Source organism: Ambystoma mexicanum, chromosome 9, assembly GCF_040938575.1.
Source record: "Ambystoma mexicanum isolate Mex_15411 chromosome 9, UKY_AmexF1_1, whole genome shotgun sequence".
Classification (NCBI taxonomy): domain Eukaryota; kingdom Metazoa; phylum Chordata; class Amphibia; order Caudata; family Ambystomatidae; genus Ambystoma; species Ambystoma mexicanum.
Genome location: NC_090931.1, coordinates 1,407,349,438 through 1,407,421,526, shown reverse-complemented (window position 1 = coordinate 1,407,421,526; position 72,089 = coordinate 1,407,349,438).

The window sequence follows — 72,089 nt, the reverse complement described above, 5'->3', positions numbered from 1 at the left end:
ACGGTAACCTGTGAACCTACCCGAATCTCTCCAGGCGATATGCAGAAGCCCATGGATTACTTTTGAGAAAGTTTGCCCAGGGTTAGTTCTGAGATGTTTAATCCCCCACTCCACAAGAAACTCGCTCATTTCATTGGAGCAGAACTGCAAGCCATTGTCTGTGACTAGGAACTCTGGACTGCCTTCCCTCCAAACACGGCTTGAAGGAAGGCTCTAGTATTTTCAGCCATTGGGACACTAATGAATCCCATCTCCAGCCACTTGCTGTAGTAGTCCACCAGGACCAGGGCTTAATGCTGTGGATGTGGGAGGCAGCCCAGGGACATGCCCAATCTTATGGCTCGGTGAGGTAGGAATTTCGATGGGACGCATGGTTTCGGCCAAACACTTTGCACTCTCTCACGAGTCTGACAACCATCAAATCTAGTCTCAGCCACCAACGTGCTCCATAGGTACCATTTTGATGGTGGGGATCCCATTGTGCCCAGAGTGCACACATTCCAGCAATTTGGAATGGAGTCCAGTCAGTGGAGTAAACATGAGTTATCTTTCTACCAATGGTAGGGTGCCAGCTCAATCCACACTTGATTTTCCGAGGGTCGCCTCCACACCAATGTATTTCTCCACCCTTCCTATCACTGGGTCGGTCATTGCTGCCGGTGCCCACTCTTCTCAGGTAAAATTGACTGAATGGGAGCACATGCAGGAGTGGGCCGCTCCTCAATGGGGAAGCAGGGCAAGCAATCCATGAGCACGTTGTTCTTGCCTGGTAAGTGCTTAACAGTGAATGAATACTCTCATAGCCCAATCATCAATCCTGCTAGGCTGGGCAACTCTTTGTCACTGATCCACAAAAGGTTTGTTCTCCATAAATGACCTCCCACAAATACTAGTGAATCGCTCAACTTCTAACTGCCTCTCTATGATAGAGAACACAGGAGGATTACACCACATTGTACTTTCCTCCTTACATCTCTGTGATAGGACAGCTCGCAGGCCATATTCCTGTACAGTTGTACAGCTGTTTATGAGGCTATCGGTCCCATTGCCTTCTTGAAGTAACGTTGCTGGTCTTCTCCCCAGAAAAACTCCACCCTGTACCGCAGGAGAGTAGTGAAGACTCCCACGAGTGTAACCGCACATTTAGAGTAGTATTCCACCAACCCAATAAATGAGCAAAGTTGGTCTTTGTTTACTGGCCTCAGAACTGCTTCAATTGCTGGTACAACAATTGTGTTTGGGTTGACCCCTTCTCTTGAGATGCTGTGGCTCCAATAATCAACATCTTGTCTGACTAATGTGCACTTCTCCATTTTCAAGGTTGTTCAATAGTCTTGTAGTGGGAGTGGTAGAACCTTTCTTATTGTACATTCAAGCTCGCCCGGCGTTAAAACAAAAAAGAAGATATCCCAGCTCCTATCGTACCTAACGACAAACAGAAAGTCAAGGAGAGCTACTGGGGTAGAGATTCAGAGTGGCGGACAGTTATCTTCTGCCCTTAGAATATACTGGGAAAATAAAAGTTGTAGGGGTTATGAAGTCTATCTGGATAGTATGTGACCAAGGTTATTACGCTCATTATACATAAAATGTAGGTTTAACATTCTACCTATGGCTGCGTGGAAGCAGAATGAAACACAAACATGTCCCTAGGGCCTGGATAGGGGCGAATCTGTAGGGCATTTCCTTGTTGTATGTCCTCTGTATTTAACATACAGAAGGATTTATTTGAAACCGAGGTTGCGAGAGTTTGCTATCAGGACAGCCAGCAAAGCCATGACTCTTTGTGGAAGAACCGATAATGGTCCAAATGCTTTTGCTGTAGCCAAATGCATTTTTAGAGCATGGCTGAAAAGATCTGCACATTTAGCTGACCATGCATTAAGGTCGATGTTTATTTAATTGATTCATTGTTGTAATTTATAGCTAATGTACTGCACTGACAATTACTGGTTTGTGTGAGATGAATTGTTCCTTGTAGCTGTTTTTATATGGATTTTGGCGTTTCCTTTTGCTTTCCTAGAGCTTTTAATCTAAGTCTTATCTATTGTAGTGGCATTGTGTTGATGTTGGTTTTATTGTGTATTGTATTATGTTGACTTTTATGCCGCACTGCCGAAATAAAGTTTACTTCACTGACTGATTAAGATATAATCCTGGAAGCACATCAATCCTGTGGCTGCCCTCCAGCCACAGTTTGCAGATCACCTTTTGCACACTGGCACCGTAAAGTGCAAGCTGAAGAGAAGGGCATTTGGCACAAACCGTAGAGGCCTTTGTTGGAGATAAAGCAAGTGAGATCACAAGAGTCGGGGGATATAGTGGCATCAGATGTTAGGCAGAAAGTAGGTATAAAAACACCCCCTCCACCAAGGCTAAGAAGTTCAGAAATGCTGGGTGGGTCCATGCAGATCGCACATCCCTAGACTTCCATCATCCTTTTACAGGAGGGTATTTGGGAGATCTATTCTGAGGACTCCACCTCATTTATAATCCCCCCTTCAAGCAAATTGGCAAGGATGCCTTTCAATTGGTCCTGCTTGAGTATTGTCAAATGATGCACCTCATGTTTCTTTGGCACTGCCCCCTTCTGAGTTTTATTTGATTCTGGAAGCCCTTGAAACGCCCCAAGACTTGGGGAGAGCATGCCATTGACGCTTTCCACTATTCTAGATGCTGCATCCTTCGGTGTCGCAGGGTACAGCAGGAGTATCTTCATTTGGCTGCCCGACAAGCCAAGCAGCTCAGTGTCACCAGTCGAGGAAGTGCACCCTCTTCTTTATGACGAAGAACTTTCCCAATGAGGTTCTGTCTTTGTAGTAAATGTGGGCACTAAGGTAGCCAATGATCCCAGTCCACTGAACTGAGTAACGACCTGGATCAATGCCCATGGGCTTGGGGCTCCACACCACGCGCCAACATTGATCTAGATAAAATGATTCTTCCAGTACCATGTGGATACGTTGAATGGCACCTCTATATGCAATTCTGATATTAGGATGATATCCTTTGTGGCACTGCAACTTGTGCCCTCCTCCACCATGTCTTTAAAACACTATCCTCGGTCACCCCCAAACCTGTGTCTTCTACCTGACTGATGACCGAAACGTGCCCGTGGGGTTCGTTTTGACAGCCCTCTCTCTCTCTCTTTAGAGACTTGGAAAAATGGCCCCATTTTCTGCATGCTCTGCAGGTCTTGTTAAGTACAGGGCAATCCTTCACAATGTGGTCCATAACTGTGCATGTATAAAACTCCAATTTCAGGCAGGATCAATTTCTTTCTGGGCAGTCAAGGCACAAACCTCACCTTCGTGCAGATGGTGATTATTGGCACATGAAGAACAGTTTGTTTCTCTCCTTTGCCCGGTCTTTCTCACCAGCTATGGTTCTAGCAATGGATATCTCTTGTTTCAGTGTGTGTTTGCCACCATGAGATGACCAGAACATTTCTTAAGTCTGCTTGTCTCTTATTCCATCCATCAGCCAGTTCCTCATGAACCTATGGCCCATCAGAAGCCACATATTGTTTGTTGGTGTAGGATTTATGTTGCACCCGCACAACATTAATTTTGGGGACTAAATGCTTCTCCTCCCTGGCCACAGCTTCATTGTAAGCATTCAAGTTCTCACTTATACCCGTAGGTTTGGGCGGCAGGGTGGGGAACATCACTGACCATCGCTTCATAGACTGTGACGTAGACCATGTGTGAGAGCCCATGTAATCTCCAGCTCCTATGCCATCCAAGTAGGTCTGGAATGCCTGTTTCCATTGTTTCCATGGAATTGGAAACTCGATGGTGTGTGTCCCAAATGTTTAGTGTAGTTTGATGTGGTCCATAGTTACTGCAGTTGAGATGGAGCTGCACTGACTTTGAAGTCTGCTGTTTCCTTTAACTGGATATGTGTCCCAGGTTCCAAGGGTTCTGTGTATGTTTAGATTAGTGGCACTAGGCCTGAAACAGTGAGGGTAACTCCGACCTTTTCATCATGGCCCTCAGCATGATGAGGACAACTTGAAGGTTAATTTTCTCATGTCATGCAGTCTTTATTGTCCTTCCATTTTAGGAACGCCCTTAGAAGGTGGTATGTTCACTTTTATGGAGCCTTGCCCGTTGAGCAATCCTCTTTTCTGTGATGCAGTGTCACTCTCCTGGTGATGAAGAGCAATCGCATTAGGCAGGGTTGCAATGCTTTGCAACCTGCAGTCCGAATCAGTGCACTCACTGCATGGGTGGAGCTCTTCATGAGTGGCAGCCTTGCATCTCCTGATGACGGAGCAGGGCGAGGACATCCTTTGGGGGTTTTCAGGAGTAGTAGATGCTACCGCTTTCACCCCCTCTGCTACCCCTGGACCTGTCCTTGCTACCTGGGCCACTGGACAAAAAGGCAGCGCCAAGAGCAGATATCTGTGTTGCACATGAAAAAGACGATGTTAAATGCAGCTAAATGTGCCACAGCTTTTTTCACCTGGAAACTCGATCTCGTTAGCTGGAGAAATAACAGGGATGCAGGAACAATCATGAAGCCACCATCACAAACAGGTTGGCAGCTGATTAGGGAAGAACACCTGAAAGAATGGGTTCAGAGGCAGTGCTGTCTGTGCAGCTCATACCCAGTACTGTATCAACAGGAAGGGTATGGGGCTATGTGTAGGTAGCTGGGAATGGGTAAGAGCAGCCTGCAGTGCGCAGTGACAGCACAGCATGAACGCACATCTCATCCGTGTTTCTCTTTGTCTGCTTTGCACATCCAGTGAGCCACTGGGCCTGTGATGAGAAGGTTGTGCCCCAGTGGCTTCTGCCACCAATCCTGTCTGGGCACTGTGTGACCTGAGCCCTATTTGCGAGACCTGCATCATAGTCACACTGTAGATATGATATGATATGTCATTCATAACGTGCCTGTACACAAGTGTTTCTAGGCTCGCCAAGGGAGGGAAGACAGAGGGTGGACAAGACAAACGATCTTACTAGGCCATGTGTCATTCAGATTGTGCAAGTGCAACAACGCAAAGTGCAGGGGGAAGGGAGAGGGTGAAGTTCCAGGGAGAGGGAAAGGGGTATTGCTCTGAGTAAGTTCAGCAGCCAGGGCAGTGTGTCTCTGGGTAAGTGCAAGGAGGCAGGGGACTGTAAATGTTAGAGTTACAGTAACTAGGTAGGCCTGGAGGCAGTGAAGGGGAGACTGATCATGGAGGAGCCTGATAACAAGTGAGACTCTGAGGGTAGCCAAGCAACCAGTCGGTGCAGCAGACAGGTGGGTCAGCAGGGGAGGGAGAGAGAGAAAGCAGAGGAGAAAAGGAAGGTCTTGACCTGTTCTTGGACTTCAGGTGGTCCGGCTCAAGTTTGAGAGGGGCAGGGAGGCCGTTCCAGAGTTAGGCATCTACAGAGGAGAGAGATCTACCCCCCGTTCTCTGCCTGGAGAAGCGTCCGACCTTAAGGAGAAGGAAGGTATTTTGGAAGAAAGAGTTGGAAGTACTGCAGGCATCGGCCCTGGCCCAGAAAGCCTTGTGGACGATGCAGAGGGTCTTGAACTAGATTCTTGCAGCCAGTGGGAACCAGTGGAGAGATTTCAGGGCTGGAGAGATATAGTCCCTGTACTTGAGGCCAAGGATAAGTCTTGCAGTCCAGTTCTGGATTAGGTGCAGAGGTCAGAGTGTAGATAAAGGCAGATTGAGAAAGCTGTTGTTGCAGTAGTCCAACCTTGAGAAAACCAGGGCTCTGGAGGCAGTGATTTTCTATGGGAAAGTGAGAAAAGGAAGAATACCTCTGAGGAGGTGCAGCTGGTAGTTGGCCTTTTTGGCAAGGTCAGTGACGTGAGGACAGAAGGAGAAGGAGACAGTTGGGTCGAAGATGACACGTAAATAGCGTGTCTTTGTGACAGTAATGTAAGTGGAACAGCAGTGGCTCATGCTGCTGATGTGCCACGATTTAAAACAATGCATGCATGGATTCAGAAATGACTGCGTCATTTGGTGCACGTCCCATGGGCCTCTTCCACAGAGGCACAGGGGGATGTGTTAGTTGTCTGCTTATGTGCAGAAACCACCCTGTTTTGTGAAAATGTGCAAAGTGGATGCAAGAGGGGGTCTGAATGTGCACATCTATGATGCACAGATTCCAAGGAACTTTTTGAAATAAACCAATAAAACAAAAAACAAACAAAAACCTGCAGACATGGACTCTCCTCAGTATTAAATAAAAATCCTTGGTAGTCACCATAAAAGTAACCTCAGCAGGAGGAAACTTCATGCAGCCCTAATGCATAACTGACTCCTCGCCAACCCTATATCCTTTTCAGATGTCCATGGGCATCATTATAAGTTTGCCGGTCCTGTAACTACGATACCAGTAAGCTTGCCGGTACTGTAGTTACCGGACCGGGAAACTACGAGTTCTGCTCGTGGGTTCCTTTTCACCTGCCAGGTCTGACCTGGCGGGCAGAACGGCACCCGCGAGCAGAGCATGTCGGATGCACCGGCACCATTCATGAATGGTGCCGGTGCATCTGACCTCCCCATTCCCATTGAGCCCAATGGGGTTCAAATGGGAATTGGGAGTATAATGTTTCTGCCCCTGGCAATGGGGACATACAGGGTCCGCCAGGGTTGTAATGGCCCTGTATTTCCCCATTGCCAGGGGAAGGACAATTTAGCAAGTATGGCGGCAGCCTGCCTGTTTTACCGGCAAGGCTACCGCCAAACTTGTAATGAGGCCCCATGTCTTTTATGATTTCCCTACATTGTAATATACACTTCAGTAATACCCAATGGGGCTCATTACAAAACGGGCAGTGCGGGTAAAATGTGGCGGAATTACTTATACTGCCGCATTACGGCACCAGATATGCCTGGCATGTAGCTGACTCTACTCGTCTGGCATGTAACTGACTCCGCTCGTCTGGCATGTAGCTGACTCTACTCGTCTGGCATGCATACTTGCAGTCCCCACTTCAGCTTGATTCATTTGATCAACTTCAGAAGGATATAAGGCTCCATTTTTCTTACCTATATTCAAATATGAGACTTGCAGGTTAATCAGAGATCTCTTCAGTAGCCATATTAATTTACTGAGATATTGTACGGCAGAATTAAATGTGCTGTTCCACTTGGATAACATTCATAGATGCAGAGTCAATTTCCTCTTACTAACACCCGCACACAGCCTTGTCCTTTTCCCAAAATTTCGCTCCCTTCCTAAAGCCTTCTAAGATATTTTTCATATGGTTTTTTCCCAAGAATCAGACCAAACCTGCCAGAACTTCTCCAGAACTTCTCTGAATATGCATAGTTTCGTCAGGAGATTCGAGCAGATCTAAAAACCACGGTAACCTGTGAACCTACCCGAATCTCTCCAGGCGATATGCAGAAGCCCATGGATTACTTTTGAGAAAGTTTGCCCAGGGTTAGTTCTGAGATGTTTAATCCCCCACTCCACAAGAAACTCGCTCATTTCATTGGAGCAGAACTGCAAGCCATTGTCTGTGACTAGGAACTCTGGACTGCCTTCCCTCCAAACACGGCTTGAAGGAAGGCTCTAGTATTTTCAGCCATTGGGACACTAATGAATCCCATCTCCAGCCACTTGCTGTAGTAGTCCACCAGGACCAGGGCTTAATGCTGTGGATGTGGGAGGCAGCCCAGGGACATGCCCAATCTTATGGCTCGGTGAGGTAGGAATTTCGATGGGACGCATGGTTTCGGCCAAACACTTTGCACTCTCTCACGAGTCTGACAACCATCAAATCTAGTCTCAGCCACCAACGTGCTCCATAGGTACCATTTTGATGGTGGGGATCCCATTGTGCCCAGAGTGCACACATTCCAGCAATTTGGAATGGAGTCCAGTCAGTGGAGTAAACATGAGTTATCTTTCTACCAATGGTAGGGTGCCAGCTCAATCCACACTTGATTTTCCGAGGGTCGCCTCCACACCAATGTATTTCTCCACCCTTCCTATCACTGGGTCGGTCATTGCTGCCGGTGCCCACTCTTCTCAGGTAAAATTGACTGAATGGGAGCACATGCAGGAGTGGGCCGCTCCTCAATGGGGAAGCAGGGCAAGCAATCCATGAGCACGTTGTTCTTGCCTGGTAAGTGCTTAACAGTGAATGAATACTCTCATAGCCCAATCATCAATCCTGCTAGGCTGGGCAACTCTTTGTCACTGATCCACAAAAGGTTTGTTCTCCATAAATGACCTCCCACAAATACTAGTGAATCGCTCAACTTCTAACTGCCTCTCTATGATAGAGAACACAGGAGGATTACACCACATTGTACTTTCCTCCTTACATCTCTGTGATAGGACAGCTCGCAGGCCATATTCCTGTACATTTGTACAGCTGTTTATGAGGCTATCGGTCCCATTGCCTTCTTGAAGTAACGTTGCTGGTCTTCTCCCCAGAAAAACTCCACCCTGTACCGCAGGAGAGTAGTGAAGACTCCCACGAGTGTAACCGCACATTTAGAGTAGTATTCCACCAACCCAATAAATGAGCAAAGTTGGTCTTTGTTTACTGGCCTCAGAACTGCTTCAATTGCTGGTACAAAAATTGTGTTTGGGTTGACCCCTTCTCTTGAGATGCTGTGGCTCCAATAATCAACATCTTGCAGTCCGAATCAGTGCACTCACTGCATGGGTGGAGCTCTTCATGAGTGGCAGCCTTGCATCTCCTGATGACGGAGCAGGGCGAGGACATCCTTTGGGGGTTTTCAGGAGTAGTAGATGCTACCGCTTTCACCCCCTCTGCTACCCCTGGACCTGTCCTTGCTACCTGGGCCACTGGACAAAAAGGCAGCGCCAAGAGCAGATATCTGTGTTGCACATGAAAAAGACGATGTTAAATGCAGCTAAATGTGCCACAGCTTTTTTCACCTGGAAACTCGATCTCGTTAGCTGGAGAAATAACAGGGATGCAGGAACAATCATGAAGCCACCATCACAAACAGGTTGGCAGCTGATTAGGGAAGAACACCTGAAAGAATGGGTTCAGAGGCAGTGCTGTCTGTGCAGCTCATACCCAGTACTGTATCAACAGGAAGGGTATGGGGCTATGTGTAGGTAGCTGGGAATGGGTAAGAGCAGCCTGCAGTGCGCAGTGACAGCACAGCATGAACGCACATCTCATCCGTGTTTCTCTTTGTCTGCTTTGCACATCCAGTGAGCCACTGGGCCTGTGATGAGAAGGTTGTGCCCCAGTGGCTTCTGCCACCAATCCTGTCTGGGCACTGTGTGACCTGAGCCCTATTTGCGAGACCTGCATCATAGTCACACTGTAGATATGATATGATATGTCATTCATAACGTGCCTGTACACAAGTGTTTCTAGGCTCGCCAAGGGAGGGAAGACAGAGGGTGGACAAGACAAACGATCTTACTAGGCCATGTGTCATTCAGATTGTGCAAGTGCAACAACGCAAAGTGCAGGGGGAAGGGAGAGGGTGAAGTTCCAGGGAGAGGGAAAGGGGTATTGCTCTGAGTAAGTTCAGCAGCCAGGGCAGTGTGTCTCTGGGTAAGTGCAAGGAGGCAGGGGACTGTAAATGTTAGAGTTACAGTAACTAGGTAGGCCTGGAGGCAGTGAAGGGGAGACTGATCATGGAGGAGCCTGATAACAAGTGAGACTCTGAGGGTAGCCAAGCAACCAGTCGGTGCAGCAGACAGGTGGGTCAGCAGGGGAGGGAGAGAGAGAAAGCAGAGGAGAAAAGGAAGGTCTTGACCTGTTCTTGGACTTCAGGTGGTCCGGCTCAAGTTTGAGAGGGGCAGGGAGGCCGTTCCAGAGTTAGGCATCTACAGAGGAGAGAGATCTACCCCCCGTTCTCTGCCTGGAGAAGCGTCCGACCTTAAGGAGAAGGAAGGTATTTTGGAAGAAAGAGTTGGAAGTACTGCAGGCATCGGCCCTGGCCCAGAAAGCCTTGTGGACGATGCAGAGGGTCTTGAACTAGATTCTTGCAGCCAGTGGGAACCAGTGGAGAGATTTCAGGGCTGGAGAGATATAGTCCCTGTACTTGAGGCCAAGGATAAGTCTTGCAGTCCAGTTCTGGATTAGGTGCAGAGGTCAGAGTGTAGATAAAGGCAGATTGAGAAAGCTGTTGTTGCAGTAGTCCAACCTTGAGAAAACCAGGGCTCTGGAGGCAGTGATTTTCTATGGGAAAGTGAGAAAAGGAAGAATACCTCTGAGGAGGTGCAGCTGGTAGTTGGCCTTTTTGGCAAGGTCAGTGACGTGAGGAGAGAAGGAGAAGGAGACAGTTGGGTCGAAGATGACACGTAAATAGCGTGTCTTTGTGACAGTAATGTAAGTGGAACAGCAGTGGCTCATGCTGCTGATGTGCCACGATTTAAAACAATGCATGCATGGATTCAGAAATGACTGCGTCATTTGGTGCACGTCCCATGGGCCTCTTCCACAGAGGCACAGGGGGATGTGTTAGTTGTCTGCTTATGTGCAGAAACCACCCTGTTTTGTGAAAATGTGCAAAGTGGATGCAAGAGGGGGTCTGAATGTGCACATCTATGATGCACAGATTCCAAGGAACTTTTTGAAATAAACCAATAAAACAAAAAACAAACAAAAACCTGCAGACATGGACTCTCCTCAGTATTAAATAAAAATCCTTGGTAGTCACCATAAAAGTAACCTCAGCAGGAGGAAACTTCATGCAGCCCTAATGCATAACTGACTCCTCGCCAACCCTATATCCTTTTCAGATGTCCATGGGCATCATTATAAGTTTGCCGGTCCTGTAACTACGATACCAGTAAGCTTGCCGGTACTGTAGTTACCGGACCGGGAAACTACGAGTTCTGCTCGTGGGTTCCTTTTCACCTGCCAGGTCTGACCTGGCGGGCAGAACGGCACCCGCGAGCAGAGCATGTCGGATGCACCGGCACCATTCATGAATGGTGCCGGTGCATCTGACCTCCCCATTCCCATTGAGCCCAATGGGGTTCAAATGGGAATTGGGAGTATAATGTTTCTGCCCCTGGCAATGGGGACATACAGGGTCCGCCAGGGTTGTAATGGCCCTGTATTTCCCCATTGCCAGGGGAAGGACAATTTAGCAAGTATGGCGGCAGCCTGCCTGTTTTACCGGCAAGGCTACCGCCAAACTTGTAATGAGGCCCCATGTCTTTTATGATTTCCCTACATTGTAATATACACTTCAGTAATACCCAATGGGGCTCATTACAAAACGGGCAGTGCGGGTAAAATGTGGCGGAATTACTTATACTGCCGCATTACGGCACCAGATATGCCTGGCATGTAGCTGACTCTACTCGTCTGGCATGTAACTGACTCCGCTCGTCTGGCATGTAGCTGACTCTACTCGTCTGGCATGCATACTTGCAGTCCCCACTTCAGCTTGATTCATTTGATCAACTTCAGAAGGATATAAGGCTCCATTTTTCTTACCTATATTCAAATATGAGACTTGCAGGTTAATCAGAGATCTCTTCAGTAGCCATATTAATTTACTGAGATATTGTACGGCAGAATTAAATGTGCTGTTCCACTTGGATAACATTCATAGATGCAGAGTCAATTTCCTCTTACTAACACCCGCACACAGCCTTGTCCTTTTCCCAAAATTTCGCTCCCTTCCTAAAGCCTTCTAAGATATTTTTCATATGGTTTTTTCCCAAGAATCAGACCAAACCTGCCAGAACTTCTCCAGAACTTCTCTGAATATGCATAGTTTCGTCAGGAGATTCGAGCAGATCTAAAAACCACGGTAACCTGTGAACCTACCCGAATCTCTCCAGGCGATATGCAGAAGCCCATGGATTACTTTTGAGAAAGTTTGCCCAGGGTTAGTTCTGAGATGTTTAATCCCCCACTCCACAAGAAACTCGCTCATTTCATTGGAGCAGAACTGCAAGCCATTGTCTGTGACTAGGAACTCTGGACTGCCTTCCCTCCAAACACGGCTTGAAGGAAGGCTCTAGTATTTTCAGCCATTGGGACACTAATGAATCCCATCTCCAGCCACTTGCTGTAGTAGTCCACCAGGACCAGGGCTTAATGCTGTGGATGTGGGAGGCAGCCCAGGGACATGCCCAATCTTATGGCTCGGTGAGGTAGGAATTTCGATGGGACGCATGGTTTCGGCCAAACACTTTGCACTCTCTCACGAGTCTGACAACCATCAAATCTAGTCTCAGCCACCAACGTGCTCCATAGGTACCATTTTGATGGTGGGGATCCCATTGTGCCCAGAGTGCACACATTCCAGCAATTTGGAATGGAGTCCAGTCAGTGGAGTAAACATGAGTTATCTTTCTACCAATGGTAGGGTGCCAGCTCAATCCACACTTGATTTTCCGAGGGTCGCCTCCACACCAATGTATTTCTCCACCCTTCCTATCACTGGGTCGGTCATTGCTGCCGGTGCCCACTCTTCTCAGGTAAAATTGACTGAATGGGAGCACATGCAGGAGTGGGCCGCTCCTCAATGGGGAAGCAGGGCAAGCAATCCATGAGCACGTTGTTCTTGCCTGGTAAGTGCTTAACAGTGAATGAATACTCTCATAGCCCAATCATCAATCCTGCTAGGCTGGGCAACTCTTTGTCACTGATCCACAAAAGGTTTGTTCTCCATAAATGACCTCCCACAAATACTAGTGAATCGCTCAACTTCTAACTGCCTCTCTATGATAGAGAACACAGGAGGATTACACCACATTGTACTTTCCTCCTTACATCTCTGTGATAGGACAGCTCGCAGGCCATATTCCTGTACATTTGTACAGCTGTTTATGAGGCTATCGGTCCCATTGCCTTCTTGAAGTAACGTTGCTGGTCTTCTCCCCAGAAAAACTCCACCCTGTACCGCAGGAGAGTAGTGAAGACTCCCACGAGTGTAACCGCACATTTAGAGTAGTATTCCACCAACCCAATAAATGAGCAAAGTTGGTCTTTGTTTACTGGCCTCAGAACTGCTTCAATTGCTGGTACAAAAATTGTGTTTGGGTTGACCCCTTCTCTTGAGATGCTGTGGCTCCAATAATCAACATCTTGCAGTCCGAATCAGTGCACTCACTGCATGGGTGGAGCTCTTCATGAGTGGCAGCCTTGCATCTCCTGATGACGGAGCAGGGCGAGGACATCCTTTGGGGGTTTTCAGGAGTAGTAGATGCTACCGCTTTCACCCCCTCTGCTACCCCTGGACCTGTCCTTGCTACCTGGGCCACTGGACAAAAAGGCAGCGCCAAGAGCAGATATCTGTGTTGCACATGAAAAAGACGATGTTAAATGCAGCTAAATGTGCCACAGCTTTTTTCACCTGGAAACTCGATCTCGTTAGCTGGAGAAATAACAGGGATGCAGGAACAATCATGAAGCCACCATCACAAACAGGTTGGCAGCTGATTAGGGAAGAACACCTGAAAGAATGGGTTCAGAGGCAGTGCTGTCTGTGCAGCTCATACCCAGTACTGTATCAACAGGAAGGGTATGGGGCTATGTGTAGGTAGCTGGGAATGGGTAAGAGCAGCCTGCAGTGCGCAGTGACAGCACAGCATGAACGCACATCTCATCCGTGTTTCTCTTTGTCTGCTTTGCACATCCAGTGAGCCACTGGGCCTGTGATGAGAAGGTTGTGCCCCAGTGGCTTCTGCCACCAATCCTGTCTGGGCACTGTGTGACCTGAGCCCTATTTGCGAGACCTGCATCATAGTCACACTGTAGATATGATATGATATGTCATTCATAACGTGCCTGTACACAAGTGTTTCTAGGCTCGCCAAGGGAGGGAAGACAGAGGGTGGACAAGACAAACGATCTTACTAGGCCATGTGTCATTCAGATTGTGCAAGTGCAACAACGCAAAGTGCAGGGGGAAGGGAGAGGGTGAAGTTCCAGGGAGAGGGAAAGGGGTATTGCTCTGAGTAAGTGCAGCAGCCAGGGCAGTGTGTCTCTGGGTAAGTGCAAGGAGGCAGGGGACTGTAAATGTTAGAGTTACAGTAACTAGGTAGGCCTGGAGGCAGTGAAGGGGAGACTGATCATGGAGGAGCCTGATAACAAGTGAGACTCTGAGGGTAGCCAAGCAACCAGTCGGTGCAGCAGACAGGTGGGTCAGCAGGGGAGGGAGAGAGAGAAAGCAGAGGAGAAAAGGAAGGTCTTGACCTGTTCTTGGACTTCAGGTGGTCCGGCTCAAGTTTGAGAGGGGCAGGGAGGCCGTTCCAGAGTTAGGCATCTACAGAGGAGAGAGATCTACCCCCCGTTCTCTGCCTGGAGAAGCGTCCGACCTTAAGGAGAAGGAAGGTATTTTGGAAGAAAGAGTTGGAAGTACTGCAGGCATCGGCCCTGGCCCAGAAAGCCTTGTGGACGATGCAGAGGGTCTTGAACTAGATTCTTGCAGCCAGTGGGAACCAGTGGAGAGATTTCAGGGCTGGAGAGATATAGTCCCTGTACTTGAGGCCAAGGATAAGTCTTGCAGTCCAGTTCTGGATTAGGTGCAGAGGTCAGAGTGTAGATAAAGGCAGATTGAGAAAGCTGTTGTTGCAGTAGTCCAACCTTGAGAAAACCAGGGCTCTGGAGGCAGTGATTTTCTATGGGAAAGTGAGAAAAGGAAGAATACCTCTGAGGAGGTGCAGCTGGTAGTTGGCCTTTTTGGCAAGGTCAGTGACGTGAGGAGAGAAGGAGACAGTTGGGTCGAAGATGACACAGAGGTTCTTTGCCTCACAAAAAGGCAAAGGAAGAGGGCCCTAGGAAGGGGCCAGTGTCAGAGAGGGAAAGCATGAGCAGGGACCCCAATGAGAAGGATCTCTGTCTTACTGGAATTAAGGCAGAGATTGTTGGAGGTGCACCAATCCTGAATTGCAGATAGACAGTCAGGAATGAGCGAGAGAGGAGAGGAGAGGAGGCAGAGGGGAGCCTCAAAGAGAGCTGAGTGTCATCCGCATAACACTGAAAGTTAGAGGGGAAGGTAGAGATCAGCTGGGTCAAAGGGGCCAAGTAGACATTGAAGATCCAACGTGAGAGGATAGCGCCCTGGGGAACACCACATGCGGAGATGAAGGTGGTGGAGAGAAAGGACCCAAGTTGGACATGGGACGGTTAGTCCAGGAGGAAGAAGGTTAACCACTCCAGGGCCTGACCCATGATGCCCAGGTTCTCACAGAGTTAACTGATCAGGGTGGCGTGATTGACTGTGTCAAAAGCAGAGGAAAGGTCAAGGAGGAAGAGGACAGAAGGAAGGCTGGAGTCAAGATTAGAGAGCAGATCTTCACGTATGTTCTGGAGGGCCATTTCTGTGCCTATGGCTGCTCTGAAGCCAGACTGATGGTCATGGAGACAACCAACAGATTCAGTGTGGAGAGTAAGCTGAGAGACATATTTATTTATTTTGTTTAATTGGTCATATGTAAGGCACTTATACATCAAGAAATTGTGTTTTAAAGTGCCCACAGAGTAAAGGGAATGGAGCAAGGAAACAGCGGGGCAATAGAATACGATAACAGAAGATGAGCAAAACATAGAAATAATCCTACTTAGCCTTGTGAACATTTGTATCTTGAAAGTGCTGAGACCGAGAAGGGAAAGGGGAAGGGGGTAAGTGCTAAAGGTTCCACAGAGGGGTGAAGTGCTAGGGAGCAGTCGCAGAGGCAGCAGGTACGTGCCAGGCAGTGACCACTAGTTGGAGGAGGGGTCACCGGCCCATACAATAAGTGCAAGCCTGTGTGACAACATAGGCCAAGTTGTGTCCGAAGGCAAGTTCAGGAGGAGGATGGATGCTGCAGGTGATCTGACAAGAGGCCAGGACCCAGAAGGACACATAAGGGCCCAGGACACCAATCACAGCAACTGAGGGGTTTAGCACAGGAGGGAGAGAGGGAAGGAGGAGAAGAGGAAAGTTTTGAGGTGCTTGTAGTTCTTGAGGATATCCTACTCAAGACGGAGAGAAAGGGGGAGATTGTTCCAGAGGAGGGAGCCAGTTAAGGAAAGGGAGTGGCTGGCTGCTCTCTGTTTAGAGAAGTGCTTTACAAGCAGCGCGATGGAGCCAGAGGATCAGAGGGATCTGGAAGGAGAGTATTTGGTCAGAGCGAGTTGCAGATAGCGTGGTCCCCACCCCAGACAGCCTTATGGATGTTGCAGAGGGATTTCAATATGATCCTTGCATCAAGCGGGAACCAGTGAAGAGATTTTAGGGCTGGAATGATTTGGTGCCTGGTCTTGAGGCCAAGGTTAAGTATCACAACCCAATTCTGGATCATTTGGAGGGGCGGAGAGAAGAAGAAGGTAGAGTATGGAAGAAGTTGTTACAATAGTCAGAGAGAGACATTACGCTTCTGGGAGAAAGTGAGGAAAGGGAGGGTGCCCCTGAAGATGTAGAGTTGGAAATGGGCCTTCTTTGCAAGGTCCAAGATGTGAGGAATGAACGAGCGAGAGAGGTGTCAAAGATAATCCCAATATTTCTGGTTTCAGAGGAAGGGGAGGAGAGAGAGCCCATGTAGGGTGGCCAGTGTGAAGGGAAAAAAGAGTGAACAGGAGTCCCTACAGGGAGAATCTCAGTTGTGCTGACATTGAGACAGAGATTATTGTTGGTACACACAAGACTGAATGGCAGACAGGCAATCAGGAATGACAGAAGAAGTCAGAAGGGATGCAGAGGGTAGTCTGAAAAAGAGTTGGGTGTCATATGCATTGGTAGTGTGGAGAGAAAGTGGAGATAAGGTCAGAATGAGGGGCAAGATAGATGTTAAAAAGCCAAGGCGAAATGTTGGAGCCCTGGGGAACACCACATGTGGAGATTGAGGGGGAGGGGGGGTTAAGAGAAAGATCCCAGGATAACTTGGGAGGGACGGTCAGTGAGGAAGGAGGTCAGCTAGTCTAGTGCCTGCTCCGAGATACCAAAGGTGTCATGAAGCCGTTTTATGAGAATGGAATGGTTGACCATGTCAAAAGCAGAGGAGAGATCAATTAAAATGAGAACAGCAGGTGAGTTGGAATCAAGAGATGTATGCAATTCTTCACGGGTGTTCAGGAGAGCAGTTTCCATTCCTTTGGATGCTCCAAATCCATATTGGTGGTCATGTTGAGAGCAGAGTCAATAGTTGAGTCAGTAGTTGGAGGAGGGGGGTGGTGAAGGTGGATGCAAATCCAGAAACTGACACTCGGTTCATCGTTCGGCCGGATGTCTGCAAACAAGGCTGGCAGAGCTGGGGGAAGTTTGGTTAGAGGGCCGAGTGGCCCCAGGTTGGATGAAAAAACGGGTGTGGTTAGACCAGGAGAGCAGGGTGGAGAGAAGGGTAAAGAGCAAGAGATCAGTATGGATGAAGGCATCAAGGGTGTTGTCACACTCACCTGTGTCTCTGCAGGAGTGAGGGATTTGCCTCCTTTGACCCCAGGTACTCACTTCCCCTGTTATACCCGGAGAAATACCTGTCAAATATAAGATGCACACTAAGATTTAGGTTCACTTAATTCCCTTGGGCTCCCTTCCTTCTCTCTAAAAATGTGCTGTGATATCCCCAAAGGGCTTACCTTGGTTTTTAGTGAGGTGCGCACTCCATCCTGCATTCGCAGGGGCGCGATTCTATGGCGGGAATTTGTAGCCCTACACACGTAGGAATGATGCCAATGTCTGTTTGCCGTGTTCTGATGACACATGCTGTTATGACTTCACAGCGAGGCAGAGTGCCCATGTGCTAGTTACTTCACTAGCAAGAAGTTCTTTCCACACGGCGAATGTTGCACGGTGGTTTTGGAGAGTCCAGTACTGTCCGAATTGTCTTTATGTTGCCAAAGGTACCTTGGGAAGGTTGCGCAGCATGTACAACTCTGAACTGCCAGTGGGTATGCGCAGCGTTGCTAGGGTGCACCAAGTAATGTCTCTCCTTTCTTTTGCAGGAGTGGATTGTGGAGTGCTCGAACTACGAGCCTGGATTCTGCACAGCTGGTGAGCCTTGGAGGTCCAGTGAGTATGCGTGGCGTTATAGGCTTGAGCGCACCAAGTAATGTCTCTCCTTTCCTTTGCACGAGTGGATTATGGAGTGCTTGAGCTACGAGCCTGGATTCAGAGCAACTGGAGAGCCTCGTAGGTCGGGTAAGTATGCACGGCGTTATTGGAGCGAGCGCGCTAAGTAATGTCTCTCCTTTCTTTTGCAGGAGTTGGAGCGCTCGGGCTACGAACCTGGATTCCAGCATGGCGGGAAGAACCCTGGAGGTTGGGTGAGTATGTGCAGCGTTCTGGTTCATGCGCACTGCGTAATGTTCTTCTTTGTGCTTGCAGGCACTGATGTAGGTGTTACCTCGTGTCCGGGGAAAGCTGCTGCATAGAGGAAGCACAGAGGATGATCTGGAGTGGGTAAGCAGAAGCAGGATGATCCGGAGCAGGTAAGCAGCAGCAGGATGATCCGGAGCAGGTAAACAGAAGTAGCATGATCTGGAGCAGGTAAGCAGAAGCAGGAGCACAGTGAGTGTGTTGCTGATGCAGCGTACAGAAAGCAACACAAAGCACTGGAGGAATCTAGGGTGTGGCTTTTATAGCCAGCCACACCCGAACACTAGAGAGCTCATGGATTTTCATGCACTTCCTGTTTGGCAACAGGAAGTGGTAACCAGGAAGTAACTAAAGAATACCAGAAAGGAACTAGGGAGTTATTGGCTATGGGATTGTGTGTGTCTATGCCAGGTCTACCAAGCCTCCATCCAGCTTGCCCTGACTACATGCCTGCTACTCATGACAGTCTTCCCCCTCAAAATCCCTTCCAATGGTGTGAGTGTGGGTTTTGGCTTGTCAGGATTGTCCCGATGGAATTTTCACACCAATCAGGGGGCATGCACATGTGTGCTGGGTTTCCATGATCTTTCCTTAGGTCTGTACCCCTTCCAGTCAATCAAGTAATATAGGGTCTTTTGTACTAGTTTGGAAACAAATATGTTCTTAACCTCATATATTCTGGTGCTTCTGGTGCTTCTTCACCCACTTGTATGGGTGCAGGAGGTGTGGAGGTTCGGGTTTCTGGGTGTACTGGTTTTAATAGTGACACGTGAAATACGGGATGTATGCGCATATGTTGAGGTAATGCCAGTCTCATGGCTGAGGGATTAATCACTGCCTCAATCGTATATGGGCCGATGTATCTAGGCTGAAATGTATTGGCACCTGTTAAAGCAATGTGTCTAGATGCCAGCCAGACTGAGTCTCCCACTTGATAATCAGGACCTTATCGTTGGTGGTGATCAGCATTCCTTTTTTGTGTCTCTTTGGCTTGCTGTAAATTCTTGCTGACGTCTCTAGCTGCTTCTATGATGCTGGTGTGTAGGCTCTTTACTGCGGGAATCTCAATGTTTTCTGGTGGGTCTTAGACAGATGTTCTGGGGTTCCGACCATATACAGTAAAAAAAGGTGTCACTTGGGTTGATGAGTGTGTTGAATTGTTGTAGGCATACTCAGCCATCCATAGTATTTCTGTTCAGCTTTGGCTTGTTTGGTGTAATAGACAGCACAAATACTGCTCCATGGTCTAGTTCGTGCGCTTGGTTTGGCAGTCCGTTTAAGGATGGTGACTAGAGGACAGACAGATTTCTATGCTTGCCAGGGTACAACATTTGTTCCAAAAACCTGATACAAATTGGCTGCCTCTGTCAGAGACTATTACGGTGGGAAATCCGTGTAACTTAACAACTCGATCTGGAAAAACCCCCCCATGGTCAGAGCAGAAGGAATACCTTTCAGAGCTAAGAAATGGGCCATTTTGGAGAAGAGTTCCACTACTATGAGGATAGTATTATAACCTGAGCTGGGAGGTAAGTCAGTGACAAAGTCCATTGATACTGTGTGCCACGGTACTGGCGGGATGGTGATTGGCGGAAGGAGGCCTGCTAGTTTTTGCCTGGATGTCTTGTATTGTGCACACACCCCACAGGTGCCTACGAAGATAGCAATATCCTCTCGCCAAGTTGACCACCAATAAGATTGACTTACGTTCTTCATGGTTTTGGCTATACCTGGTTGGGCTTCTAACAGCGAGTTGTGGTAGTTAGACATAATTGCTTGTTGCAGATCCTTAGTTGGAACGTAGAGACGTTTTCGATAATATGGTAGTTCGCCTTGAATGGTGAATTGTTGTCACTTCTCGTCCCAAGGCAGTAGTTCTTTTTCAGAAATACTTTTTTTTAATTGCTTCTCACAGTGTGTTTAACGAAGAAAGGCCAATGCAGAAACCAATAATTTTGTGGCTAGGTACAATCTCCACTGGGTTAGGGGCATTATACGCTTCCTCTCCTGTGCCAATGCAGGATAACACATCCGCTTTCCTGTTTTTAACTCCGGGGTGGTAAGTGATCAAAAAGTCAAATTCTATTAAGGATAAGGCCCAACGGAGTTGTCTTGAAGACTGAGCTTTCACTGAGCGTACGTATTGCGAGTTCCGATTTTTTAATTTTTTTTATTTTGCATTTTTTAAAGCGCTCACACAGCCCGTGGGCATCGAGGCGCTGTTACTGGAATTGTTTTTGCTTTCGTTGTGAAATTGTTTTTTTTTTCTTTGTTGCGTATTTATAACGTGCATAAATTCCCAGAGGTTTCTAAGTGCGGACCCGGGGATCGAACCTGTGTTGCTTCGTGTCGTCTTGCTTCCAAGGCGAGAACGTTGCTGGTGATCTGTTATTATTGTGATTGTATGTTTTGCTCCAAGTAAGTAATGTCGCCATTCGCTCAGTGCACTCTTGATTGCTACGAGTTCTTTCTCAGAAATCGCATAGATTAATTCTGCTGGAGAAAACTTTCTCTACCAGAAGGCAATAGAATGAAGGCATCCTGTTTTGGGATTCTGTTGTGACAGTACGGCTCCCATGGTGATGCTTGAGGCATCAGTTTCCACTATGTACGGTAAATCAGGCTGCGAGTGTTGTAGTATTGGGGCTGAGGTGAATTTTTCCTTGAGAGCTCGAAAGGCTTCCTCTGCCGCTGGTGTCCATTTGAATTTCAGGTGTTTACACAGCAAGGACGTAATTGGTGTACTAAATGTGAGAATCATGGTATGAAGTGTTGATAGAAATTCGCAAAACCTAGGAAACTCTGTACTCCCTTTACAGACGTGGGTGACGACCAAGTGAGGATTGCCTCCACTTTTCTATTGTCCATCTTGATTCCCTGTGGTGTCAGTATGTATCCCAGAAACTCTACCTCAGTAACGTGGAAGGAACATTTTTCAAGTTTTGATTTACAATTAGTTTTCAGGCAGTTTGCGGAGTACAGCTTGTACATGGTTTACATGTTCTTGGGGAGTGGTGGAGTAAATCAAAATGTCATCGATGTAGACGACTGCACAGACGTCAAGGAGTTCCCATAACACATAGTTCATAAAATGCTGGAATGTAGCCTCGGCATTGCAAAGCCCAAACAGCATGACGTGGTATTCGTACAGACCATAGCGGGTACGGAACGCAGTCTTCCACTTGTCCTCTTTTTTCATGCATACCAGGTGATATGCGCCATGTAAGTCTAGTTTTGTGAACATTTTTGCTTGTCTCACCTGGTCTATGAGTTCTGGTATCAGAGGTAATGGGTACTTAATCTTGATGGTGACTTGATTTAGGGCCCGGTAATCGATACATGTCCTTAAATCTCTCTCTTTCTTGGGTATGAAGAAAAGTGGGGTGGCGGCAGGTGGCTTAGATGGTCTAATGAAACCGATGGCCTGGTCTAAGGTTAGGTTCCACTGATCTAAGTAAGTTCGTAAATGGGTATTTTCTTCCTCGGTTAACGCATAAATGCGACTGCAAGGTACTTGTGCCCCGGTAGCAGATCGATCTGGAAGTCATAAGCTCAATGTGGTGGTAACTTATTAGCTTGCTCCTTAGCGAACACGTTCTGCAACTCCTGATACTCCGCCGGTAAGGTCCCCACCAAACCTAATCCTGCTATCTTTTCTTGTGAAGCAAACAATGGGCTATTCTGGGTCCCTTTGTTATCATAGCAAGAGATGCATTCTGTGGGAAAGATTAAGGTTCTCACTCACCAATCGGTTCTTGGGTTGTGCGTCTCTAGCCACGGTATTCCGAGAATCAGCTGGAATTGGGGTGCTGTGATGAGGTCAAATCTAATACCTTCCATATGGCCATCTTGGCAGATCAAAGTAAGAGTGGAAGTACACTGTGTTACTGGTCCCGAAAGGAGTTGTGTGCCATCCACAGCTGTTAGACTTTCTATGGTGTCCTTATGGTGGAATGCCAGCCCCAAGGTTTTTGCGGTGTTCACGTCCAAGTATTCCCGATAGCCCCACTGTCTATGAAAGCCTTGAGGGCAGGCTTTCGGGTGGGTTGTGAAGGCTCTACCAGAACCACAGGAATACTGAAATGTGAGATCTGAGAGCTCCGTTCTTGGCTCGACAGACTGACCTCTACATCTGCCGGGCGTTGGAGTTTTCCGCTTCTGCATTTTCCTTTGTGTTATCCAGAACCCCCATTGGCTTCCGTGGGGGTTTAACAGTGCAGTTCCGGAGGAAATTACCAGATTGGCCACAATATAAACAAAGTTTTTCCTGACGCCTCCGTTCTCGCACTGCTTTGGTGAGTGATCCTCTGAGGACACCCAATTGTATGGGCTCTGAGTGTGTTTCGGAGGCCTGTCGATTTGAAGCATCTTTCGGTCGGACATACACTGGTCTATGTTCTGATCTGGTTTAGTCAGCCTTGCGATCCTGTAAACGATGGTCTAGTTGCATAGTCAGATCGATGTATTCACTACAGTCTTCAGGGAGATTAACTACTTGTGCCAAGACATCTTTTAATTCTCCTCTCAGACCTCGATAGAATAATGTTATTCGTTTCTCCTCTGGCCACCCTGATTCGGCTATTAGATGATTGAAAGTGGCGACATACGCAATAAGATCCTGACCACCCTGTCGCAGAGAGAGCAGCTTATCATCCAAGGCCTGACCATGAGTCCGATGAGCAAATAGTTTTTCCAGCTCACGTTGAAAACCAGGGTAATTTCTTAACAAGGGGTCATCCCCGAACACTAACGGGATGGACCAGTCCGCCGTGTGAAGTGTTAACCAGGAACAACAGGAAGTGGTAACCAGGAAGTAACTAAAGAATACCAGGAAGGAACTAGAATGAGCTATCGGCTATGGGCTTTTGTGTGTCTATGCCAGGCCTGCCAAGCCTCCACCCAGCTTGCCCTGACTACATGCCTGGTACTCTAGACAGGTGTGTCCAGCTGATTGGGTATGGCTGGAGGGAGAATAGAGAGGGTGAGGGAGGTGCAGAAGTCATGGAAGAGTGTGGAGGCCATGATCTGAAGAATCCAGATGGATTTCGAAGTCATCCAGAAGGAGGACTTTAGTGGTGAAGGTCAGGAAAGAGGAGGAAAAATGGGCCGATTCTGAAAGAAAAGAGAAGATAGGCCCGTGGGCCTATAGATAGTGGATATGGTGAAAGAGGAATTGAGAGAGATGCCAACCTTTCAGACGAGGCTTTCAAAGGACGAGTAGGGCTGGTTGGGTATTAGGGAGTAAGGGACACACTAAGGGAAGATCAAGGCTACTCCACCACCAGTGCGGTTGGGAGGAGGCTTTGAGATGATCTTGTAGCCATCACGGAGAAGGGAGTCAAAAGCAGTGACTGAGCTGGCATTGAACCACATCTTATTGAGAGCGAGGACATCGAGATCAATGTCATCAAGGAGAAGGCAAATGTCTGAGAGAACGAGATGGCCAGCCAGCCCACGAAAGGAGTGATAGCGATCGGGCAATAGTTTTCTGGACAGGTGTGATTGGCGGAAGGCTTTTTAAGGAGGGGGTGCACAAGGGAGTGCATGAGGAGAGGATGATCCAGTGATGAATGAGTGATTGCAGAAATCGGCCAAGGCTGGAGCAAGGGTGTCAATGTCATCCTTGATGGTTCTGGAGGAGCAGGGGAGAACCTGTATGGATGACACTTTCATAGATCAGACTTGTCTAGAAACATTGTCAGGTGTTGTCAGAGAGAAAGAGGAGCACGGAAGAGAGGGAGAGGTGGCCAGAGGGGGACCAGGAGAGGTAGAGGGAGAAGAAGAGGAGAGAGTGGACAGGATGTCCTGAGTTGTAGTGGTGAAGTGAGAATCCAGATCCGGGCATAGGGCCTGGGAGGGAACAGGAGAGGTGGAGACTACAGAAGGATTGGCCAGCTCCTTGCAGATTTTAAAGCGTTTGGCCATATTGTTTGAAGCCACAGAGAGGCAGGCTTGGATGTGGACTCTCTTCTTGGACAGGACAGATAGTCTGCATTGCCTTTGGAGCAGGCAGAAGGCCACTTTGTCAGAGGATGTGTCACGAAGCCCTCCACTTCCACTCAGCCACCCTGCACTTGTGATTTGGGGCAGCGAGGTCGGAGTCAAACTAAGAGTTGCACTTGGAGGTAGGCTTCATACGGATTCTCATGACTGTGGCAAGGATGTCCAGAGTGTTGAAGATAGAAAGATACAGGTTAGAGAGGGCTGTATCAGAGTGTGAGCCATCAGCAGGAGTAGGAGGAGCAGAGAACCTATAGGCAAAGGTATCCACTGACACATGCTTCATTTGCCGGATGACCGAGATGGTAGGTGGTAGAACTGGGATGGGCTTTGCCTGAGGGACAGAGAGTTTCAGGTGAGAGGAAAGCAGAAAGTTGTCAGTCCAAGAGAGAGGAGTGGCGAGAGGGGGATGTCTGAAGAGATGAGAACATCCACGGTGTGGCAGGTAGAGTGGGTTGAACCAGGGGGTAGAATGGAGAGAGAGAGTATCGGAGAGGTTGCGGAAGAGCCCAGAGGAGGTATTCAAAGCATCCAGGTGGATTTTAGGTCTCTGAGGAGGAGGAGTTGAGAGGTAGAGGAAAAGAGAGAAGAGGAGAGGTCATTCCACTCTGAGAGGAAGAGGGAAACCTGACCAGGTGGCCTGCAGATTGTGGTCACAGTCAGAGAGAGGTACAGAGAAGGGGGTCCCTCGAGAGATTCGGGGACAAGACCTGGGCACACATGGGCAAATAGAATTGCCTGCAAGTTTCAATCAAAACCACAAGTTCAAGGTGTGTAAAACAGTTTACTAAAGACAAAAAGTAAGTGCAAAGGTAAACATAAATGTGATTACAATTCAATTTGAGCTATTATGAGAAATTGTTATGATGTTGATTACTGCTGCATGGAAAGCCATGCAGTGGAATGTTTACCTGTTCAGGTTCTGGTGATGTTACAGCCCCTGTGTGTGTGTGTTTATATTATTCCCAAGGTTCTAGGTTTGTCAGTTGAAGCCTCTTGTGGGAGAAGAGGAGGCTTCTGTGTTGTGGGGGCCTTTACATCCTGTTATCTAAATAAATACTTACTGTGAAGACCTACCTGTGTCCAGAGCGTCTTCGTAACAATGGCGACGAGGATGGGATGACAGAAGGCCCCCAGCAACAAATTTCCTTGCACGTTGCTCTGCTGCCCAAAAGGCATAGAAGCGACCACCGAAGCTAGGCCACCCCGCCTCAAGCTGTTTGTCCCTGCTCTGGGCCGCTCCGCCTTCCCCAGCGTTGCAGCGGCCCCAGACCAAGAAAGCGGATATTCTCGTGTCCAGTGAGTCCTGCCTCCAAGTAAGTGCTGCGCTGCCCGCATGCACTGACGAGCTACGAGTTGGTTGCCCCACTTTGCTTGTCTTTGGCGCCTTTGGCTTTGTGATCGTGTCCCTCGCTGCCACTACCCTTCTCCAGGCGGAATCGCCGCGACCGGACTTAAGCTTTCCAAAAAGAAAAAAGGGGGGGGGTGGCGTGTGGTCTAGTGCCGGTACTTGACACATCGCCAAGGAACAGGGGAAGGCGAAGCACACCTAGAAGGTAAGGTGGGCAGTCTCAGCCTTGACCCGCCTCTACCCAGAGGAGATCATCCCCTTCAGTCCGTTGGAAGCACGCAGTTGGAAAACCAGTGAGAGGCCGGGGAAGCGGCGCAGAGCACTACCGTGAGTTTGGTAGGAGGCGCGCAGGCGGAACACATTACCGCGCAGACAGTAGAAGGCGCGCAGGATTGGAAAGCAGCATGGAGGCCACGGCGGCGGCGCAGAGCACTACCGTAGGTTCAGTAGGAGGCGCGCAGGTGGAACACATTACCGCGCAGACAGCATTGGAAGGTGCGCCACCCAAGATAAGTAAGGATCTTGTCATCGCATTGTGTGTGGAATTAGCTGCAACAAAAAGGGGAAATTTCAAGCTTGCAGGATTCCATCTAAATACAGCTAGCACGGCATTGGAAGGCACGTGAAATCCTGGAGCATTTGGAATTCAACTACAGTTTTAGGAGGTCACAGACCGGCAAATCACACTTTTGACATTATGGCAGCTTTACCAGGTATCGCAGGACCGCCAATTGTTATGCCGGTGCCGGGACCTGCAAAAATCTTGTGGGCTCAATGGCGCAAGGGCTTCTTACACTATATGAAGGCAGCTGGTGGGTCTTCTTACTCCAGCGAAAGGAAACTGGTGCTGTTGTTGCATTTCTTGGGATATGAGGGCCAGAGAATATACGAAACGCTGCCACAACCTCATGGGGATGGTGGTGGTGATGACATGAACGAATTCGATTTGGCTTTAATGAAGTTGGATAACCACTTTAATCCCAAGACCAGCACGATACTGGAGCGATACAATTTCCGCATGCGTGTGCAGGCAGCTGGAGAATCTGTGGAGGAATACGTGACAGCGTTGAGACACCTTGCCTTGTCCTGCAAATTCCAAGATGGATTTGACGAACACATACGTGATCAATTCATGACACATTGCAGGGCCAACAAAATCCGAGAGGAGCTGTGGCTAAGAGATGAGCCAAATCTGGATGACGTATTGGACATTGCGAGGAGGGTAGAACACTCATTAGCGTGTGTTGCCAAATTATCCAGAAAGGAAGTAGGAGAGCCAAAGGAGAGCAAATCTGAAGTTTTAAATGTGACAGACGGGAAGGGGAAGAAAAAGTCCATGAATCGACAGTCAAGTCGGGGGACTGTGGAAGAGAAAAGAAGCCAAGAACTACCGCAGAAGGCGGAGAAGAAAGATGAGAGACTATGTTTCCGATGTGCAAGCAATACACACTTTGCATCCTCGGTTGTGTGCCCGGGACACAGGGCTACATGTGCTAGGTGTAGGAGGAAAGGGCATTACGCAAACTGTTGCAAAAATTTTCAATTTGGACAAAATGCTCAAAAGAAGGTCCTATATGTGAACGAAGAAGATGATGGAAGGTCGTCTGAGGAGGAAGTGACACTTCAAATGCAGAATGTTGTTGTTAACACCGTTAATGTTGTCATGGAGGATGAAAGTGTGGATGACTGTGAGCGTCCATATGCTTTGGTGAAAGTGAATGGCCATGAGGTATCCATGATGGCAGATTCTGGGTCCAAGGTCACTTTAGTGTCAAGAAGTGTGTTTGAGAAGGACATGCAAGGGGAAGTGTCCGGCCTATCTAAACCTGATATAAATCCAGGTGGTTATAATCAGGACAAAATTGACCTTTTGGGGTATGTGTGGAGTAAGTTTGAGTTCAAGGGCCGGAAATGCGACGGCAAGGTATACATAACAAAAAAGGGACAATCCTTGTTGGGATGGAGGGAGCAGAAAAATCTATCCATCAGGCTAGACCCAAACAAAGAGGAGCAGGTTTATCAGGTATCAAAATCATGTGTAGGGTTGTGTAAGTATGTGGTAGAGCACAGTGGAGTGTTTAATGGAAGCATGGGAAAAGTGAAAGGTTTTATTCACCAAATCATTTTGAAAAGAAATAGCACACCTGTAGCTGCTAAGCTCAGGCCAGTACCTTTGTCCTTGAGGGAAGGGGTCAAAAAGGAGTTGATGAAATTGTTGCAGTCGGGTGTGATTGAAAAGGCAGGTGGAGTTGAATGGGTATCCCCGGTAGTAGTTGTTAAAAAGAGTTCAGGAGATCTAAGGCTGTGCATAGACATGCGTGAGCTCAATAAATGTATCATGGTTGATAGGCACTCATTGCCCAACATGTGTGAGATGTTGACCAGGGTCGGGCGAGGGAAGTTTTTCTCAAAATTGGATATGGCGTCAGCTTATCACCAGATTGAGTTGGAGGAGGGATGTAGGAAGCTGACTGCTTTCATTACTCACGAAGGTGTTTTTCAATTTAGAAGGATGCCGTTTGGTTTGGCATCAGCCTCGTCGGTGTTTCAAAAGGTAATGGACCGCTTACTCAGATGTGTGAAGGGGGTGTTTTGTTTCCAGGATGATGTGTTGGTCTGTGGAGAAACACTTGAAGAACACGACAACAGATTGTTCGAAGTTCTGAGAATTTTTGAAGAAAGAGGGATCACATTAAGGCAGGAAAAGTGTAAATTTGCTGTTTCGAAGGTAGATTACTTAGGCCACGAAGTTTCTCATGAAGGGGTAAAACCTAAAGAGAGCATTGTAAATTCGATAAAAGTAATTGAAAAGCCAACTATGTTCATTTTTAGGCATGACGAAATTCTATCAAAAATTTGTGATGAATTATGCATCCAAAATTTTGGAAATGAGGAAGATTCTAAAAAAGGGGGTTGAATTCATATGGAACAAAAAGTGTGACATGGAATTTACAAAGATCAAACAAGAGATTGATATGGCCCACCCATTGGGTTGTTTTGACACAAGGAAATGTTCTATTATTACAGTAGATGCCAGCGAAGAAGGGCTGGGTGCAGTACTTTCGCAGAGACAGGACGATGGTTCAGAGGAGGTGATAGCACATGCGTCACGTGCCTTGAAGGGTGCAGAGTTGAGATATTCCGTTCTTGAGAAGGAAGCCTTAGCTTGTTATTGGGCTGTTGAGCGGTTTAGAAATTTTGTGTGGGGTATGGCATTTATTTTGCGTACTGATCACAAGCCCTTAAAGGCTATCTTTGAGAGTAAGGGTTTGGATAAGGTTTCGCGCAGAGTAGCCGGATGGGTTACCAGGATGCAGGCGCACAAATTTTCCATGGAGGTTATACCTGGGAAGGAGAACATATTAGCCGACAATCTTTCAAGAGTAAGGGTTGGATGAGGAGATGGAAATGGAAATGGTGTTTGTTAACACAGAGGGAATCGTATCTAGAGAAGAGTGGCTGGTGGAGATTGCAAGAGATTCGATAATTAATAAGGTGATCACATGTGTATCGACGTCTGTTTGGCCCAACAAATCTGAATTGGTCGAGGGTGAGAGGCCCTATTGGGAAGTTAAGGATGAGCTATCTGTCGTTGATGGCGTGTTGTTCAGGTGGGAGAGAGCAGTTGCTCCGGCAGGTATTCGAAAAAGAATTATCGATTTGGCTCATAGTGGCCACATTGGTATTACCAAGACCAAGGGAGTATTAAAATCAGATTATTGGTGGCCGGGATTCGACAAGGAAGTTGAGAATCATCTTGCACTGTGCCATTTTTGTATCAAGAGTGGGAAGGGAGAGGAGGCTAGGAAGCAGCCCCTGATTGATGTAGGAGTTCCATCAAAAATCTGGTGTGATATAGCAATGGATATTTTGGGACCTGTTTACCTAGGGTATGGCCGAGGAAAGTATGTGGTGCTGGTGGTTGATTTGTTTTCCAGGTGGGTAGATTTCAAGGTGGTGCGTGAAATATCGGGAGAGAGCATGGTGAAGGTGTTGCAGGAAATCTTTGCGAACGAAGGATTACCTGAGAGTGTTCTTTCTGACAATGGAACGCAATTTACTGGAGGGCTATTTCCTGCATACTTAAAAAGGTGTGGAGGAAGTCATAGGAGGGCATCTCTTTATCATCCTGAGACCAATGGAGTAGTGCAAAGACTAAATAGGTGTGTGATGGAAAGCGTACGCATGGGAGAGCAGTGTGGTTTCGATAAATTAGTGACGATTCAAAACAGAATGTGGGCATTGCGCATGGCACCCCATGCAACCACTGGACTGTGTCCATTCGAACTTATGAGGGGCCGAAAGCCTTTCTCGATGGCGTGTCCTCCATGGTTAGGGAGGAGCAGGGAGTCGGATGTAGTTATTGATGAAGTGAGAAATACTACACTCAAGAAAAAGAAGAGTGAGTGGGTCATGCGAGAAAATAAGAGAAGAGGAAGGAAGGAATTGCATGTGGAGCGAGGTGATTGCATAAGAATAAAGAAGGGTGTGGTGAAGAGAAAAGGCGATTTGTTATACTCAGATCCAGTTAGAGTGGTTGCTGTTATGAAGGGAGCAGTACGTGTGGAAGGAGGTCAGGTCTGGAACAAGAGTAGGGTGGCTACTGTGAAGAGAGGTCAAGTGTGAGGTCAAAGGTTCGCATGTACGAAACTTTGGAAAAAAAGGGAGATGTGTTATGATGTTGATTACTGCTGCATGGAAAGCCATGCAGTGGAATGTTTACCTGCTCAGGTTCTGATGATGTCACAGCCCCTGTGTGTGTGTTTATATTATTCCCAAGGTTCTAGGTTTGTCAGTTGAAGCCTCTTATGGGAGAAGAGGAGGCTTCTGTGTTGTGGGGGCCTTTACATCCTGTTATCTAAATAAATACTTACTGTGAAGACCTACCTGTGTCCAGAGCGTCTTCGTAACAGAAATTAACACAATATTTGTTGGGAAGAAGAAGGGTTTTTCAGTAACAACAAAATGTGTACAGCTTGTGCAGGCCAACATGGATATGGCCAGTTATGTGAGTACTTTTGGATACAAAAACATTTCACAAAGTATAGCCAAATTGACAATTAGCAAGTTCATGAGAGCAGATATCTCAATGGAGATGGGTTCTTGGCTGAGGTAAGATGGTATGTCTCTGCGTGTTGCCTCCTATTTATTATGACACGTTTCAGGCATAGATGTGCCTTTCATCAGGTAAGTGATATCTGTCAGTAAGTGTTTCTCCTGTAGATAAAAGTAATACTATGTAACTGTTACCACTGCATTAACACCATTTTTGGCCACACCGCCAAACTCAAATATGTATGCATTTGACATATGACATTTTCATCAAGCCGCCACTGTGTTCAATGTCAATATTACCTGGGCTGAATAAAGTAGAAGCCACAAATGTAAAATATGTGAATATGATGTAAAAGTATGGTACACAACAGATGGTGCAGTGTGGTGAGAGTGCATGAATACCACACATGGTTAATACTGCATGTTTTTCATCTTGTCAGTAGATTAGTGGTGGTGAGGTGTTTTATACAGCTACTGATGCTCTATGTTTGCAATTCCCCCAAAAACAGTTAATTCCATAGACAGTTAAAACGTTCCATAGCATTTGTTTGCAGTTGAAACTCATTTAACATTTTTCGGGCTGTCCTGCTCTTGTGTAGAATGGAATGGATTGGTCAGATAATACTTATAAATGCAGTTGTATTCCCACAGGGAGAAGTGAAAAGGTACCATTGCAATGTCAGTATAAAAGCAGCGCCCTGTGCATTATTGCTGTAGTGAACTAGCAGGAACAGGATTCAAGGCAGAACAGTAGCAGCAAAATGTTTATAGCATCTAAAACAATTACAGACATTGACTCAGCCTGCAGTGAGTCCCAAAACCCATGGCACAACAGCAGGCACATGTACTGGGGTCACAGTACAAACAGTAGGTCGTATGTTGCCTGGTGAGGGGTGGGCGGTAAAGGCATTCTCAGTTCATCTCAATTTTACGCATCATTTGCCACCCAACTTTATGCCATCCTTTCCTCATTGCCCAGTTTTATTGCAAAGAGTGTGGGTAGCGAAATGCTGCCCTGCAGTTTAAATATATACAGGAGAACAGGTCATCCAATGCTCATCTACCCGCAAAGGTGCTGTAGTCAGTGCAGCAGCTTCCGCACACTAACCTTGTCATGTTCAAATCTAACATACTGACTTTGCAATGCCCTGCACAGAGTGGAAGAGCAGCTTTGCACTTGACCCTGTCTCTGTAACTGTGTTATTACTCTGTGCCTGTGTGCCTCATTATCACTGGTTTATAAAACCTATGCCACATGTTATGCTTCACATTTATCCTCATCATAGACATCAGCATTATACCCAATTCCATCATCAGTGGATGTGAGTGGTGCTGAAGTGTGATACCAGGAACCCTATACGCGGTACCACTGCACAGCGTGCTGGTTCTCCCGGATCCATACTATATGTAATTTCCAACTTCTCCTCCTTCCGGCCCAGGTAGAGTGGTCTAAACCTCCTCCGTTTGTCATCTTGGCCACTGGCGCCTACGGTGCTCTTGATGTATTGGCACTCAAAATGGGCACTTTTTACTAGACAAAAGAGGCTTGCATGTGTGTGGCACGCTCATTTATAGCCACTGAATGAACTCTCCTACCTTTAAAGAATTGAAAGTCTGCTCTACACAGGCATCGCGTGTTCTGGCTGGCAACAAAAACATGACCGTCTCAGTTACAGACACTGAATTCACTCTCCTACCTACAAAGACATTTTCTAGGCAATGAACTCATATTTTCTCTGACCGCTAAAGGTTGGCACACTGATGTACAGTAGCTGAATGCACTCGCTCGCCTTAAACGAATTCTAAGGATTTTTTATTTGCCCCAACTCAAGTACCAAGCATTTTCTCTCAAAACAAGTAGATTTCAAACAGATGTATAGCCACTGAATGTCATCTATTCCTACATTCAAATAATTCATAGACTTTTTAAATTGTCCCTCTGGATAACATTGATAAAGTAAAACCGCAGTACCATACAGTCAGAACATCAATGCATAATTGTGTTGCCAGTATCTGCTGGCCATGAATACCTTTTCTGGATCCATTAGATTTTTCTCATTTTAATTTCGGCTACATACTCCTGAACGCTGGCTTACTACTTGTCAAGGGGGGACTCTCTTTGGTAGAGGCCACATTCCAAAACTTATTATAATTTATTTTGAATTCCCTATCATAAACTCGTTTAATTTCCGATCTAATATCTCCTATGTGCTCTTTCTCCCAAAACGTCTTTGGGCCCGATTAATGGAAAAGTGTGCATTAATCCAGCAAAGACCACGTGCTGAGAACAAAACTGCTTCACGTATTCATGAATGTGTTTGCTCAATTTAACCATACACGCAAGTCGTGGCCGGAACAGCCCCCGACACGCCCCCATACAAAGTAAAACAGGCAGAAACAGCTACCTGTGCATGATCACTGGGCGCATATACATGCACTCTGAAAAACAGTGTGTGGGGTCCCCCACAAGCAGGCCTGCATCTCGGGGACCCTGCGCAGAGTCCAACAACATGCATACGATTCATCGTTACTCTGGTAAAACTTGGTAAATGTGCGTGCAAACCCCTGTAAACCGTTTCTGTACTCTGCTACACTGCGTACGCATACCCCTAAATTAGATTGTCCGACACGCAATCCCACCTCTGCGCAGTGATCCCTATGCATAAGTGCCTCTATGCCTGCCTTTGAGTGGCAGAGGGTATGAGGGCTTTGCATGGCCATTTAACTGCCGAGAGGCTGCACAGTTGGGTCGTGAATACATGTCGTTTTGCGCAATTGTGGGTGTGCGATGGACTGCCTACGTCCCGTCCCTCATGACGCCCACTTTTTCACATGTTCTTCTCTATTTTCTGTGTTCCGCTCCTTTCCCAGACCTCTGCACAAGCCACGCCCACCTTCTGCATGGTGTCTCGTGCAAGGCACTCGGCTGCTCACAGGGGTGGGCAGGGCCATCGCGAAATCCTCGCAAGTCCCAGGAAAATCCTGCACATTCGATTCCATGGATCGACAAATGAGATTTTACACGCAGTCTGGCACGCAAGTTCCATATTTCCCATGCAAATAATTCCATGAATAAGGCCCATCTTTATTTCCTCATAAGTGCAAAGTATATTAACTGTGGAATACCTGTTTGACTCATATTCATAAAATCATGTTTCCTCAAAATGTTTGGAAGGATTGCATTTTCCACATAATTGTATAACAGTGTAATTTATGGATATCTAGAAATGGTTTGTAAAACTTTAATAACATAAAACAATATAGCTACATTATTGAGGCTTGTTTTAAACCTTGAAACTGCTTGACGTTGTCATCTTTCTACTTGATATCAGACGCAGCTGTAGGTTTGCTGGAGGGAAGCGTGCTGTGCGTCAACATTTTTTGCCAAGCGCCGCCATGGTGTATCAGAGGACAGTGCGGCGGTGGAAAGGTCCAGAAAATATACCATACGCCATGTGTTGGCGGCAAGAATGGATGGAAAGGGTGGGGGAGTGACACGTGCTTCATGTGACATATGTAATTAGGTGGAAGAAGACAGAGGTGTGCCTGCAGTATTCGTGCATATTGCGCCAATTTGCGGGTACCTCGACCGGCGACTACCTTGTGTGTTGAATTGAGGCAGCATGTCAAAAGCAGCCTGATAGCTTGTGCGGCGACCTGTTTGCGGTGACCTCTATCCATGGTGAGTGGTGGCAGGTGAATTTCAGAAGGAGTAGTGAATTGCACATTGCATAGGTTGGGTGGGAGCGCGGGTGGCTGTGCTATGTGGGTGGATTGCAGTAGTTGGGAACATGGTGGCATGCATGGTTGCATTACGTTGCAGTGGGTGTGTTGAAGGACTAGACTATTGGGTGCCTGGCCGAAGGCCGTATGCCATAGGCCATGCACTCAAGAGCCCAGGGCTTGAGCGCACCCACCGCAACGATGCATATTTGACTCTGCATCAGGTAGAGGGTGGTGCTTGCATAGTGTGGTGTGTAGAGATTGGTTGGATTAGGGTCAATGTTGTGAATATTATGTGGTTAGGTTGGCAGTGACAAAATCCTTTGTGAATGGAAGTGGGTAAGACCATAGTATGTGAATGAAAGTGCATAGGGTTGCTGGAGACAGTGTTTTGTTTGTAGATTATGCTAACTGTTGCATTTTTTGATGCATAGCTTCATTTCCGTGCACAGGTTGGGTATGAGTGCTGGTGGCAGTGGTGTGTATGTGGATTGTGATAGTTGGTGACATGGTGACATGCATGGTGACATTACGTTGCAGTGGGTGTGGGTGTGTTCAAGGCCTAGACTGTTAGGTGCATGGCTGAAGGCCATAGGCCGTAGGCCAGGCATTCAAGAGCCTAGGGCTTGAGCACACCCAGGGCAGTAATGCATTTTTGACTCTGCATCAGTTAGAGGGTGGGGACCTGTAAAGAATGTCTGTGAGCACATTTCAGATGCTATAGAGCCGCAGAAGTGAGCTGCCATGCATGTATGTTTGGTTTCGTAGGTGAGGTCTTTTTTAGAACATGGTACCATTTTTGATGTGTGGTTGGAGATGGTGCAGTGAAAAGTTATGCAGTGGGGGCACTGGGTGCCATGTTTGCATACTGTCAGTATGGAAGAGGGTATGGTTGAAGAGCATCTTATATGTGCTTACATAGTTTGCTGTGTGCAGATTTGTTGGAGTAGGGGCATTGTTGTGAACATTTTGTGGTTAGGGTGGCAGTGACACAATACTTTGTGAATGAAAGTGGGTAAAACCATAGTATGTGAATGAAAGTGCACAGGGGTGTCGGAGATCGTGTTATGTTTGTAGATCATGGTAAATGTTGCATTTTTCTCTGTAGAGCTCCATTCCTTTGCAGAGGTTGGGTAGGAGTGCTGGTGGCAGTGGTGCATATGTGGATTGTGGTAGTTGGTGACATGCTGACATGCATGGTTGCATTACATTGCGGGGAATGTGTGCAAGGAGCACACCCACTGCAGCAATGCAGCTTTGACACTGCATCAGTCACAGGGTGGTGATCTTTGGAGAATGGTTGTGGAGCACATTGTAGACGTGCTACGGCAGCAGAAGTGAGTTAAAAAGTGTGTATTGTTTGTTGCATGGTTGTGGTGATAGTTGGAATATGCTTCAGTATTTAGTGTATGGCTGGAGAAGGTGCAGTGAGAAGTTGTGCAGTGTGACAACAGGGTACAGTTGTTGTATACTGTGAGTATGGAAGAGGGTATGGTTGAAGTGCATCTTATATGTGCTTGGTTACTCTGCTGAGTGCAGATTTGTTGAAGTAGGCCCAATGTTGTGAAGAGGTTGTGGTTAGGTTGGCAGTGACACAGTTGTTTGTGAATGGTAGTGGGTAGGGGTGGCAGAGGCTCTGGTATGTTTGTGGATTTTGCTAACTGTGACATGTTTTCATGGGTGGCTGGGTTATGGTGTGGGGGAGTTGGGTAGAAGTGCTGCTACGTATGTTACATTTGTGGATAATGTTAGCTGCCCACATGGTCACATGCATGGATCCATAGTGTTGTGCTGGGTGTGGGCAAGGGCTAGACTGTTGTGTGTATGGCCAAAGGTGTGCTGGGTACCCCGCAGGATCTTTGTGGATGCTGAAATCGTGGATTCTTTAGCAGACGTTTCTGGTGGAGGTGCTTTGGAAGCAAACGCGACGTGAATTGAGAGTGTTTAATGGTAAATATGGAATGGTGTACAGAAATAATAGTGTGCAATGCAGAGGTTTTGTATGTGATTGGGGCATGCATGTGTGAACATTTCACAGCCCCCAATGAGGGAGTGCTGGAAAAAGGCCAGCGCAAAGGGAAGAAGTATTGTCTCAGATTTACTGGGGCATGGCCTTTGCTGTAGCTGAGAAAGCACAAGTGCCACATCCTGCCATTATGAGCATGGTGGCCATGGAAATGGAACAGTGGGAACTAGGCAATAAGGTGTTTAGGGTGTGGTTGACAGGAAGGGGCGGTAGCATTTTTCCCAATACTATGTCGTGAGGTTGGTAGAGATGGAGAGATGCACAGTGCTTATCATCGGGGATACCTTTGTGCGCCATCTGCACAGGTGCTGTATGCAAGAGGCATTGCTGGTAATTTTGGGGGTGGAAGGAGTGGACACTTTCTGGGGCTGTCAGTATGACTGCTGTTTCGGGAAGATAGGTTGACTTTGCAGATATGTGGCCTCCGTCACGAATTTTGATTTTTATCGTGGTCCACTATGGAAGTCTACATTTGGGTTATATTGCGTGTGGACGTTTACTCCATCACCTCAAGAGGTTGCTGAACGCAGTGATGCAGATTATTCCTACTGCCAAGGTCATTTTCTCATACATAACACCAAGCGGAGTGTGGGACCATGCCGGTGTAATTTGTCCCCAGCCATAGGTCGGAAGGTGTGTTATAAACAGAAGCATGTGTGAATTTATGCAGACTGCTGGGATGTTCTCCACCCACTATGAAATCATGAGGTCGCAAAATACGCAGTGGTTTTGTAGAAATGGCATTTATTTGAGTGTAATTGGCAATGCTGTTTACTTTTACACTGTGCAAGAAGCGTTGAAAAGAATTTGGTACAAATGTGTGGAGAGGCAAACAGAAACGCATACAAAGAGAAAAAACAAAGTTGCTCGCAAGCACATAAAAAAGAAAAAAAATAACCTTTCCACAGCCACGATGGAAGACTCAATCCCCTACCCTGCTTAAAATTGCTTCCCCCGTGCCCACACCCGACCCCTCACTATCATGAAAAGGTAGCAGATTCCACTGTACTTTCAGGATTACACGTGCCACTTCCTGGGAGGGCATGTGGATGTATGTGGATGGAGAAATGGTGCATACTTTTACTGAACTTTGTAGTGCACGTGCTTTGGAATGGCACAACACTTGTAGTGTGAATGTGTAATGGTACATTTGAAGTGTTGTACAGGAGTGACAGTGTTGGATGATGGCGGCTTGGATGCGGTTGGTGGATGCGTGTGTCACTATTCAATAGTAGCCAATGAGGTAGTGGTGGGGCAACAGTAGTAGAAAGGAAAGAAGGACTATTCTTGCTTTGCTTGGTCGCAGCCTTCGCAGTTTTTTTGGAAAGTGCACATGCCACATTCTGCTCTGATCACCATGCTGTCCTGTGGAAATGGGACTGTGGGAATTGCCCAATCAGGTGCTCGGGGTGTGCATCACAGGAAAGGGCACCAACATTTTTTTCCATTACTTTGTGTAGTGAGGGTGGCAGGTAGAGATGGATAGGTGCACTGTTTTGGTAGTCGGTGATGAGTTTGTGGAAGATCTGTTCCAGTATGCTGTCAAAAAAGGCTTTCATTGTGATTTCGATTTGGAGGCAGTGGACGCTTGGTGGTGCTGTGGCGATGTGCGCCATTTCGGCGGTCTACTTGCTGAATGTCGACAAGTGACCACATTTGCAACTGTGTATGCTGTGTTTGTGCACTATGGAGCGTTGCATATGGGTTCCATGGCTTGTTCCTGAGTGTACCGTCAACTCAAGAAGTTGATGAAAGCAGTGAAGCACATTTTTCCCACTGTGCCGGAGAAGATAATTATTAAGTGCATCCCATGTGGCTACAGTACTGTTCTAACCAGCAGTGATATTATTTGCTCTCCGAAGAATCTGCTGTTTGCTTACTTCTCTTAACATGCACTACTATGTTAGTGACCAAGCCACACCAGCTTTGCCATTTTGCAGACTCTCTACAAACTGTCACACTTGCAGTTAAATGTTATCTCCAACTCTACGACCCACAGGTAAACCCTTGACACTTTCCGGCACAGTGCTCAGTGCAGAGATGGTGTGTCTGTTTCACGGGTCATGGAAAGGCAAGCAGCACATCAATCAAACTATTGTGACATTTAGCATGCCCACCATACACTGGGTACACTCGAGCTTGCTCTTCCTTGTTTTCCAGTGGGCCTCATACAGGCAGGTGTGGTGCAGAGACAAATTGGTAGGTTTGCAGAGCAACCCACGTGGTGGTAAGGAGTACTTGAAATGTGGAAGCCTACCGTATCAATCTGTAGGGCTTGCGACAGGGGCACTCTTACCAGCACACAGAGGATGCCGTAGGCATGGACATAGTTTTATAATGGATAGACATGCGCACCCACAAGCAAGTGCTTTAGAACATGCGGCCATGCGGCTAGTACTGCAGTCCTATGGATACCTGCATTGTGATTTCACATACGCCGGTGTTCTGACTTGAGTGTCGTGTAGACCGTTGAAACCTCCGTCCTCAAGTGACGCACAGGGGAACTAAAAGAAACCCGCTGTGCAACCTTTGGGGCCACAGGTGGGAGATGTTACTTCCCGGATCCACGGAACCTCTGGAACACTGATGCTGCTGTCAAAAAGGAACAAGGTTAAGTACCAGGCAATTACAATATATCACAGTAACCAATGGATCTGAATAGTCTTACCTATCTGGTGTTAGGAAAACCCAGGAAACCTAGAAGGGAGGTTCGAGACTCAGATGAGGTGGTCCCTAGAACAGTAGGACCACAGGATAGCGTGGATGCAGGATGGACCACCTGTAGAACTGAAGGCGTGACTTGAATCCCAGAAGGGAAATAGCGTAGAAGTTCAACAAGGTATCAAAGGATAATCCAAAGGCAAGTCAGGGTTGTGTCCAAAGTCCAGCAACAGGTAAACATTTCCAAGCAAAGGTACAAAAGGCGTATCCGAGGGGGTCCAAGATAGAGTTCCGAAGTCCAGATAACAGTAGAGCCAAAAAACGTAACGCCAAACAGGGTCTGAAGACAGCTGAGAAGCAATGAGTGTTCCGTCTCTCAAGCCTTTTATACTGTGCGTTTCTGAATCATGTGACGTCTCTGAGTCATGTGGCGTCCAACAAGGTCACGTGAGGAACGCCACTCTGGATCACGTGATCGGCGTGGAGATGTAACGCCGCCCCTTCTGTATGCTCTCCAAGGCAACTGCCAGTGCAAGAAGGGTTGCAATCGAGACCGTACAACATAGCTGGTACGGAGCTTTCGGTCCTTTGGGTTAACCGAATCACATGAGCCTCGAACCCTGGAGGGAGGTGTTGGGGAAATGTGAGCAGTGTTCTGGTGTGCAGTGGAAGTGTTCTGGTGTGCAGTGGATTGATGTGCAGGGGATCGCCTAACATAGCCCCCCCCAACGGCCCACGACCCCGTGGGCAGGACGGATGATCCCTATGGAAGCGAGCTACCAACCGAGGGGCATCAAGATCCAGGGCGGAAACCCAAGACCGTTCCTCCGGTCCGTAACCCTTCCAATCCACTAAATACTGGAGCCTACCCCTAAACCAACGGGAACCCAAAATGGCCAAAACCTCAAAAACATCAGGAGAGGCCAGGGACACCGGAGCAACAGGGGGTCGGAGGCGGGAAGAATCAGGACAAGGCTTGAGGAGAGAGACATGAAACACAGGAGGGATACGCCAAGAACTTGGGAGAACTAGACGAAAAGCCACCGGATTCACAACCTGAGAGATCACAAACGAGCCAACGAAACGAGGCAGCAGTTTCCGGCAACCCACTAGGCGAAGGTGACGCGAAGACAACCACACCCTAGAACCCACCACCAGGGGAGGAGCAGCCAGACGTTTGCCATCAACACGGGCCTTCATAGAAGCCTTTGCTTCAGTGAGATGGACCACAGTACTAGCATGAACAGCAGACAGATCCCTAAAACAAGCCGTGGCCGCAGGATTCGAAGAAATAGAAGTAACAGGGACAGGCAAGACCTTGGGGTGTTGACCGTAGAGGGCGTAGAATAGAGAAAAGCCAGTAGCAGAATGAGCCGCGTTATTGTATGCGAACTCAGCAAGCCGTAAAACGGGTAACCAGGAGGTCTGTTGTTGCAATATAAGACAATGAAGATACTGCTCCATAGATTGATTCGTCCTTTCGGTCTGCCCATCGGTCTCAGGATGATAGGCCGAAGAATACCTGGTATCGATGCCCAGTAATTTAGTCAAAGACCTCCAAAAACGAGAGGTGAACTGTGACCCTCGATCGGATACAATGACCGAAGGAAGTCCAAATAACACGAACACATGCTCAAAAAACAAGTCTGCCAAGACCGGGGCCGAAGGAATACCCTTACAAGGAACAAAACGAGCCATTTTTGTGAACGTGTCCACCACCACCCAGATGGTGTCAAAACCTCGTACCTTGGGGAGATCAGTTACGAAATCCATTGTTAGTGTATGCCAAGGTCTTGGAGGTACCGGAAGCGGAAGCAGCAGCCCAACCGGTCGTCCTCTTCGATGTTTAGCCTGAGCACAAACAACGCATGAATTGACATAGCATTCCACATCGCGCTTCATAGAGGGCCACCAACACCAGCGCTTCAGGAGATCCAAAGTGCGCTCTTGACCGGGATGGGCATTGAAGGGAGCATCATGAGACCACTCAAGGGCCAAGTTACGAGTGTCAGGTGTGGGAAGAAACAGACGTTCATGCACGAAAGGCAAACCATCAGAATAAACGGGGTCCCAATCCCGCAATTGATCGGAATGATTGCTAGTCCAAGATCGTACAGAATCTAACAATGACAAAGAGGGAGTGCAAAGACAAATCACATGACTCTTTCCGAGAACAGTATCAGGGAAGATTGGCAACTCGACCCCACCCGGGGAACGTGACAAGGCGTCCGCTTTTCCATGTGAGGTTCCAGGACGATGCATAATATGGAAATCAAAAGAGGAAAAGAAAAGATGCCAACGGACCTGTCTGCTATTAATGCATTTCAATAAGGCCAGATCCTGTAGATTTCGGTGATCTGAGTATACAGTGATCGGATGCCTAGCCCCCAAAAGATGATGACGCCAGACACGAAAGGCATCCATGACGGCCAGAAGTTCCTTCTCCGTTACGGTGTAATGGGTCTCCGTATTGGAAAACTTACGGGAATGGTATGCCACCGGATGCAATTTGCCTGTTGTAGGACATGTCTGAGACAATACCGCACCAAGGGCAAAAGAAGAGGCATCCGCCTCGACTATGAACGGAAGATCGGGATTGGGGTGCTGGAGCACCGGTGCAGTGGTGAAAGCAGTTTTCAAAGCGTCAAAAGACTCCTGATGTTCCCTCTGCCATCGATAGGGTACCTGAGGGCTGGTCAGAGCCGTGAGTGAGGCAACAATTGTGGAAAAGGAGGAAATAAAACGCCTATAAAAGTTGGCGAAGCCCAAAAAGGCCTGCAAGGACTTGAGTGTTTGAGGAACTGGCCAATCTAGAACTGCCTTAACCTTGGATTCGTTCATGGATAACGCCCCAGGGGTAATGTGGAATCCCAGAAATTCAACAGACGTTTTATGGAACTGACATTTCTCGGGTTTGGCAAATAGTGAATGTTTCCTCAGACGGGATAATACTTCCCGGACATGTTTGACATGATCATCAAAATTTCGTGAAAAAATCAATATGTCATCCAAGTATACAACCATATATACATCCAGAATGTCCCTGAATATGTCATTCATAAAATGCTGGAATGTTGCTGCGGCGTTACATAGGCCGAAGGGCATGACCAGATATTCAAACAGGCCATAACGGGTACAAAAGGCTGTTTTCCACTCATCGCCTTCGCGAACGCGCACAAGATTGTATGCGCCGGCGAAGATCCAGCTTGGTGAAAATAGAAGCATGAGACAGGTGGTCCAGAAGGGGTGTAATTAACGGAATTGGATATCTGTCCTTTTTCGTGATAGCATTTAGACGCCGATAATCCACACAAGGACGTAAATCCCCCTCTTTCTTAGGTACAAAAAATATAGGACTTGCAGCTGGTGAAGTAGAGGGGCGAATGTGTCCTAATCGTAAGGCATTCTGTACATACTGTTTTAATGCTTGTTCTTCCGAGGGGGACAAGGAATATATCCTACCCGAAGGAATGGTGGAATCAGGGATTAATTCAATTGGGCAGTCATAGGGTCTGTGTGGAGGAAATACCTCGGAAGAACCGCGATCAAAGACTGATTCGAATGCTTTATACTCGGGTGGAATTCCCGACACCACCCCCCCAACGGTATGGGAATTCACAACCTCTGATCCATCATCATTCAGCGTGAGTTGAGCTAATGCTCCCAAGGCCCGAGAAGGAGTATCGGTTGCTTGATGGACTGGGAGACAATAGTTCTGACAAATCTCAGACTCGAAGAGTACCTTGCCTGATTGTCAATTAATCAGAGGATTGTGTTCACGTAAACATGGTATTCCTAATATAATACCGAATTGGGGTGTGGTAATCAAATCAAAACTTAATGTCTCTGTGTGGATGCCTTGTATGGTCAACAATAGAGGTGCAGTTTGGTGTCTAACAGGACCAGAGACTAACGCAGTACCATCTACGGCCTGAACAGGTTCAGGTCGGGTTTTTACCACTAAAGGTAGATTGAGGGAATGGGCTAACGCTATGTCAATGTAGTTCCCAGTAGCACCCGAGTCAATGATGATCGTGACTGCGTGAGAAATACCAGTAGAAGGACAAAGAGTGGCCTTTACAAAGATGGGTTGAACACGGGCAAAGGCAGGAGGGGTATCCAGAGACGAAGATTGAACACTCGACCTGTTCTCCGGATCTAAGGTCGAGCTGTCCGAAAAACCTGACTTTTCTTGGGACGTCGAGGACATTCTTTCACATAATGTCCCGTGGTGCCACAATAAAAGCATGCATTATCCACCCTTCTACGTTGTCTCTCAGATGTTGTAATAGGGCTACGTAAACCTCCTACTTTCATAGGTTCTTCCGTACTAGAAGCAGGGGAACTGACGATTGTAGGATGGGAAGAAACCCCCAACTCAGCTTTACGCTCTGATCGCCGTGCATCTACTTGCAGAGCAAGATCCACTAGTTCCTGATACTGAGTGGGCATGGAAGGTATCACCGCTAAAGCATCTTTCATTACATTACTCAACCCCCTATAAAAGATAACTGCCCGCTTACTTTCTGGCCATGATGTCTCGGCAACCAATTGATTGAACCTGGTGATGTAATCTATCAAAGTCCCTCTGCCCTGAGTTAGTTCTAACAACTCCAAATCCCTAGACTGTGCCTTGTGCCTGGTATCAAAGACTCGGGACATTTCTAGAACTAACAAATCAAAATCATAAAGGACCGGGCTATTATTCTCCAATAAAGGATTAGCCCAAGCGGCTGCAGTCCCAGCCAAATGGGAAAGGGCAAAGGCGGCTTTAGCAGTGGAATTGGGAAAGGCCAGAGGTCTGCACAAGAAATGTAATTTATACTGATTGATAAAAATCCTGAACTTCTTGGGGTCACATTGATAACATTCAGGAGCGGCCATGGGGGAAGAGGTTGGGAGAACTACCGGAGTTGGAGCTGGAGTATTTGCCAAAGGAGGAGGTGTGGTTGGAGTGCTAGCATCTCCGAATTCAGGGTCTGCAGGAAGAGAATGCTGAACACTCTGTATGGAATCTAGTCTTTGGTGAATCACCGTATTCGCAGCGGCCATATCTGCCCTTAATACTGTAATCGCCTGGACTAAAGCAGCTATGGGTTCTTCCGTGGATCCCTGCATTGTCTAACACGACTAAACGGCTTCTCAGTCTGTTCTGACTTGAGTGTCGTGTAGACCGTTGAAACCTCCGTCCTCAAGTGACGCACAGGGGAACTAAAAGAAACCCGCTGTGCGACCTTTGGGGCCACAGGTGGGAGATGTTACTTCCCGGATCCACGGAACCTCTGGAACACCGATGCTGCTGTCAAAAAGGAACGAGGTTAAGTAACAGGCAATTACAATATATCACAGTAACCAATGGATCTGAATAGTCTTACCTATCTGGTGTTAGGAAAACCCAGGAAACCTAGAAGGGAGGTTCGAGACTCAGATGAGGCGGTCCCTAGAACAGTAGGACCACAGGATAGCGTGGATGCAGGATGGACCACCTGTAGAACGTGACTTGAATCCCAGAAGGGAAATAGCGTAGAAGTTCAACAAGGTATCAAAGGATAATCCAAAGGCAAGTCAGGGTCGTGTCCAAAGTCCAGCAACAGGTAAACAGTTCCAAGCAAAGGTACAAAAGGGGTATCCGAGGGGGTCCAAGATAGAGTTCCGAAGTCCAGATAACAGTAGAGCCAAAAATCGTAACGCCAAACAGGGTCTGAAGACAGCTGAGAAGCAATGAGTGTTCCGTCTCTCAAGCCTTTTATACTGTGCGTTTCTGAATCATGTGACGTCTCTGAGTCATGTGACGTCCAACAAGGTCACGTGAGGAACACCACTCTGGATCACTTGATCGGCGTGGAGACGTAACGCCGCCCCTTCTGTATGCTCTCCAAGGCAACTGCCAGTGCAAGAAGGGTTGCAATCGAGACCGTACAACATAGCTGGTACGGAGCTTTCGGTCCTTTGGGTTAACCGAATCACATGAGCCTCGAACCCTGGAGGGAGGTGTTGGGGAAATGTGAGCAGTGTTCTGGTGTGCAGTGGAAGTGTTCTGGTGTGCAGTAGATCGATGTGCAGGGGATCGCCTAACAGCCGGCCAGGTGCAGTCTGCATAGGAAACCTCCACATTGGTTACCTGCAGCTATCTAGGCTACTAATGTGAGCACAGATTCACCATGCTATGTTAACACAAAAGAAACACCACTCACAGTCTCATCAACACTTAACATGCACATCTTTTGTTTGCAAGATACACCGACAATATTAGGCAAGGCAAGGGGTAGCAGAAATGGATAGATAGACAGGGGAATTTGGGCTTTCCAAATGTTTATGAGGTGGGAAGACAAGCTATCAGTGACAAAACGTTCTTAACGAGGCATTATGGTACAGTTGCGGTACCAAAAACATATCACCTTTACAGAAAACACTATGCCAAAGACATTTTCCGGTTACAGTGCCCTATTAAAACACTCATGAAAATCACTAAGAAAAAACATTGCTAAAGGGACGTTATGGTGAAGTTGCGGTACTACAAACATATCACCTTTACTGCAAACACTATGCTAAAGCAATTTTCCCGTTAAGGTGCCCTATTAAAAACCTATGAAATTCACTAACAAAAAAACATTGTTAAAGTGACATTAGGATTAAGTTGTGCTACTAAAAACGTATTCCCTTTACTGAAAAAACTATGCTACAGGAAGGTTCTGCTCACTTTGCCCTACTAAAAACCTATAAAAAATAACTGGAACAACATTGGTAAAGGGACGTTATGCTTCCGTTGCCCTAACAACAACCTATCGATTTCAGTGCAAAAACCTTTGTTACAGGGACATTACAGTTCCTTTGCACTAACAACAACCTATCTATAGTATGGGGAAGTCAAACCAAAACCCCCCACAAATTCGCCAGTTATGGTAAGCTAAGCAACTATAACTCACACCAGCATTGGACTCTGCTAAGACTAACACCCATGACATCAAAGATGACATCACAAATGTTATTGATGACATCACTGATGACATCACATGTTCTTTACTTTTCATGAAAAGCCTGCACAAGGGATTCTCAATGTAATGTTGCCAGAAAACTATCAGAGGTCATTAGGGGAACTATCATGACATAGATAATTCATTACACAATGCATTGCTATAAACACCATTGCAGTACAGAGTTCTTTCCATTGTAGGAGCCAACTTATGCAGAAACATAGTGATAGTCTGCAGCATACACCATAGAGGATCAATATTCACATTTTTGCCACGTTGGATAGTCAAATGATGAATGCTTTTGTGTCAGAGTTTTGCGTACTGTGAAACATGTAATAAGTAGCAACTAACACCTCACTTACAACATATCTACTACTACACACAAACCACAAAGAGACCACAGCGCACACAAAAGCGCCCATATACAGGGAAAGTAAAGTTGGCAAAAAATAGGGAGTACTAACAGAAAGTGTTCTTAACCTAACTTGTTATCTTTATACAAACCAATGATTGCTCTGTTGCAGGCCTGCTTCTTCTTCACCCAGCACTAAATCATCAAGTAGGCAGCGCTGCATCACACATTAAAGCAACCTCTCTTCCCCCACCCTCCACACAATGTACCCATCATGGACAGTAGTGGAAGCGCTAGTACAGGGGTCTGCAAGCTTTGCCTCTACAGATGTTTGGAACTGCAAACCCCATAATATCTCACCATTCGCTGCTCTGACTAGGGCTGATGGGAGTTGTTGCCGGAAATATCTGGAGACCCAAGGTTGCAGACCCCTACGCTCATAAAATGTACAGTGTTTTCTGCAATATGTAATCAATAAAGTGGTTGAACCATAATCCTGAAACAGACCACACCAAACAACTTGCTTATTCGAACCAACCCCAAACAATGTAAAACTCCCTAAAAGAAGTGATCACATCAGGACCGCTCCAATTAAAAGTTGTCAGCCTTATAACTCTCTGAAGTATGTTGTCTTGGAGAGAGAAGTTTAGAAACATTCATAGGTTTTCCTGGGATTCTGAGCATCCTTACAATGGTTGCCCATGCTATAAACAGGAGGTGTTATGTTTCAGACAAAAACAACCCATAGACCCCTTACAAGCAAACACGAAACATCTAACTAGACCAACCGGTGAAAGCAAGCACAAGAGTATCAAGAGGGGAGTCTTACTCAGCACAGAAAAAAACCTGTCTCAATATCCTTTTGAAATCGGACCCTTTACTTTGGTCGGACATTTTATTTCGAATGTTTACGCAGCATGTGAAATTGGGTAGTATTCCTGCTTCATGGTGCACAGCTTTTGTGGTGCCTATTTTCAAAAGATGGCATAGAAATAACCACTGGAGCTATCGTCCTATCGCCCTAACTGATGTGTCCTCAAGGATTTTCTCAACTCTGCTCCTGAAGGAAGCCAATGTATGGATGAAGGCAGAGGGAATTCTAAGTCCCTTGCAAATGGGCTATCTAAAAGGAGTGAGTACAGTGCTAAGTGGTTTCTCCTTATCATCATGCCTGGCACAAGCAGGGATTAAGACGGGGAGGGCTTTGTATTTTGCAGTATTAGATCTCTCTTTTTTTCATTCGATAATATTCGATCGTGACATCTTATGGAGTAAACTGGTGAAACTAGGGATGCAGCAGTGTCTTGTTAGGATGTTGCAGCTACTCCATGACGAAAACAGTGTCAAAGTAATACTAAATGCAAAGGGAGATCTATCGAGAGATATACCTACTAACAAAGGAGTACGACAAGGCTGCGTGCTAGCTCTGACTCTTTTCAACTTGTATATGTCAGATGTGTGGCAATGCATTAATAAGTGGAATATCTACTCACCTAGATGTGGTCTTCACTGTATTGATTGTTTGGCGTATGTGAATGATCTTATTCTTTTGGCCTTTACGCCTGCTGGGTTACAGTGACCTTTAGAGAGGGGCTCCAATTACCTAAAGGAGAATCATTTGATACTTAATCCACGATTATGGTCGTCTCTCATAAAAGGTCCAAAAAGAGCTATAACTGGAGGATTAAAAATTCTTCAGCCCAGGAAACAGATGAGTTTTACTATCTGGACATTTTGTTCTCCAATAAGAAGTTAATTGCACAATTAAAAAAGAGATTAGAGGAAAAAATAAGAACGTGTACCTCTATGATTAGAATAAGTCATAGGCGGTTCATGCTTATTCTTTGATACCTTTTTCAAAATTCTTTAGGTTAAAAGTGACCCCTATTGTTTTGTATGGAATCAAACTAATGTCCTTGAATAGAAGAAAAATCTTGGACAGAGTAGAGGGTCGACTCTTAAGGGAAGTTCGATCTATACCAAAGTATGTTCCAGTAGGTTTGATCAGATTGGAGCTAGGGCTTCAATCTTGGTGGTCTATTTACATTTACAAGTGTTTGTCTTTATTCCTAAAACTCTGTGGAGTCGAGGACTCCGTAATAATTCCATATTTAAGAAAAATGATGGATGATGATACACATTATTTATTTTATTTATTTTTTACATTTGTATAGCGCACATACAGCCCAAAGGCATTATGGCACTGTTACTTGTGACAGACTTAGTTACGCAGGGTCACATACATAGGTTAAATTTCAGATGACAGTAAATTGTTGTCCATTGAGAATCTGTTGCCCAGTATTTCTTACACAATCATTCAAAACGATTTTATGTTTGGGGCACCTTGAAGCGTTCCAGTGACGGTGTGGGTGCAGGCTAGATTTATATCGTCAGTCGTCAGTTGAAGAGCATGGTTTTCAAAGATTTTCTGAATGCTAGGTGAGAGACTTCTGCTCGCAGGGGTGGTGGTAGGGCATTCCAGTGTAGTGCAGCTAGGTATGGGAAGCTGGCCCCACCAGCTCTGGCTCTTTTGACTCTAGGGGTCGCGAGCATGTTTGTGTATGGGGTTCTGGTGGGCCTGGATGATCTGGTGAGGTGCATCCTGCCGGAGAGATAGGGTGGGGCAGTGAGATGGATGCATTTGTGGGTGATGGCAAGTGCTTTGAATTCAATTCTTTCTCTTACTGGGAGCCAGTGTGCCTGTTTTCTCGCCTCTGTGATGTGCTCTTTTTTTGGTATTCCAGTGGCTGCTCTGAGAGTGTTGTTTTGTATCGTTTGCAGTTTAGCTAAGTTCTCGGAAGAAGTGCCCAAGAAGAGAGCATTACAATAGTCAAGTCTTGACCCTGTTATAGCTCTGGCAATTGTGATGCAGTTTTCCATTGATAGAAATGGTCTGGCTGCTGTGAGTAGTTTAGCATGGTAGGCTGCTGTTGAGGCGATGGCGTTCACTTGTCTGGTCATTGTTAAATTTGAGTCCAAATAGACACCTAGTGTCTTTACTGCACTGACCACTGGGATTTTTATGCTGTAGATTGTGAAGTGGGTGAACTGTGAGTCAAGGTTCTTGAGTGTCTCTTTGGAGCCTAGTATGAGAAGTTCAGTTTTGTCTGAGTTGAGGCATAGGCCGTTGGTTGCCATCCATGCTTGAATTGTGTTGTAGATGTTGTTAAGCATTTTAGAGTCTGTATCGTAGTCTCCTGTTAGGGTGAGGAGGATCTGGGTATCGTCAGCGTAGTTAGTGTACAAGATACCCAGGGAGTCGAGGATGAGGAATAGGGGTCGAGTGAAGATGTTGTAGAGGGTAGGTGAGATGCAGGAACCTTGCGGAACACCGCATAGGATAACAGCGGATGAGGCTAAAGCAAGGTCTGAGAAGACTTGCATGGTCCTACCTTGTAGGAAAGAGGCGATCCATGCTGTGGCTTTAGGAAAGAGGTTAGCTGTAGTGGATAGGTGGTGGCATAGGACTTGGTGGTTGACGAGGTCGAAGGCCGCTGATAGATCTAGAAGGAGAGCGGGTTTCCCTTTATCTCTTGCGTCGTCCATTTGGTTTTTCAGGTCAAGTAATGCTGACTCAGTCCCGTGACCTGGGTGGAAGACTGATTGGCGCAGCCCGAGAAGTTTGTTTTCCTCAATGAATTGTTGCACCTGTATGTATGCAGCCTTGTCCAAGATTTTTAGAAGGAAGGGGACCGTGGTAATAGGTCGGTAGTTGTTGGGTATGCAAGGGTCGAGTGAAGGTTTCTTTATGAGAGGGCGGACCCAGGCTTCCTTCAGGCAGGAGGGGACTCTGCTTGTGGAAAATGAGGCGATAACAAAGGCTGTGAGGAAGGGGGCAAGATGGCTGGTGCAGTCTTTGATGAGTGTGGCTGGGCATATGTCTCCTTTGCAATTAGATGGCTTGATGGTTTTCATAATGCTGATTAGATCAGTTTCTGTTATGTCCTTGAAGGAGAAAGAATTTGATGCCATAGGTGGGGGTGGTGGTGTGCTGTTGGCGGTTGGGATATTGAGTGTTTGCGTGGTTGTTTGAATTTTGGTTTGGAGGGTATTGAGCTTATTGTTCATAGCTGATGGGATGTCATCGCACCAAGTTTTATCTTTAATGAAGTTCTGTGGTGTGGGTGTGGGGGTTTCTAGGTCTCTGAAAATCGAGAAGATTTCTTTTGTGTTGGATTGTGCGTATAGTAAACTCTTTAAAAAGAGGTGTCTAAATTGTATGTGTTCTATTGACATTGATGAAATAGTCCCTCAGTGTGCTTTGACAAATGCCATCAAGAAGTGGGACAGAATCTCGGATATTGCAGATCTGCACAGACTGAAAAGGCACAATACTCAAAGTCTGCTGTATGTTCCAAGCTTAAGTCTGAGACCATATCTCGAAAAATCTCTTTCAAAATGTGCCCGTCAATGGTACTTTAAATTTAGATTGAACTGTTTACCAATGTATCGGGAGGATAGCTCAGGGGCATCACGCTTGTCTTGGAAACAGGACGAGCGGAGCAACACAGGTTCGATCCCCGGCTCTGTGCTTAGAAACCTCGGGGTATTAAGCATGTTATAAATAACTAGTTACAATGTAAGACATTTTAGGACCTCAGTTGAACACACCTCAGAAACTTAGAACTTGCAGGCTTTGCACAGAACATTGTACCAAGCCGCTCTTTTATCTGGTAATTGATTGCATTGACTAAGCTAAGAATCACACATTTTAAATCTCATGTTAACACAACTGCATGTGTAGATGGACATTGCCTCTGGAATAGGTTTGATGACGAGTGGACAGAAGTCTCTGCTCTTAGCTCTTGTTAATTCTTTTTTAAAATGTGCATTTGATGAATTATCACAGGTCATAACTCAGGGAGAAGATCTTCTAAGTGAACTTGATGAATGTTTATTTTTTTAATGACTGAATAATATGTATCTTGAATTGGGATAATGATATTTTGTTGAAAATGTATGTTGATGTATGAAGATTTATGAATTGATGAATAGTTATTTTTAACTATGTTAATGTATGTACTTTATTTTGGGTTAATTGGTTGAAAATTGGTGATGATGAATGTTTATGTGAAATACTATGAATTTGTGAATTTCTTGTTTTAGCAATCATTTACCCTGTATTTGGTATATTATTTTTGTATTTGTTCAATGCTCAATAGACAATAATATGTATAATGTGTCATTTTTTAACAACTATGCAACAATAAAAATAAAAGAAATTGAAATAAATCCCCTAAAATTGTTGTGAAAAATATAGATTTAAAATACATTTTGCTTTCTCTCTTTATGAATTAAAAGGGCATTTACTTTCTCTTAATGCCCTATTTAAAATGCCCCATGAAGAAATCTCCCTACTTTAGATCCTCCAGTACATGTAATCAGCCCCTGCCTTCTGATTATGCAAAGTTTCTGAGAATTCTACAAAGTTACAGAAACAAAGAATTAGTATTGCTGCTGAATTTGGCTGTAGAAATTTCACTGTTGAATTTCTGAAACGATTAATAGGTTTTCTTCGGGTTAGAACAGCAAGAAAAGCAGGCTGTCAAGATTTCTGCCAAACTAGTTTGCAGGGATCTAATTAATGACAGCTACTCGGGGGAATCACCCAAACCGAGTGGGGGGATTTGTGAAGGTATCATGTCTACCTAAATTATGTGTTTAGAGATTTTACATACAGTTGAAGGAATGGGGTGCAGCACCCAAGGGGGAAGTCACACCCAAGGGCGAGTGATGCATGTAGGTTAATCACTTTGTTGATTGAACAGATGTAAAGGAAAAATTAAATAACTAGAAGTAACAAAGGGTGTACCAATAAAGCACCCATTTGAAAAGACAGAGGAGAAAAAAGATAGCCATGCTGTATTTTTTTTTTTTGGGGGGGTTTTATTGTGGCTGATTTGTAAATAAACCTTTCTGAAAGATACAAGACATTCAATAGTGCAGTGGAGAGAAAAGAAAAAAGTACACTCAACAAACAAAAACCTATTTACATTAAAAAACACTTTAGGAAAGGCCCAGACCGTGTATACAACGTACACATAAATAAACCACAGAGCATAACCAATTAGAAAGTAATCATGATTCAAATGTGTTCATTGAGCCATCCAAACACATCAACCAGAAGCCTAAACAAGCTAAAAGCGGGGAAAGAATGGAACCTTCCATCAGCCTGGACCACAGAGATTGTGATAAGTGTATAAAATCAGTATGTATGAATGAAGCAGAATATAGCCATAGAGTCTGATAAAAGTAATTCATAGACTAGCACCTTTCTCTTGCATTGGTAACGCCTGAGGATTACACGTGTTTCTTCTGAATCATTGTACGTCAAAATATTTATATCACAAAAAGGGAGGCAAGAGTCAATTAACTCAAATTGCTGGATAGATTGCAAAGCATGAAAGACAGAAAGCAGAAAGCATATATTAGGTGGGTGATATTCGGCACTGATGGACAGGTGCAATTATTGGCACAGGTAGTATAGCGCAGCGGCAACGCGCTCACAGGCTCGAATCCCGGGTCCGTGCTTAGAAACCTCTTTGGTATTAAGCGTGCTATAAATAACCAATTATACATTGGGAGAAATCTGATGCCATATGACGCTGAGACGTTTCCTGCTAGTGCAGTGAGAGTTGCATTTGCCTACGTAAGTCTAATCTAAGTAATGTACAAATAATGAGTGCACTTGAGACCTGGCTTAGGCCTAGGCACATAAAGTCTTGTCACTACCAATACTAAAAGCACGTGCTTTATTTTAGATGAGACCAGTACCTAAGCACAAGACCAGGATTTGAACTTGTGTTGCTCTGAGTATCTTGCTTCCAAGACTAACGTCTTGCCCCTGGGCTAAGTCTCCCTGCTCTGGCTGGATCTTCAGGTGGCATGTATTTTGGAAAAGGAGACGATTTAGACTTACTACTATGAGAACACTGAAGGAAACTCAGAAAGAGGCATCAGCTCTTCTCTTGACAGGTCTATGAGGTTCAGTGGCTTTTCATTGATTCTGCATGATAGGATATGATATATTTTATTTATATCGTGCTCGTACACAAGTGTTACAGAGCACGACCAAGCAAAGGGAGCGAAACAAGGGATAACAAAAAATGAAAACAACAATCTTACTAGGCCCAGTGACATTAAGAACGCATACTGACCTTGTCATTCAATTATTGTTAATGCTGGAAAGGTAGGCAGCTTGAGATTCCGTGGCGAAAATGAGCTCCAAGTAGTTAAATCTACACTGCAAACACGATTTGCAATTAAATGTAAAAAAAAGAGCTGTGCTGTTGTGTGGGCACCATTGTTGTAGGTAGTCGCTTTGGAGGTCTGTTAGTAAGTTCCCCCATTCTCTCGTGAAGGCCTCATGGGCACCTTGGAGTTGATAAGTCACCCATTCTAGGGACACAAAGTTCATCTTTCACTACATAGAGTAACTACACCAGAGACTGGTAATCTACACTGGCGGGAGCGAGGGCGGTTTGGGAAGTTTTAGAAAGTATTATGATGATGTAAGTTCTGTAACTAATAAAAATACTTTGGAAGAAAAAAAAAGAACTGTGCTATCTGCAAAATAAATAAGATATTTAGTGCCTGATTCACAGAAGCGTTTTATAATGGTGCAATCCTATAGGAAAATGCTCTGTGAATCAGGCCTCTAGTTCCTAGAATATCGTAAGGCCATTTTAATAGTGCAGAAGTCTCCAAGATATACCTGGAATTAGCTAGAGAAAAAGATGGGCCTCTAGCAGATTTGTTCCTTCTCGACACTTAAGAGGCAATTTAGCTTCCTATATTCAGAGCCCCCATCTGTAATTTCCAAACCATTTCATGATAATGATTTCCTTTCAGGTCTGATTATTAGTATTACCTGGGTTAGAGCATTAAGACCCTCGTCCTCCTCCATGGGCCCTCCTAACCAGCAAGCTTCCACATCAGCTATCCAACTATTGGGAACGGGAGGGCCTCTTGGCAGACTGTCCGTCTGGCTTTCACCTGCAAGGAACATGGAATCAGAATACTTTTGGGATGAGGATAATGTGTTACTTGGGGATGGGAGATGAACGGCTAGATTGATTTTGTTAGACCCATCGGCAGTGTTTGACACAGTCAACCATGAAATCCTGATCCGATAACCAGAGGACAAAATGGCGGTGGAGGTGCCAGTGTTGTACTGGATTTGATCTTTTCTGTGGGAGAGAGTTCAGTCTTGCAAATACATCTCTCCTTGCCACCCGGTCCCGTACTGACTACAACAACGTCATCTTTGTGTCCTCTCCTATTTAATATCTAGGTTTACCCCCGCACCCAGGTGGTGGCGGGATTAGCAACAGTGCCAGTTATACGCTGCGCTGATACCTGATTGGCCTAGACAGTGACTCCAGTGATGCTCTGGTAGTGGTGGATTGCCCAGGGGCGTTGCAATACTGAATGCAGGACAAATCGCATTGCTGTAATGATAAGACTGAGGTCCTGCTCCTGGACTGGGCCTCCCCTGGCATATTGCCGTTCTAACGACCCAATCATCTTGACCAATCCCCTGTCCCGATAATATCATTCAGAAAGATGGGTGTTTATTTTTTTATGACCAGCTTTCCTTTCCCACTCTACTAATGCAAAAAGAAAAGGGGTACCTGTGTTAATGTCCCTAGTCCTACAGGTAATTAAGTCAGAACAACAAAGGGGATGGACTAGTAGACAAAGTAAAGCTGACAGGATAAGCTAACAGTTTTTTAAGCTTGGATTGTATTACCAAGACTCTTATTTTATTCAAAAAACATTGATCTAAAATAATTATTAAACATTCAATGATACAATGTGGCTCATTCATTTTCACTCGTTCACATTCATACTGTCATCATTAACCTCTCACAAACATATGTTTCTTTGAAAACTGGTCTATGCATAAAGGAACAGCCATGTGTCTGTTACGTCTTTGTACATTCACAATTGGTAAAAAGGAATCCCCATCACTTTGGGGTAACAAACAGAGCTGTGTTGTATTGTTCCCACAGATTCTCACGTCGACACGTGTTTCAGTTGCTCTCAACGAGCATCATCAATAGTGCTTCTTCAGGACAAACAACCAATTTTCCGGCACATATATTGACTTGAGCCACACCATCTCCTATCTAATGGACACCGGAGGTGAAAGATGAGATGTTTCCAATTCAGTACATCTTAATCGAAATCTTGAGGATAATTGTCCTCTGATTTCAAGCAGGAACAACCACGTGTCCCACTGTCAATCCGACTTTTTCAGTCTTAGCAATTGGATCAGCATGGAATTCTGTATTAGAAAACACTTCCCTCTTTGGTCACTTTTGTTTAAGTGAAGCTGTGATTGAATCTCACTTTTCACGTAGCTCTTTCGCCTTCCATTCGTGGTCTTCCTCTCTATGTAAACCGCGGCGTCTACAGTAAAACTGCAGACGCCGCAGTTTACATAGAGATCTACATGAAAAGTGAGATTCAATCACAGCTTCACTTAAAGAAAAGTGACCAAAGAGGGAAGTGTTTTCTAATAGGAGATGGGGTGGCTCAAGCCAATATATGTGCCAAAAAATTGGTTGGTTGTCCTGAAGAAGGTTACCATACAAAGAGAGCACTATTGATAATGCTTGTTGAGAGCAACTGAAACACGTGTCGACGTGAGAATCTGTGGGAACAATACAACAAAGCTCTGTTTGTTACCCCAAAGTGATGGGGATTCTTTTTTACCAATTGTGAATGTACAAAGACGCAACAGACACATGACTGTTCTTTTATGTATAGACCAGTTTTCATAGAAACATGTTTGTGAGAGGTTGATGATGACAGTATGAATGTGAACGAGTGAAAATGAATGAGCCACAGTGTATCATTGAATGTTTAATAATTGTTTTAGATCAATGTTTTTTTAATAGAATAAGAGTCTTGGCAATACAATCCAAGCTTAAAAAACTGTTAGCGTATCCCATCAGCTTTACTTTGTCTACTAGTCCATCCCCTTTGTTGTTCTTTCCCACTCTAGTCAATGGAACAGGAATAGCAACACATTACCATATGCCCCTTGCGGCAAGAAAGCAAACTGCACATTCAGGCTCCAAGGATTCCCAGACTGCAGAACTGCATGTCTGTGTATCTGGGTTTTGGTAAGAAATCTTGGTGAAATCAACAAGTAGTACAAAACAGATCCGCGTTACAAACATTCTTCCTCACACACACACAAACATACACACACTTAAACACCATCCCAATTCACCCAACTCTTCCTCCTGTCAGTCCCTGCGTGCACTCGTCTGCGACAAGGGCGTGCTGGTTGCAATTCGGAAGACCACTCTGAGTGGTTTCTAAGCAGTCTTTCTAAATCTACCTTTTTTGTTTCAAAAAGAAAAGGTTGACATTTTCACCTGATACCAGTCTAATGGTAAGTAAAAAAGAAAAAGAACAAATGATCGGGAAAACCCTTACAATGAAAGGGAGTCGCCTCTCAACCTCCCTCACCCAGAACATCAAGTAGAGCTCATTACTGTTACACTTCCAAGCTAGATTGAAGCAACACCATTTTGATATAAGGACAATTTTAAGCACAGAACTGGGGTTCCCCTCTTAACTACCACCGTATTACTCTGATAGACACTTCGTCAGAAATCTTGGTGAGCCTGATATTGAAAGATCTAACAAAATGGGCAGTTAAAACTTATAGATTTAGTGTTTTTGAGACAGGGTTCTGCAAAGGAATAGGGACGGTGGCTAGCGGGTTGCTTCTGAGCTTCTGTCTTTCCCTCATTCACGAGGGGAAGGCTGGCTTTCATACATAGCAAGTTTGGACCTCTCTACCGCCTTCGATAGGGTAGTGAGGCCCAAACTTTGGGGGAAACTCGCCTCCCGCAAGGTGGATCCAGGTCTCTTAAACATGTTGATTCTGCTCTACAGGGATGCAAATGTAAGGGTGTGCCTAAATGCAGAAGGAGATCTCTCAGGCAGTATCAGGCAGGATATCGGCCTGAATCAAGGGTGTTTTCTTGCCCCCACCCTTTTTAATGTAGATATCTCTGACCTTTAGAGCACAGACCAGCAGTATCCAAGCTGACCTCCTAGAAAAGGAAATCTAGGGGCGGGTTACATAGTCTATGTGGACGATATAGTCCTCTTCGATATAGGCTCCATGGGCTGTAGTGTGGTGATCAGAACGGCCTGTTTAATAGCCCTGGCAAGTCCAGAATATTAATACTGAGTAAGAATAAAAAGGGGAAAGAACAGGGTGTGCTACTTAAGGGGAGGAAAATAGAGGTTTTAACACATTTTACCTACTTGGGTTTTGTTTTATCGTTCATGAACAGGAAGTAATTCAGTATGGTAAACAAGGAGATCAAGTTAGCCTCCATGATGTCCCTATAAAAGATAATTAAGAGTAAAAAGTGTGCATGATCCCTTCCCTTCTGCCACTAATATTATTTTACAGGGCAAAGGTTAGCCCGGCCCTGTTCTTTGGTACACCCCTTCACGCCTTTAATATCAGGAAATGGTTGGATCATCAGAAGGGGATTATCTTGTAGGATGTTTGGTGACTTCTACACTCCATGCCTATTAGTATTAAACATTTGGAATTGGGTCTTGAGTCCTGGTGGTCCATCTATCAGTGTAGACACCTGGGTTTATACAATGAAATAAAGACGGGTACATATAATTCCTTTTAGGTGATCCAAAAGTGCTCCTGAATCATGGTAACGCACCTACTCTGCTGAAGCTGAAACAGGAATGTGAACAATATTTGGCAGAGGCGAATATTCATGGGGATATACCTTGGTACTGCGGTAAAATAAAGATGCAACAATGGACAGATTTTGTAATGAGATGGATATTCAAAGGCTATCCCTGTACAGAAGAAATGCTGCTCTGTTTACAAATATGATTCATTTAAGAGCCTACGTAATTCAATTCCACTCTGAAAAAATTAGGGGATTATAAGAGGTTTCGGCTAAACTGTCTTCAAACATTTCAGGTAATAGGGCCTTGTCTGGGGATTGAAAAAAAACAAGAGACCCTGCAGCCTCTGTAAAATGTTAGAACTTGAGAGATTGTACCACTTACTAATGAAATGTCCAGCGGTTATGGAAATGAGGATTCGCCACCTTGGTCCAACTCATTGAGGGAAAAAATATCTCCATTGCAGTGGCTCTTATAAGGTTCATTGGAGAAATTTTCCACGAAATAGATAAGATCTAAAGGAATAAATCCAACACTTTTTAGCATGTGAATTGGGCCTGATCGTAAATTTAATAATGTAAGTTTTAATATGCTGTTTTTAGGATTTGTAACTTTATAATGAATCAGCTGCTGCTTTTAAGTGGTTTTGATGTGTTGTATTTATACTGCAAATGAGATGAATTAGTGTTCCTTTATTATTATATGACTGTAACTATGGTAGACGAGTGTCTAAGGTTTTCTTTTAACCAAAGCACAATAAAAAATTTCAAAAAGATATGAGGACAATTTAACTATCATCCAGTACACTGTCACTTGACCCGTTGACTGTACTTGCTATTTTTGGTTGTCTATTACAGCTCAGTACTGTAAGTGTATGTTTTGCACTTGATAAATATGCCTAACGACAACTATTACTACTACTGCATGATTTTGTATAATTGTGCATATCGTGTGTATGTAGTTTTGTCTCCATTATGGGTAGCACAGCCTCTGGTTTATCAATGTCTTCGGTTTAGACATTGAATCCACTGGCGTTGTAGAATTATCCTCGGAGGCAGAAGGCAGCCCCTGCTCGATAACATTGCTTGATCATGCTTGCATTATTCAGGTCATTCTCTATTTCACAAATGGCCTGCACCATTTCATGCGGTGCATACAGACTCTGGCCTATAACCAGGACAGAGATACTCTTAGGGTCTAGGTAAACTCCCATGAGGAATTGATGCCGGTCCTGATGAGTCATTATATCAAATTGCACTTAGGTGCATGGTACCCAAGAACTGGGATGTAAGAATTGGAAAGGAGAAACCAAATGCGCTTAAAAAGTACATGCTGGAGAGGATGCAGGCAAATTGGGGACTTGTTCCATATGTGGTGGGCTAGCCCTACAGCAGAGACATATTGGAAAGAGATTCTAAGCCATATTAAGGAGGTGGCGGGGGTAAAACTGCCCCATGACCCTATGTTAATCCTGCTGGGAAAGACGGTAGAGGGGCGCTACGCAAATACTAGGGACAGAGCCGCCCTCATCACCCATATGTTGAGCTCGGCCACAATCAACCTAGCACAAACATGGAAAAATGAACAGGGGCCTGTGGGGGCCAGATGGTGGGTGAGACTTTGGCGAGCGATGGCCATGGACAAGATAATCGTCATTGGCATTTGGATCGCTTTCGAAATACCAGAACACATGGCTGCCATTCCACGAGTTTATGGATGATAGGGAACAAATGTACTTTAAACCTAACTCCCTCCGCAAGATTTCCGTCCTGTGAACGTTGTACCATAAAGAAATGAAATGAGTCACAAGGCACTTCTTCGCACGGAACATCGCTGTGTTGCCTTAGTCAAATGCCGGACATTACGTTGTGAATGCGAGGCTGGCGGGTGGGGGAAGGGTGTTAGAACAGTTAAACTTGTGAGTGCTTATGTAACAGATAGAAAAGTGGCATAATGTCTTTTGCAAGTGTACTCTTGAGAAATAAATAAAGTTTGTAAAAAAAAAGAAAAGTACCTGAGGGTCAATAGTTCGATGATCACAAAGGTGAGAGGCAAATTCAGGTGAAAAAAAAAGCTAACCAGGCACTTGATGTGAAACACCATGAAATAGGCAGAATGTCAACCAACTAGGCCCTGGTTCACTATAGCAGTAATCACCAGGCCAGTGGGTTTAACAAACCAGTAACAGAACAGTGTCCAAGGCAGTGGCGGCTGCTTACATTGGGCGGGGGGGCGCCGCCCCCCCCCCCACGGAGGAGAGAGAAGAAAGAGAAGAGACAACTCTTCTGGGGATTGTGCCGGCAAAAATTCAAATTAAACTTGTGCAGAGTGGCAGATTAATTAATTATTTATTAATCTGCCGCTCTGCAATGCTGGGCTGCTGTCCTGGGCCAGACCTGCTGCTGTGGCGGGGCGCGTCCTGATTTACTCCACTTTCTGCAATGTAGAGTGCGTGGAGCTTATAGCTCCACGCATTCTACGTAACCATTCTCCCATTCAGGAGGCTGGCGGGGCGCTGGAGGGGTGGCCCCGCGCTCTTGTTATTGTGCGCAAACAGCGCACTACAGTTTGAGTCTTCTTCTGCAGCCAGGCCATACAGCATAGCAACAGGTTAGCTGTGGATTGTCATTGGCTGTTTGCCAGCCAATGACAATCCATATGTGGCGTGTGGGTGGAGTTGGGTCATGGGCACACAGTGCCTCACCTTCTTCTCGTTTGTTCTTTAGCCCCGGGCCCCTTGGTGGTGGACTTTTCTCATGCCCAAATCCACGTGTGCTGCCGACGGTACTTCCAGTCCAGTTTAAGAGACAGAGTTCAGGTAAGTCTTTTCTTAACATTTGTGAGCAGGCTTTCGAGCTGTGATTTATTAAGTTTTTATTTGTTATTGTTGATTCGTGGTGTCCGTTGGCCCTGTTGGGCTTGCATGCTGTGCTGGCAAGAGTCTGTTACTTAACTTAACGGTGGCCGCGTGGGCCGTGGCACTCGGCAGACTACATCTCTCTCTGTGAGATGTAGTGCCACTGCGTCACGGCTCGCGCCCACCGACCATTGTGCCCGCGGTCCGCTGCCACGCTGGGCTTCACCAGGCACACGCCATGCGTGGTGGTAGCCGAATACACTGGGTGTTCCTTGACAGGACGGCATCCGAATCTTGTGTTTCGTGACACCTTTCTATGAGAAAGGCAATGCAAAGAAAAGGCACAGCTTCTTTAACACGTGCGATTCTGCTGTCGATCCCGGTCTCACTTTGCCAAGCAAATCCAATTGGATGTGTGCAAAAGGGCTTAATTGCAAAATGTGTATTTAAAACAGTGAGCATACGCATAGAGTGTGTGCATTTGCAGTTTTAATATGTGCAATCACAGCTGTGGCATGTGCATTCAACATGTTGTTATATGGAGGCACAAAATGCGTGGGCCCAACTTTGTACAACCATACCTTTTATGCAGATGCGCACCAATTGATGGCGTGCAAACACCACTTTTATTTGCATGCACAACTTTATGATGTGTACGCACACAAAGACTGTGGCTGAATAGCTTTATCTGTATATGACACGGCAAGTGTGAAATGTATGTTCAGGTCGCACGGATTCACGTTGTGGTATTGCTAGCTGAAATGCACGTGCCTACAGCTGTATGCATTTCGTGCAAAGCAGACGCAGCGCTGCTTATTTTATTGTTCAATGTTTTCCATGACTTGTTTGCATTTTGGTTCAGCTTGGAAGATATACGGATGTCACTTTTTGGCGTTCTGATTTTTCTTGTAAAATCAAGCGCTGAAAATACTTGTCCGTAAAGCACTATTACTCTGCGGTGGACCAAAAAAAACCAGTGTGTGCGAAGAAGTAATTTGTTGTCCAACACGATGTATCTTAAAATAGATATCTATTTCACTGACTGATATGTGGGTCGTAAAACATGAAAACTGGGAAAATCTACTAAGCAGATTTACCGAGTTCAAACATTGTATTTTCGGCACTGCCCTCTTAATTGTAGGCTTACCAAGTGCGCCCTGCACAGCCTGGAGTGATTGTGACGGAGCAGCAGGCTCCTTTTCTACCAGGCACCCTATCTTAACTGTGCAGGCCGCACAGGTCCAGCAGCCCCCCTCATCCCCAGCAGCACCCCAGCCCTGTGCCCAGAGAGCAGGGAGCCAGGATGACAGCAGCCGGCACCGCTTACAAGGAAGGTGCGGGACAACGCATTCAATGTAAAGCCTCTGTTTTCTGGGTCCTTTTGCGAGCTTCAAATACTATGTAAACATGAAGCTAATACACTGTTTTAATACAATATCTTGCACCTGCTTAAAACATTCTATCTTTTTTGTATATTTAAAAAAGATATTTATTTGAACTTTCCTCATGTTGGAATGGCTTTTTGTCCTTGTTCCATACACTGCTATCTTACTAGAATAGTTAGAGTCCTGAAAAAGTGGTGGAAATAGAAGCTTGTCAACATCTTACAATGGCTGAACAAAATGGGGCATTTTTAGTTGGCATTTTACTCTGGAGTTGGTAAGAAAGACCCTCACATTTTGGAAAGCCAGATGGGGTTGGCTGTTTGAATTTCTTTATGCATACACCATAGTACCAGCTATTCGCAATACAAGCTGCTGTAATATACACCATCACACTTGCACACGTAAGCATAAGTTACCACCTTTAGTATGTAAAACCTAATGATTTTGATATCATATTTCAGTGGGTTTAGACAGTAAATTGCAAATTTTGGAGGCCATTTTTCCAAAAATGTTCACGGGGGGAGAACACCCCCGTACACCCCTTGGGTGGCGTGGGCTCGCACGCTGCGCCCGCTCGATCCCGAATTCACCCAGGCAAATTTACGCCCCACTAGCTTTCAAACTCACCAGCCGCCACTGGTCCAAGGTATTTGACTCCTTACATTTATTGGCTCGTGGATCCTGCATGCCTGGTGATTACTGCTATTAGCGTCCCCGAGTTTGCATCCCTGGGTGCTGACAGCAATTATTTTAATAATTGTTCTTTTATAGCCCACTTAATACCAGAGACCAGTTTCTAAGCGTGAGACCGGGATTCAAAGCTATGTTGATATGCGTTATCTTGCTTCCAAAACAAACACAGTGCTCCTGAGCTATCTTCACTATCCTGAAGGAATGAGTTGCATGCTCGCTGCGACTGGTTCTTTTAAACAAATACTCACCCAACATGGCCACTGTTTTAATTGATGGTGGGGCTCTGAGCGGGGCCTCTCTTCCATTTCCATGGTGTCCAGGCTCCTTGTGAGGAGTGATGTGGTGCACAACCAACAGGTAAGTGATCGGGAACACAAGGAGTGAACAGAAAAGGGATGCAGCAGGGATGTGGAGGGAAGATGGTGGACAGGTGGGAGCAGCTGTGAGCTTGCTTGGAACATGGGTTTGAACCATGAGATTCAGTCGGAATTCCGAGCAACCTGATTGGCTGCCACACCTGCCCAAAGTGCTAATATGACCAAAATAAGGAAGATTGGAAGGCTGTAAAACAAATAGGTAAGGGGAAAATAATTAACACACAACCAAAAAGAGTGCATCCTGAATGTAATGAAAGTGAAGGGAAACAAAGGGAATTGAGGACATAAGCATGGGAGGATGCAACTTTGGACGCATGCAATATGTTCAGCCAATAGTATTATGTCCACAGATGTCGCGTGTCTGCCTGTAATGACCCGGAAGTGGAACCTAAGCTAACACCAAGTTGCAGATAAGCACTGCCAAATTTAGGTGGTGTCAATCGGCCATTTTGTAACAGTAGTGGGACAACTCCCATCACAAAGTAGAGACCCACTGAGTAGAAATGTTCCATGCTTGATACCAGAGTCTCTTGGTACCATGGCACTGCTGAAAGTGTGTTCTGCCCACCATGATGCATTGCTGCACCTTTGCACGTATGCACTTAAGTTCCTTACTGACGTAATATTCATAGCTTTTTAACAAGTTATGGCAATTTATTCTAATGTAAACATTGTATTTTTTAAAATGGCTGAATAGCTGGCATCATTTATACAATCAAATCCACTCCTTTAATTTTACAAGCCAAAACTCAGCAAATGTTCATCAATGTCAACTTTTCAACCGGATTCTGACGAGTTTGTCAAAAGTTGTATTTCTTAATAAAAACGGCATAAAAATGATTTAAAAAGTTAGAAATATTCATTGAAAAAAAAGATTGCGTATCTTTCATATTTTTGTCTTGGTGATTAAAATGATTTTTTATCTGATTTTTAACACGATATAATATGAATTGAAAATAAATATGGAGGATTCTATCGATAACAACTCCTTACTGAACTTAAGTTACAGCTTGCACAATGATAAATCTAGTGGAAGTAACATTACAGGGGCTCAAATGAATGAAGAAACGGAACCAGTGGAGTAACTTTGCTGAAAATGTTGGGGGGGACATGACATCTGAAGAAAAGGTGCCCCCGCCAAATGAATGGGGACAAAATGGTGTGCCGTGAAAGTTGGGGGGACAAACACCCCTGTCCCCCCTAAAATGATGCCCATGAATGGAACTGACGCAGCCGATACCTTATCAGCATCCCCCAACTTAGATATGTTTTTGGAGGATGACGCAGGTAGAGAAGGAACCTATGACTGCACACCACTATGGGCCCGATCCATGGAATATTTGCCCAGTGCAAAATGTCTTTGCGCCGATGTAAAGTGACTTTGCACTACCAACACAAACCCTGATTCATGGAACTGTGGCAAGTGTATTTTATCAGTGAAAAGTCAGTGCAAAGTCATTTTTGCAGTTCAAAATGAACTTTGCAATGACTTTGCCCTGAACAAATACATTTTGCACGGTTCCATGTATCAGGGTTTGTGTTGGCAGTCCAAAGTGACTTTTCACCAGGCAAAGCAACTTTGCACTGGGCAAAACATTCCAATGAATTGGGCTCTTAGTGCCTAGAGTTGCTCTACTGGCCCAAATTTTAACATCTACGTTTTCGACAAATGAAATAATATTTTTTTTATAAATCAAGATATCGGTTCTTTATCTCAAATGTGACTCTCAAATTATGTAAGTTTGTTATCAAATGTGTTGGTTAATGGTTCACTCATTAAGAAGGTAGCTGCCTTCCCATAACCCCTATTAGGATATGTAGATTGTGATTGACCTCCTGTCAGCCAATCAGAGTTTTTAGAGTGCAGTTAATCATTTCTGGTATTGTCTGCCTTCTGAACATTCTGACTTAAAAAGCACACAGGAACCAACAATGCTATTTCCAGGCATGATTTATTTCATCAAGATACTTCCTCTCTGAGAAGACCTTTCCCCCTCTCTCTCCTCCACCTTTCATTCACTCTCCTCCTTCTAATCTCCCTATCTCTGTCCACGCTCACAACTTAGGCATTCACTTTGACTCCTCTCTCTCTTGTTCCCATCATATCTCTCTCACCTCTCGTGCCTGTCTCTACCACCTCTTCAATATTCGCAAAGTCCGCCCTGTGGAAACAGAAAAATTGATATGAGGCCGGGAAGCCCAAAAGGAAACACACCAACACAGGTTACAAAGAATATACAAAGCGCTTTATTCAAAGATACAACAATTACCAAAGTCAATTGACATACTGATAGCTATTCGGCCCTCAGAGTAACAGAACGAACTATCAACGGAAGTTCGCTGTGTTAGTGTGAGAGACCGAACATTGGATACTCGGGTTTTTATACTTTTCATCCAGCTCTGGCCAACCCCCTCGCGGGTTAACCATTCTCAGAACCAGGCCTAGGATTCGTTGCCAGGTCAATCCCATAATGTATGCATTTGATCAGTTTCGCTGATACAGTTGTTCATTTACACATAGGTCAGGGATAGGACAAGGTCTTAGTTCGCGACCCCAACAAGTGGCCTGCAGGCATATTACTTATTCATGTGTGCGGAGGTCACAACGGCCAGAATCCCACTCGAAATGTCATTCGGCCTCCATTTTGTTGTTCAGGGTGACTTCCACACTACGAGAGAACCTAAAATGGCGGCTAAATCCAAGATGGCGATTTACACAATACATTAAGGTCAAGACCTTGCCGCGGAATCTATGTACACAATGTTTTTAGACAACTTGGCGTAGGCCAACATACATTCAAACAATGCGATAGGAGGTACAATATTATTTCGATTTCCACAGACCCTCCTTTTGGCCTATGCCAAGTGCCAAACATCATCCCTAATACTTTCGAAAATAACTCCATGTATTATCATCCATAGATTCCGCATCATTGTCTGTAATGTCTATAGCCATAAGGTTGTTCATAAGAACCGCTTGTAACATAAATTCTTTAGATGCTGTATCTGGGGTTTATATTTTATGCCCTATTACGCTCACTGCTTGAGCACAACACCCCCCTATCATTCCACACATACTTGGGAGGCATTGAAAACAGCAACAAAGGAATAACAGAATCCCTAAAATAACCAGAATAACGGAAAGCACCTTCCAAACCCAGGATCGCAAAGAATCCCAGAACCAAGTACTAAGGTTCCAGTCTCATACAGGGATATGGATTTCAGAACTGAGAGTATGCAAGTTCTGAATTGCTTTAAAAATTGTTGGCGAGGAGTCTGGTACGAAAACACAACAAGCGGACCCCACTAATTTGCATACTCCACCTCGCTCTGCCAAGATGACATCTAATGCCATCCGATTTTGAAGTGCTACCAATCTTATTGCCTTTTGCTCTAAGGTCATATTGTAGAGTATGTCCGTGGTCCGGTTGATCGTTCTCTCCAGTACCCTTGCTAATCCCCTAATGTTCTCTGAGTTTGCTATTTGTCCCCAAAAGGGCACAACCGATTTAGCTATGTCTCCCAATACTTGCCCAGGGGTATCTCCATTGTTGTCTCGCCGTGGGCGAGCCTTAGAAACCTCCAATGTACTAGCTACAAATACCCCGGGTAACAATATTCCTAAATAACAAGTTCCCTGCCAATCCTTGGGCAACCAGGGAAATGCTAAACTAAACAAAACAAATAAACAGGCCCCCCTACATACAGAGGCCTGTTTTCCCCAGTCAAATTTACAATGTTTTTACAAGCTTCAAAATCTCCCTTTGGCCTAGTGCCATTTCTCTGTACACAAAAGGGAACTGAGTCAGGACTGTGATTTATAGAATAAGAAGGAGGTACAGCATCCTTATTGCCTATCAGAGCCATTTTAAAGGAAATCAGAGTTTGAAAAGAAAGAGACAGTTTGTCAGACGGCCTAATAGAAGCGACGCTAGGTTTACTTCTATTTGTGAAGAGCGAGCATCCCAGGGGAGTCAATTCACGTTTCTCGAAATCATTTAAATTAGTTCCATCAAAGTTCCCTGAGATGCTATCATTCCATCGGCCAAAGAATAGTGCTCTAAGAGAGGCATAGCAAGCAGTCGTTAAAGGTAGAGGATGTATATACCATCCCAGTCCCTTGTTCCCATGTTGCGGCAAATGAGTACAAATCCAAAAATTACTCTTATTAAAAATGGCATGAGTAGCATTCATTACTATCATCAGAGTGTTATTATGATACTTTTGTCTATGTTGGGAGTCTCTAGGGGACAGAGTGTGAAGGTGTACAGCGGGAGTCAAAACAGTTGGTACAATCTCGGTCGGTAAAAAGGGTTTCAAAGGATAGATTTCTTCGAAATACCAAAGTCCTACAGCAGCAGTTGCAAAAATAACAATAATCATTATCAAAACACAACAGTACGTTTTCGGGGCCCAGGCACATTGTTCATTGTTCGGTTTGGTCACCCCCTTATTTACAAGTTCAGTACGGGGAGCAGCGGTGAAGGTGGCAGGCATCGTAGTTTCTCGATCGACGGCCCCAATGTTCGTTGCTGGCGACACTACGGTCGCGTGATTTCTTAGTCCTTCCCAACCCTAGCCAGCAGAATCCCTTTTTGTTCAACAAAACTTTCCCATAACAAGACAATTTTCCAATCACTTCCTTTTCCAGATGCACAAAACTCGTGCCGTAGTTCTATTTCCTTGGTCGAAGGTTGTACCTGATGGCACCCAAAATTGTGTGTTCCAGAAGCAAGGTATCGTCACTTCCTGAGGGAAGCGACGTGTCGGTGGCGACGGAAGTCGCAGAGCTCGAAACAGTGTTTTCCGGAAGTGATTTTTCAAAAGAGTGCGGAGACGAAATGGACTGTTCCCCAAGCTCCTCAGGCTCAGAGAACTTCTCCGACGCACTCACAGCACTGTTTGCTACTCCAGGATCAGAGACTGTAGCATCAGCGAGGGGTTCTGCTTCTTCTGTAACGTGTGGCGTCGGGTGAGGAAGTTTCTTGACGTGTGTCTCGTGAATCCAGTTCTTCTTTCCAGCCACCCGCACTGCTGTCCTGGTGACCAATAATACCTGATGGGGTCCCCGCCAGCGAGGCGCGAGACAGGAAGACCTCTCGTAGGCCTTCACGAGGACCCAACTTCCAGGCTGTATATCGTGTCCTGGGCCCGTGAACCGTACAGGTAAAGCAGCATGCACCTGGTGGTAGATGAAATACAGGTTTTTAGTTAACTGGTTACAGTAGTCTACAAGCAATACATTTTCCACCTCCCTCAGGGCTTTAGGTTTTGGGAGACCCCAAATGTTAGCAGGTCTCCCCATTACTACTTCGAATGGAGAAAGCCCGGTTCTAGTCTGAGGTGTGGTACGCATAGCTAATAACACGATAGGCAAAGCATCTGGCCATTTTAGTTTGGTATCAGCACATGTTTTTGCAAGCTTATTCTTTAAAATACCATTGTGTCTTTCTACCAACCCAGCACTCTGAGGATGCCTAGCTGAATGAAATCGTTTCTCAATACATAGGGCTGCAAATATTTGCAAAATTACTGCTGCGATAAAGTGCGGACCATTATCCGACCAGATTATCCTCGGGAGCCCAAATCGAGGAAAGAATTCTTTTACCGTAATCTTTGCAGTGGTCATGGCGGTGGCATCTTTGACGGGGAAAGCCTCGACCCATTTACTGAAGGCACAAATAATTACAAGAACATATTTTAGATTATTACATCGCTCCATTTCAATAAAATCAAAGTGTATAACCTCAAAGGGGACAGAAGGGGGCCCAAAACTTCCCCTTGGAGTCACTGTCCCCTTACCCACATTGTGCTGCAGGCAGATCATACAGTTCTGGACATGCCTCTTTGCAGTGTCCAGAATCTTGTCATTCACCCAGACCTGTTCTAACATTCTTGTGATCTGCTGGGCACACACATGCGTAGGACCGTGTGCCATCGTAACCATAGCCAATACATAAGAATCAGGAAGCAACCATTTCCCTTCGGATGTATCCACCCAACACCCTTCATCATCCAGTTTCCCCATTCCTTCAGCCCACTTTCTAGATTCTTCCATCGTGGCATCAGTCTGAATATCTCGCACAGACCCAATACCTTCATCCATTATGCAAACATCTCTCATTTCCCTCGAGGCATACATGTCCGTGCTAAGGTCTGTGGCCGTTTGTCTGGCTATCAAATCCGGAAAAGCGTTCCCTTTACCCACATCATCTATGACCTTGCGATGTGCTGCACATTTCATGATCGCTAACTGTTTAGGGAGTGAGAGTGCCGTAAGTAATTGCACTATCAAGGGGCCATGCTGAATCTTGGGCCCATGTGAGGTCAGGAACCCTCTTTCCGACCAAAGCTTTCCGAAGTTGTGAGCCATCCCAAATGCGTACTGGCTATCAGTATATATATTGACTCTTCGCCCTTGGGAAAGTTCACAAGCTCGGGTCAACGCTATAATCTCTGTGGCCTGCGCGGAGTTATGCGAAATTCTCTTAGTTTTGACAACTTTGCTCAATGTAGTAACTGCATAAGCAGCTGTAGATGTACCATTCGAAAGTTTGAAGCAGGAGCCATCGCAAAACAGCTCCCCTTCTGCATTATCCAAAAGAGTATCTATGAGATCTATCCTGCCCTTCGTTTCTTGTTCGGTGGTATACAGGCAGTCATGTAATTCTTTGTCACCGCAAACAGTGTTTTGCGGGAAAGGTAAGAGCTCAGCCGGATTAAGAACACAACACCTCTTAATTTGAATGTGAAGGGCAAACAGAATTAATTCATACCGTGCTGAGGTGAGGTGTTGCGTTTGAGTTTTGTTCAATAGAATATCAACAGAGTGAGGTACCATCAAAATCAAATCATGGCCTAGGACCATTCCCTCACTCTGTTTTACAGACGCGGCAGCAGCAGCGACAGCGCGCAAAAATCTTGGCAAAGCGCATGCGACAGGATCAAGGGCGGAGGAGTAGTAGCCGCACGGCCTATTCTTCCCTCCGTGTTCCTGTGTTAACACAGGCAAAGCACATCCATCACATTCATGCACAAACAACATAAACGCCTTGTCATCATTTGGAGTACCCAGAACTGGTGCCGAACATAGCGCGGTTTTGAGAAGCTCAAATGATCGTTGATGTTCCGATTCCCATGGCAGTGGCAGAGAAATGCCCTTCTTCGTCAAAGCCAACATCGGTTTTACCACTAGTGCGAAATTCGGGATCCACAACCTACAGTAGGAAGCCATACCTATCAGAGCTCTGACTTCCTTCTGTGTATTTGGAACAGACATGCCAGAAATGTGTTTTATTCTTTCAGGTGTCAATCTTCTCCCCTCCTTTGACAGGAGGTAGCCTAGATAGGCAACCTCCTGACAACAATATTGACATTTTTTAAGCGAAGCTTTGTGACCATTTTTAGCTAGATGAACAAGCAACAGTATAGTGCCTTCTTTACAGGCATTCTCAGAATCTCCAGCCAAAAGCAAATCGGCAACATATTGAAGCAGCGTGCAAGTAGGCGGCAATTCAAGGGTGTCGAGCTGCTCTTTCAAGGCTCTACTATAAATACTAGGACTTTCAGTATACCCTTGAGGTGCCCTTGTAAATGTAAATGAGCGTCCCCTCAAGGTGAACGCAAACAGATATCTGCTTTCTTTATGTATAGGGATACTAAAGAAAGCGTTTTTTAGATCCACAATGCTGAAGTGCGTAGCCGTAGCAGGGATCATTGTTAATATCGTCGTCACATCAGGCACAATTGGAAATTGTGGGGCGACCACTCGGTTAATAGCACGAAGATCAATTATAAACCGATACGGAATTACATTGTCGCCTTTCTTATATACAGGTAAGATCGGACTGTTACACAAACTACCTGTAATCTCCTCGATCACCCCACGATGTACAAAATCGGAGACAATGCATTTCAAAGCACGTTCGCCTTCGACTGATATTTTATACTGCGGGATGCGTGGCAGTTTCACCCCATGTTTCAGGACTATTTTAATGGGCTCAATCTGTAACACTCCAACATCATTGTCGTCCACCGCCCACAAACATTCCGGAACAATGCTAAACTCGGGAGGCAAAGGTCGAATCAGAAACTGAGAATTAGGAAGTTGCTGTGGTGAAACCATCAGCTGTACTCCATCCGAAGAACAATGAATTACTGCGTTCAATTTCTTTAACAAATTCAACCCCAGCAAATTCTCTCCACAGTTCGAAGTGAGAAGAAAAGGACAATGGTCCGTAAAGGGACCCAAAGAAACGGATACCGGCGCAGAAAACGGACAGACAGTTGGTACACCAGAAAACCCTACGGAAACATTTGTTTGCCCTGACAGTGGGATGTTTGGAACCCGAGAATGATCAATGGAGCACTTCTGTGCTCCAGTGTCAATCAAAAACTGGTGTTTCCTATTCCCTACTAATAATTCAACGTAGGGGCCTTTTTGATTAACGGGAATAGGCGAAGGTTCCAAACCCTGCTTCGGGCAATCCTAATAAAACAGAGCCTCGTCAGAAGGAAGCTCTTCAGAAAGGTAGGCAGCAGAAGGGTGATCAAATATGTTTCTCGAGTCCATACTCGAGGTCTGATTTTCCCGTGAAAAAGATTGCTGAGAATCTTGTAAAAGCTGACCTCTTTCAGGGCCCCCTACTCCAGGGCGGCCCCTAGGTCGTCTACCCATACCCCCAAACGCACTGCTTGACCTCTGTCGAAGGACAGGGCACTGTG